The sequence below is a fragment of the Euprymna scolopes genome, chromosome 16, assembly GCF_053919585.1.
Source record: "Euprymna scolopes isolate OS-2025 chromosome 16, ASM5391958v1, whole genome shotgun sequence".
Taxonomy (NCBI): Eukaryota; Metazoa; Mollusca; class Cephalopoda; order Sepiida; family Sepiolidae; genus Euprymna; species Euprymna scolopes.
Window position 1 is genome coordinate 14,149,260 of NC_136497.1, and position 72,089 is coordinate 14,221,348.

Sequence of the window (72,089 nt, forward strand, 5' to 3'; positions counted from 1 at the left end):
GTTGTATATCCATGCCCATACGGTTTTGTTGTATATCCATGCCCCATACGGTTTTGTTGTATATCCATGCCCATACGGTTTTGTTGTATATCCATGCCCATACGGTTTTGTTGTATATCCATGCCCCATACGGTTTTGTTGTATATCCATGCCCCATACGGTTTTGTTGTATATCCATGCCCATACGGTTTTGTTGTATATCCATGCCCATACGGTTTTGTTGTATATCCATGCCCATACGGTTTTGTTGTATATCCATGCCCCATACGGTTTTGTTGTATATCCATGCCCATACGGTTTTGTTTTATATCCATGCCCATACGGTTTTGTTGTATATCCATGCCCATACGGTTTTGTTGTATATCCATGCCCCATACGGTTTTGTTGTATATCCATGCCCATACGGTTTTGTTGTATATCCATGCCCCATACGGTTTTGTTGTATATCCATGCCCCATACGGTTTTGTTGTATATCCATGCCCATACGGTTTTGTTGTATATCCATGCCCCATACGGTTTTGTTGTATATCCATGCCCCATACGGTTTTGTTGTATATCCATGCCCATACGGTTTTGTTGTATATCCATGCCCCATACGGTTTTGTTGTATATCCATGCCCCATACGGTTTTGTTGTATATCCATGCCCCATACGGTTTTGTTGTATATCCATGCCCATACGGTTTTGTTGTATATCCATGCCCATACGGTTTTGTTGTATATCCATGCCCCATACGGTTTTGTTGTATATCCATGCCCATACGGTTTTGTTGTATATCCATGCCCATACGGTTTTGTTGTATATCCATGCCCATACGGTTTTGTTGTATATCCATGCCCCATACGGTTTTGTTGTATATCCATGCCCCATACGGTTTTGTTGTATATCCATGCCCCATACGGTTTTGTTGTATATCCATGCCCATACGGTTTTGTTGTATATCCATGCCCATACGGTTTTGTTGTATATCCATGCCCATACGGTTTTGTTGTATATCCATGCCCATACGGTTTTGTTGTATATCCATGCCCATACGGTTTTGTTGTATATCCATGCCCATACGGTTTTGTTGTATATCCATGCCCATACGGTTTTGTTGTATATCCATGCCCCATACGGTTTTGTTGTATATCCATGCCCATACGGTTTTGTTGTATATCCATGCCCATACGGTTTTGTTGTATATCCATGCCCCATACGGTTTTGTTGTATATCCATGCCCATACGGTTTTGTTGTATATCCATGCCCATACGGTTTTGTTGTATATCCATGCCCATACGGTTTTGTTGTATATCCATGCCCATACGGTTTTGTTGTATATCCATGCCCATACGGTTTTGTTGTATATCCATGCCCCATACGGTTTTGTTGTATATCCATGCCCATACGGTTTTGTTGTATATCCATGCCCATACGGTTTTGTTGTATATCCATGCCCATACGGTTTTGTTGTATATCCATGCCCATACGGTTTTGTTGTATATCCATGCCCATACGGTTTTGTTGTATATCCATGCCCCATACGGTTTTGTTGTATATCCATGCCCATACGGTTTTGTTGTATATCCATGCCCATACGGTTTTGTTGTATATCCATGCCCCATACGGTTTTGTTGTATATCCATGCCCATACGGTTTTGTTGTATATCCATGCCCATACGGTTTTGTTGTATATCCATGCCCATACGGTTTTGTTGTATATCCATGCCCATACGGTTTTGTTGTATATCCATGCCCCATACGGTTTTGTTGTATATCCATGCCCCATACGGTTTTGTTGTATATCCATGCCCATACGGTTTTGTTGTATATCCATGCCCCATACGGTTTTGTTGTATATCCATGCCCATACGGTTTTGTTGTATATCCATGCCCATACGGTTTTGTTGTATATCCATGCCCCATACGGTTTTGTTGTATATCCATGCCCATACGGTTTTGTTGTATATCCATGCCCATACGGTTTTGTTGTATATCCATGCCCATACGGTTTTGTTGTATATCCATGCCCATACGGTTTTGTTGTATATCCATGCCCCATACGGTTTTGTTGTATATCCATGCCCCATACGGTTTTGTTGTATATCCATGCCCCATACGGTTTTGTTGTATATCCATGCCCCATACGGTTTTGTTGTATATCCATGCCCCATACGGTTTTGTTGTATATCCATGCCCATACGGTTTTGTTGTATATCCATGCCCCATGCCCCATACGGTTTTGTTGTATATCCATGCCCCATACGGTTTTGTTTTATATTCATGCCCATACGGTTTTGTTGTATATCCATGCCCCATACGGTTTTGTTGTATATCCATGCCCCATACGGTTTTGTTGTATATCCATGCCCCATACGGTTTTGTTGTATATCCATGCCCATACGGTTTTGTTTTATATCCATGCCCCATACGGTTTTGTTTTATATTCATGCCCCATACGGTTTTGTTGTATATCCATGCCCCATACGGTTTTGTTTTATATTCATGCCCCATACGGTTTTGTTTTATATTCATGCCCCATACGGTTTTGTTGTATATCCATGCCCCATACGGTTTTGTTTTATATTCATGCCCCATACGGTTTTGTTGTATATCCATGCCCCATACGGTTTTGTTGTATATCCATGCCCATACGGTTTTGTTGTATATCCATGCCCCATACGGTTTTGTTGTATATCCATGCCCATACGGTTTTGTTGTATATCCATGCCCATACGGTTTTGTTGTATATCAATGCCCATACGGTTTTGTTGTATATCCATGCCCATACGGTTTTGTTGTATATCCATGCCCCATACGGTTTTGTTGTATATCCATGCCCATACGGTTTTGTTGTATATCCATGCCCATACGGTTTTGTTGTATATCCATGCCCATACGGTTTTGTTGTATATCCATGCCCATACGGTTTTGTTGTATATCCATGCCCCATACGGTTTTGTTGTATATCCATGCCCATACGGTTTTGTTGTATATCCATGCCCATACGGTTTTGTTGTATATCCATGCCCATACGGTTTTGTTGTATATCCATGCCCCATACGGTTTTGTTGTATATCCATGCCCATACGGTTTTGTTGTATATCCATGCCCATACGGTTTTGTTGTATATCCATGCCCATACGGTTTTGTTGTATATCCATGCCCATACGGTTTTGTTTTATATTCATGCCCCATACGGTTTTGTTGTATATCCATGCCCCATACGGTTTTGTTGTATATCCATGCCCCATACGGTTTTGTTGTATATCCATGCCCCATACGGTTTTGTTGTATATCCATGCCCCATACGGTTTTGTTGTATATCCATGCCCATACGGTTTTGTTGTATATCAATGCCCATACGGTTTTGTTGTATATCCATGCCCATACGGTTTTGTTGTATATCCATGCCCCATACGGTTTTGTTGTATATCCATGCCCATACGGTTTTGTTGTATATCCATGCCCATACGGTTTTGTTGTATATCCATGCCCATACGGTTTTGTTGTATATCCATGCCCATACGGTTTTGTTGTATATCCATGCCCCATACGGTTTTGTTGTATATCCATGCCCATACGGTTTTGTTGTATATCCATGCCCATACGGTTTTGTTGTATATCCATGCCCATACGGTTTTGTTGTATATCCATGCCCCATACGGTTTTGTTGTATATCCATGCCCATACGGTTTTTGTTGTATATCCATGCCCATACGGTTTTGTTGTATATCCATGCCCATACGGTTTTGTTGTATATCCATGCCCCATACGGTTTTGTTGTATATCCATGCCCATACGGTTTTGTTGTATATCCATGCCCATACGGTTTTGTTGTATATCCATGCCCATACGGTTTTGTTGTATATCCATGCCCATACGGTTTTGTTTTATATTCATGCCCCATACGGTTTTGTTGTATATCCATGCCCCATACGGTTTTGTTGTATATCCATGCCCCATACGGTTTTGTTGTATATCCATGCCCCATACGGTTTTGTTGTATATCCATGCCCCATACGGTTTTGTTGTATATCCATGCCCCATACGGTTTTGTTGTATATCCATGCCCCCATACGGTTTTGTTTTATATCCATGCCCCATACGGTTTTGTTGTATATCCATGCCCCATACGGTTTTGTTGTATATCCATGCCCCATACGGTTTTGTTGTATATCCATGCCCATACGGTTTTGTTGTATATCCCATGCCCCATAGGATTCTGTGACTTTCGTTCTCAAGTACTGCTGCCTGTGTATGCTTGTATCATTTGTTTGAGTATTCAAGATGCAATTTGTCTGCATAATTCCTAATCTACTGCCTTCTCCGCTTGATCATATCTATTTCTATTCTTTTCACTGGCCCAAAGCCAGACCGGCCCGCGCGCCCTCCGGGGCCCGGGTGACATGATCAAAGTGTAGTATCTGTTCCGGCAGATACTGCACTTAAGATAATTTGTACCAGTCAATGGAGGGGAAACCCTCTATACTGGGACAATTATTATTTTTGGTAACCAGAGTGACCCCTTTTAGGGGAGCTGGTTTTTACCTCACATTAAAAACGGCCTTGTGCCTAATTTGCTCAGTGGGGGAGCAAATAAATACCATCTATTTCTATTCTTTTCGGGCTAGTTTGCTGCATTCGCTTTTTATGTAGTTTAGTGTTTTGTCTCTTTGTTTACTGAGTCTGCATTTGCTGTTTTTTTGTTTTTTTTGTGTGTGTGTCTTGTCGATCCTTCCTGGTTGGTTCTAATTGCATTATCCTGTGTTAGAGATCAATCATTATTATTATTATTATTATTATTATTATTATTATTAATTTGCTTTTTGTTTTTGCTTTGTATTTTTCTCACATTATCTAGGTATTCTTATTCATATTTTATTCACTTATTTTAAAACAAATTAATTACTAAAACAAATTGTTTTTGCTCACCATACTTAATAGATACACGATTTTGCTTATTGTTTATCTTCAATTCTAGGTGTATTTATTTGGAATAAAGCAAAACTTTAAGATACTTATTATTTTTCATCCATTGTAGAAACCTAACTCATAGTTACTCCTCTCGGCGTGATGGAACCATAGATCTAGTCAGGTCATCCATCTAGGAAAAGGAAAACTGATATAAAATCTGTGCTACTGACTCCATGTCACTGCACCGAAATACTGGGGGGGGGGATCTCAATCTTGGTCGAAAACCTTCCTAGAAGAGTAGAACAAATTCCCCTAGTTGCAAACGTAAACTGTTTAAGGAGTAGATAGGCTTTAATTAATGTTGTGTAAATAAAAATAAAAAAAAACCGCACTCTTGTTGTTGTGTTGTGTACGAAAGTCAAGGTCAAACCAGTGCCGAGCGAAATCTGTTCTTTTGTTTCAATCTTCGCATTGAAGTCTGTTGTGGTCCATAATTCCTACTTAATCCGATTGGGAGGGGGCAGTTCGTATAATTTCTTGCAATTTCCTTATTATTGTTATTGTTATTAATTATTTATTTATTTTTCTATCTATTTATTTATAGAATGCTATGGTGGTGTCTACATGTGTGCGGCGTATTCATAAACATCAAAGACGACGTAAATCAATAAAACATGGACCAATTTTTACTGAGCAAATTTAATTCATCCCACCACCACCACCACAAAAAATAAACAAAAAGGTAGAGTCTTAGAGTCTGAATTGGTACATAAAATAAACATTGCCCCAGTCTCTTCTTCTGAGTGGGAAGAAAACAGATACTATAGTTTGATTCTAAACCAAATAAGTTTTATTATCACCATTAAAGTCTTGGGAAAATTTGCCAAAAAAAATTACGTTACATCTTAGTTTTGAGCTTTGTTTTCAAGAAAATCTCCAGGTGGACAGAGTTACTACATTTATGTTATAAAGTAAAACAAATAAGAAGAAAAACAAACCAAAAAAAACTCAACAACAAAGACGACATATACAATAAGCAAAAAAGGTTAAAAGAATAAGGATTGAGTGCATAAAAACTTTTGTTATATTGGCGCCATTAGGGGATCACGTGATTTAACTAACCATTCCTGTTTGTTTGTTTTTTTGTTTTTTTTTGTTTTTTTGTTTTTTTTTGTGATGTTATTATTATTATTATTATTATTATTATTATTATTATTATTATTATTATTGTTCACATGAGTCAATCAATGTTATTGGTATTTCGACTCTCGCTCACTAACGATTACCGTAAAGGGGTGGCACTCCGGAAGCTGACTCTTAGGCCGTGTTTCGCCCAGAAAGTGCCACCCGCCGCCATCGTAATAGTGCTGGCCCGAGTGTTTCCTCCATTATGGATCTTAATGTGGCCATCTTGGCCATCGCCCAGTCCTTATGCAAGCAAACCTTTCTTTCTTTTTTTTTTTTTTCGTTGTTGTCTTTATTCTTTAATATATATATATATATATATATATATATATATATATATATATATATATATTTTGTGTACAGAAAGTTGTTAGTTGAGACAGGTCATTGGTACCGTCGGTTTCAAGCCCGATAATAAGGCCCGTTTAAGGTATCCTTATCGAGCTCTCTTCAGCCAATATTCGTCTATCTTATAACCGGAAGTGTGAAGTATATATACCTCGCGAGTCCACGTTCAAATCTCGTTTTGTTTAATCCCCCCCCCCTTTTTTTTTTTTTTTTTTTATCTATCTATATCTATATATATATATATATATATATATATATATATATATATATATATATATATATATATATATATATATCGGGTAATGTAATACCTAATTTTCAACTTTGAATTATTTAAATTTAAGATCTAATTTCGAAAAAATGTTTTTTTTAATATATGAATCGATTTTAATTTGAACCCCATTTAATTTTAAAATCTCTTTCCTTATGTATAAGGAAAGAGATTTTAAAATTAAATGGGGTTCAAATTAAAATCGATTCATATATTATAAAAAAAAAAAAACATTTTTTCGAAATTAGATCTTAAATTTAAATAATTCAAAGTTGAAAATTAGGTATTACATTACCCGATATATATATATATATATATATATATATATATATATATATATATATATATATATATATAGATATAGATAGATAAAAAAAAAAAAAAAAAAAAAAAGGGGGGGGGGATTAAACAAAACGAGATTTGAACGTGGACTCGCGAGGTATATATACTTCACACTTCCGGTTATAAGATAGACGAATATTGGCTGAAGAGAGCTCGATAAGGATACCTTAAACGGGCCTTATTATCGGGCTTGAAACCGACGGTACCAATGACCTGTCTCAACTAACAACTTTCTGTACACAAAATATAAGTACGCTCTTAAAATTTGGATTTTCCTTTTAATTGAGCACTCTGCTGGAATTCTTTTTCCAAAAAAACTAATCATAATTATATATATATATATATATATATATTATACGATGGATACTTATCTGGTGCCATCTTTTGCAAAGTGTTAGGGAAATTATAGAAGTATCTATACTCGAAATGTACTTTCCTACTTTCCGTGTCTGTTTAAGAGACATTTTCTGACACACGTTAAAGTTCCCAGATCAGAATGCGAGTAAAATTATGCGTATTTATTAAAAATGGTTCTTGTGTCGATTTTCTAATATATGATTAAATGAGTAATCATTTCAATTAAAAATCCATTTAGTATTGCGAGTGTAAACTTGAGAAAAGCACGCTTGAAATGTTTGAACATTATGTGAATAAAAGAAGATGACAATTGAATTTGACCTGATGTCGTGTGATCTCCCTTATTCACGTAATATTAATAAATTTCAAGCGTGTATTTCTCAAGTTTTAGTTTACATGCGTAATACGAAATTGATTCTAAATAGAAATGAATTCTCTATTTAATAATATATAAGAAAAACTACATAAAACCATTTTTCAATGGCTATAGGGGGGGTTGCGTTCTACTCTGGCCACGACAATTAACGTTTTCACGTTTTCTTTTAAAAATTAGATTCGATTTTACCTTAATATAAGTTTTGACTAGTATCATGCATCACGCATCATTTACAGAAGTAGAATTTAGTAATATTTCAATTTCGAATGTTTTTAGATGAAAGCTGATTGTTTGTATTACTTGTTTGATTGGCTAATTGTTCTTAAAGTTCACGACCAAATCAGAATGCGAGACCAATTCTGTATAGAAATAAAAATTGCTTCTTTTTTTTTACATGGGAGTCACCACTTATCAAGGCCCGGGGGCCAGTCAGTGATAAGGGTTGTTGCGTGTACAGTAATCAATGAGATAGTATTGTAGTAATCATTAGTATTGGAGATTTGATAGAGTGTCTTACTTAAGGGGGCGGTTCGTCAGGAATTTGTTTATGTTGGATTTGAATGCATCCAAGTTGTAGTCAGGTGAGAAACAGGCGAACGGAAGAGAGTTCAACAATCGTGCACTTCTGAAAAAGAAGCTCTGCTCATGGAATCTACGTTTGGATTTAGGCACAGATAAAGAGTGGGGAAAATTGTTGACAGTAGTTTCAGCCGGACGGGTGTTTCTCGTGAAAGATTGGCGAGGGGGGGGGACGAGAGATTGGAGCTCAGACGAGCACTTGCCATGGAAATAATGATAAAAAAAAGACAGGCTCACAACGTCTCTTTTGTGGGAGAGAGGTTGCAGGGAAGAGAAAAGGGCATCCCCCACCAAACCACGAAGTTTATTTTGTACTCTGTCAAGGCAGGATAAGCTGCTTTTAGCAGCTCCTGCCCATGTGTGGCAGCAGTACTCCATCCTTGGACGTACTTGGCTTTTATACAGATAGAAAATTGCATCAGTAGTGAGATATTTTCTGGAGCGGTAGAAGGATCCCACCAGTTTCCCATCATCCCTGGCAACAGATTTGATGTATGTGTTCCATTTCAGATCAGGAGTAAAGGTCAAACCCAGAAACTTGTCAAAACATGGAGCCTCCCCAAGACGAGAGCCATCCATTTCAATTGATGCCAGATGGGGATCAGAGCGATGATGATGTAATGATAGAAGCTAGGTTTTGGATGCATTAAAAGTGACCAGCCACCTCTTCCCCTATTGTACCACGTGCTCAAGATCAGAGGAGAGAGCATTAGAGAGAACTTTGTCATTTACGGCCTTTGATGTGTTGCCATAGATGGTCGTGCCATCAGCATAGATGTCAACGAATGATTTAAGTATGCGTTTAAGGAGATCATTGATGTAGATCAGGAAGAGAGTTGGGCCCAGGATGGACCCCTGAGGGACTCCAGCATTAATACTGTGGGCCTGCTTTTATTTCGTCATTAAATACTCAAGATAAGAATAATATTCCGATCAAAACAATACTTATTCATATCTAATTCAACTTCCAAAGAACCGGGGTTGGGTCTCGAATGGTTTGGTATTTATTTGCTTCTTCACAAAAGCAAAATGTGACACAAGGTCGTTTTTAATGTGGAGGAATACCAGCTCCTCAAAATGGGGAAACTCTGAAAGTAGACAAAAAATAAAAATTGCCTTAATATAGAAGAGTTTCCCCTAAATTGTCTAAAAACAAATTAACTTACGTGTAGCATAGCCCGAAGTTCTCGAATGAATTTGTTTGAACCTGCTCTGTATAAGACAGAGTCAATATAATGTGTTTGATTTTAATTATTCATAACGATTGTCATTATATACGATATTATTTGTTCATCACTAATGTAATTTCGATAGCCACTGCTTATAATTGTTTAATATTACATCGTTGTAAATGCATAATCTATATAAGATTCTGCATGCTCTTTCTTTAGTCCGTACGTTACGCTTTTAAAAAATGTCAAATACAAATTTTGATGGCAAAACTGTTTTTTAAAAAAAGCCAAATTCGAGAATTTTGGCTTTAAAGAGGCCAATCTAGCAACCCTTGACAAGAATATGAGAGTGACCTTCATTTGATGTAGCCTCGTTTTCAATATCATAATAATAATAATATATGATCGTTGTTGCAATGATGCAAAAAGAGAACTGGTAGTAATTTCAACGTGTAGCGGTTCTTCACCGAAGAAAGAAGTCAGCGAAACGTTACATAAAAGGGAACATTCGAAAGAAACAGGGAAAATTGGGGACATTTTTTGTCAAGAGGTGCTGAACTGAAAGAGTAAATTAAAGCTTGTCTCTTACAATGGACTTTTATTATTTGTATATAAAACTACTCTGTGAATTTTTAGTCTAGAGACTTGAAATTTGATATATATATATATATATATATATATATATATATATATATATATATATATATATATATATATATATGCAGTAACAAATATAGATATTAAGATGTATTACGGATAGAGTTGTGAAGTAAGAAATGAATCTAGGGGAAGCAACTTCATGCAAGAGTAGTTTCCCTTGTGCATTAAATTTAAGAATTTTGAATTTCTTTCTTCTTCTTCTTCTTCTTCTTCTTCTTCTTCTTCTTCTTCTTCTTCTTCTTCTTCTATACTGTCCATTCTGTGATTTATAGTTAAAATATAGGAACATTACATAACGAGGAATGACAACAGGACACAAGCGTTTGGTTATTCACCTACGATGAACATGAGATCTTTTATTGACTCCACAGTGCACTCCTCTCATTCACTCGTGGAGAACTCGGATCAAGAATGGATAACTTAGCATTAAGTTTACAATTATTATTATTATTATTATTATTATTATTATTATTATTATTATTATTATTATTATTATTATTATTATTCAATAACGCTTAATTGTGATTAAAGATTACTGTTTCACTAACTTAAAAACAACTCTCCCTTAGCCATACCATTAGTTCTAAGTCCGGGTTGCAATGGCTCCTAAAAATAGATAATAAATTGTATAAGCTACTCTCTTTCTTCTCTCTTCGTTCGGAGTTGTTGTTTTTTTTTGGGGGGGGGACACCCAGACTTTGGCTTCCTTTTTGACATTATATTCATATTCATCTTAAGTCTCGGCCATCTGTCCTGTTGAAACTAGGATTTTACTAATTGTGTACGACACATTAAGGCATAACAAATGTTCAACAAAGTATAGCAACTGCTCCTGCTGTTTCTCTTTTCATGTCATATTTAGGCACGTCATTCGAGCAACCTGGGATTTTTATATCAAAAACAACAAGAAACCGATGTTAATTTAGAAGGACTGGCATGTTTTATTTTTCGTAAAAAGTAAAAAGTTAAAAAAACAAAAAAAATGGTGGGCAGTGAGTTGGGGGGGGGTAATAATTTGTTGATATATTTACTTTATAATGTCATTTTTTTCGTAAAATTTTACTATTAAAAAGTACTTACTTTTAACAAAACATTTACAATTAAAAATTTACTATTAAAAAGTACTTACTTTTAACAAAACATTTACAATTAAAAATTTACTATTAAAAAGTACTTACTTTTAACAAAACATTTACAATTAAAAATTTACTATTAAAAAGTACTTACTATAAACAAAACATTTACAATTACAACTTTCAAAGCGATTTTTGAAGTGTATGGTTGCAATGCTATATTAGAATCAACTATTCAGAAATGGTTTGCAAAATTCTAAACGGGATACATCAGTCTTGAAGATGAGCAGTGAAAAATCTTCAAATTTTGATATTGATGTTTTGAAGATAAAAATTGAATAAAATTCACACAAAAAAATGCATTTACGTAAGAGTTGGACGTTTAAAAAAAGTGAAGTTCATGATGATTTTCATTGAATAAATATTCTTATGAACCTATCAGAGAGGAATGATTTAATAATTGCGAAGACATTTCCAGCTATTCCGTAGCTGAAGATCAAGTGTTGTATACCTTTATGCCATACCCTATCAAAAGTCTTTTATATATCAGGAGCGATTGCCTAAAAAATGAAGCATGTGTCGAGAGATTCACTAACACTGTGAGAATTGCTGTTAGCACATCAGCTGTAGATCTGGAAGAATGGAAACCATATTGCATGTCACTGGGTAGGTTGTTTTTGCTGAGGTGGTTGACTACTTTTCTGTTTAACTCAGATTCCAGTAACGTACAGGAGACTGATTGATTATACTGGAAGGCAGATGACTGATCACCCGAATTCTTAAATACGGGGCAGACTGATGAGGTTTTCCAGGTGTGTTTGGGGGCATTTTTTTTTTTTTTTGTAGTATGGGAGCTAGTTCTTGTTAAAACTTTTTGAGTTCTCTTATTGCAATGCCATCAGAGCCAGTTGTTTTACCAGAATCGAGATTTCTGATAAGCTTCGCAACATCACGTACAGTTATTTGTATGTTACATAGTTTGTTTGAAGGCACAGGAGGAAATATGGAGAATAGGTTGGCCTGATTGCATACGGTAGAATTTGCTGCAAAGTTCTTGGCAAAGAGTTTGGCTTTGTCTGATGTTGATAAGATTACTTCATAGCCAGTGATGATGGTTGGGATAAAGGAAACGCTTCAGTTCAGGGCCTTGTTTGGTATTCGCCAAAACTCATGGGACTCAAGCCGTTGCTCAGCTACTTTGGATTTGACGGACTGGGTATACAATTCTCTCGCGTTATTTATTATTCTTTTACAGTGGTTGCTGGCATACCCATTCGATATTTTCAGGACACAATATACTAACGAAAAAGGAAAACGCTTTTATTGGTTATTTTCAGGAATAATAAGTATGCAAACTATTGTGTTTTTAATGTTAGAATTTTAATTAACCCTGATTCATTAAATATTAATTTTTGTAAAGTTCAGTTCTTGATATCGGCTCCATTTTTAGAAACTGATATTTCTAACAGGTCTGTGTATTAATAATTGTCTTTTTTTAATTAAAAAAAAAAAGAAGAAACTATAAATTAACGAAAGAGTTCATTACATCCAAACTATATCGTAACATTGATCGGCCATACTGTGATATGGAAAAATGCACGTTTCAAGCATTTCTTCCGGGTCGATTTCTTCGTCTGGTTGTAACTCTGTAATAACAAACGATTTACCGTCTTTCGAAAACAGACAAATGCCCGATTGTAAACTGTTACATCCTCCTGTTAAAGAATAAGAAAAATTAAGGTTTCAATATTTTTTTTTAAAATGAAACAAAAAATAGTTTTACTTGCATTATTTGCATGATTTGGACTACTATTTTTATCTTTTATTATATATATATATATATATATATATATATATATATATATATATATATATATATATATATATATATATATTGTCTGTCTGTCCGTTCCACTTTTTCTCGAAAACTAACGTGCAGATCTGGCTGAAATTTTGTATGTTCTTTTGTTATGACAAGATGTAGCAACTAATATCATGGTATCCGTTCAATGTACAGGTAGGGATTAATATGGATTAGCATAAGTTCTACATTTTCCCAAAAACTATTGGACTAATCTGGCTTTGTCATGAGAAGATGCAGTGGACTAATATTGGAGTGTAGGTTCTTTGCACAGTTAATAGGGATTAATAGGGATTAATATTGATTAATATGAATTAATAAGGATTAATATTGATTAATAGGGATTAATAGTGATTAATAGGGATTAATAGGAATTAATAGGCATTAATAGTTTTTAATAGGAATCAATAGGGATTAATATTGATTAATAGGGATTATTAGGGATTAGTATTTAATGCAAATATGAGCACAAATTTAACCATATTTAACCATCAACTTGGCATAAAGAAGTCATTCCTAATCAACAGGCTATACATTTTTCCCGTTTTGAACGGGCCAAAAAACTCTACTATTTAAAATGTTTAAAAAACATTCAAAAAGATGGACAAAAAGAAGGCCGTAGATTAGATCGGCCGAAACGTTTTGAATATAAAAATCGAGATGAGAATAGTAGTCCGAATGATCTAAATAATACAAATTACCAATACATACTTTTAAAAGATCTGAAACAATAAACAAAACAAAAAAGGAAATAGAACGGGTGTTGCATACTGCTGTTATTTTTGAAAAAGTACCAAATATGAGAGTATGTTTAGTTGTTCTTATTTAGATGACGACTTATATATTTGTTGTTGTCCACGCTTGTGGGGATAGCATATTGGAGACATAAACAAGGTATATATAAAGTGAGAGACAGTTCTGTATATATATATAATAGACAGTGTACATGTACTACAAGAGAACCAAGCCTGTAATTCATTGAGAGGAGAGTTATGAATATCTTGATAGATAGACCGAGAGTGCGTTTAACATTTACGTTTTGACAGTTATACATTTTTATAAACACAAAGTTCATATTAATACAATTTCACTTTACCTTTGTTTTGGTAGAATGACAAAACACAAGATGGCAGTTATAAAAACACATGATGATACGTTTATTTCTTCTTCGACCGGTCGGATATGATTTTGTATTTCAGGGATTCAAAGTTGTTACATGGTTATCTCTAAACCCTCTCGCTTCCAGAGGGTGCTTTGACTCTAACGGAGAATCGGTCTGATCTCCTCTGCTTCTCTGATCTGACTCCTCTTGCTTCTTCTAACTCTGATTCTGATTCTGACTTATCTAACTAACTTCATAACTCATCATATTACTGCATGACCAAGCACGTGCACTGAGACACATGGCACGACATGCCTCCGTGTTTAAGCATGCATTGTTATTCACGTGTTTCTTACAAAGCTGCCCCTCTAACCTAATTTTCGTAACTCACTTCACAAATAACATTTTCTATTGTCCGTTTTTAAATTCCTTATTTTAATTTTCATTTTTATAACAGAAACAAAATTCATCATAACATTCCTTTTTCAATAAACGGATATCTAACTATTTTGTGTGAGCTAAACAATGGCACTTCCACACTCCTTATTTTCAATAACATTCTGTATTTATTTTAACTTATGATTGGAATTTTCAATTCCAAATCTAGCTTCGCAAGTTCGAATCCTTGACTATCCTATTTCATATTTACATTTAACTAATTCCCTTTTTTTTTTACTTACATGAAAGGGGGACAGCCCTTATCATGTAACATGGGAATGAAAAGATTTCGGTTGAGCAAATATTCCTAGAAGAAAATTTGGTATAATCATAAACGTGTTATCAAGAACCGAACATACATATACATAGCACTATATTGTATATGTATATATCACTATACCACTAGATTTCGAAGCTAATTTTGTACTTTGCCAAGACAAAAGAAATTGCTCTGTACGACATCTCCCCCAGATGATAAAACAGTACTCCATCTTAAAAAGTTTCTGACTTTTATACAGTCATACAATCCTAGAAGTTTATTAAAACTATGAAAAAGTAAGGATCCGAGCATTGGTGAAGAAACGAGGGAAACTTGGTTTTTAGATGTATTAAAAGTAACCAGCCATTTTTCCCATTGCACAACATGCTCCAGATTGGAAGAAAGAAAATCAGAAATATTTTGATTTACTAATGCTCTTCAAAATGTTGCCATAGATGGCTGTATCATCTGCGTCAATGTCAACAAATGATTTATAAAAAATGATTTTAGAAATCATTTTTTATAAATCATTAGGAAAAGTGTTGAACACAGAATTGATTCTTGGGGCATGTTGGCGTTGATACAGCATGCTCCAAACTTTGTAAATCTGCCAGAGAGAAAGGATTTGATGATTGAAAAGACATTGTCATAATCTGCATAACTAGCAGGCTTGTGCCAAACCTTATCAAAGGCATGTGATATATAGAGAGACATTGCTCTAGAACCTAAGCCTCTGTTGATAGATTCACTGATCGTGAGCGATATTGTAGTCCGAACGTCAGGTGTTGAGCTTGCAGGACGAAATCCATATTGCTTGTCACATATTAGAATGTTTTTGCTGAAGTGGCTGACAACTTCCTGACTTATCATAAATTCAAATATTTACTTGTGACACATAGAAAACTGTTCTGTTCTGGAATGCAGAAGACCAATTCATAGTATGTTTAAATACTGGGCAGACTGACTAAGTTTTACGAGGTGATGGGAATCATTTCTCCTTTGGTCAAGATTGAACAGCCTTGTAATAATAGAAATTAGTTCCACTTGCAGCTTCTTAAGCACTACAATTGCACTGTTGTTAGGACAGGCCGCGTTGCTGACGAGGTTCTTAATAAGTTTGGAAACATCCCAAATAGATATAGAGATGTTTATCTGATTTTTTTACATTAATATGGTGAAAACCAGAAGGTAAGCAGTCCTGATCGGTAAGGATAGAATTTGGTGCAAAGTTTTTTCGAAAGGTTTGTCTTTATGAAATGCTAAGATCACCTTTGTGCGATTTATTTTGGTTGGAATGAGGGTGTTACATCTTTCAATGACCTTGTTTGTTATTCGCCAAAAGTCATGGAAACCAAGCCTCAGCTAGGCCACTCTAAATTTAATAGAATTCTTTCGTATTTTCTATTTTTTTTTTTTTTTGCAATGATTTCTGTCAGTTTTAAATGCGACGTTGAAAGCAGTTGGATGGTGATTGCTGTGTGTACCACGGCTGATTGTTTTGTTTCTGTTGAAATTTCTTGGAAAGTACAAAGCTCTCAATACCAGCGATTAATCAATCAGTTAAATCAAATGTCAAACATGACACTTTCTTTTTGAAGATGGAATGTAAAGTTAATTCCTATAAACAGGATCTGACACACGATTGGGATTGTCAACAATATGTGTAAGATAATAAGCAAAGAAAAAATCACGACAAAATTTGGTTTGGGTTAAATAAACATTCAACATTATAAACATTTAAAGTCGCCAATAGCATGTGGAAGCTGGCAAACAGAATATGGTTAATTTTCTCAGAGATACTTTCAAAGATAGTGACTGTCATTTTGGGGACGAAAAGGGGGGAAACATGGATGAGGTGCTGTGAGTAAGTTTTACACATGCAGCCACAAATTCCATGTCTGTAACAATCTTGAGTATAGGGTTTTCATATCATGTTCGAATAACCTGTAAACAAGAAATCGTTAGTGGATGGGAGGGATCTTCACTGCCTATTTTGTATATACTGCTATTCTCTCCATTGACACTGGAACAAACCTTTTATACGAAATGCATAGTTTTTTCGTCAGTTAAATATTAAATTTTCAGATAAGATGAAGCGGTGTGTAGTATTTTAATAAACCAAACAATGTGTATTCGTGTGTATACACAGACATACACATGATAATTTTTATATTTGGTTTTGCATAAAAGCTAATTAGGTACTTATACACGTCAAGAAGGTTGTAAATCGGAGATGCTACGGGCGTTACTTTTTATCCGCATTAATAATGTACGTTGTATTAATTTTAATTTGAAGAAAATAAGTAATGTCTATAGTAATAAAATGATAGCAGAAAGTAAAATTCTAAAAAAAATTTTACATTTAATAAGTGTTTAAATTTAAATATGAAAACGAAAACATAATGAAAATAAGATGGATTAAGGCGTTATTTTCGTTTACTAATCGTAAAAAATAGGGATATTTTATCGGATAATCATCGTCGTTGAAAATGAAAATGAAAATGAAAGGTTAATGTTGGAGAGTGTGTGTTACTAAAAGAATTATAAGGCTGGATAGAAAATAGAATCGATGAAAGCGATTGGTATTTTAATTTTTAAAATACAGACTGATAAATTTCGTAAATGACTGGTTGGTCAAAATCAAACACCGATTACTCAGATTTAATGATATCGCTGTCAACGTTTGAGTACAGGATGAGATGATACAAATAGAGTTAGCTGTACATGAAGTAAGCAAACCTTTGTTGGAGTCAAACCCAACATCTCTCTCTCTCTCTCTCTCTCTCTCTCTCTCTCTCTCTCTCTCTCACTCTCTCTAAGCATAAAAAGGATAGCAAAACTTCCAGTAGGCTTGAAAAACACGTGTCATCAAACAAGGCCATTACCATCAAACCAAAGATTAGTGTATACGAAGTGTGCATAATATATATTCTCCTGTATTCCTTGAAGATATAGGTCACCTAGTGCCAGTACATAACATTCTTAAGCATTGTAAGCAGCCAGCATGAAAATCTCAAAATGATATTAATAATCGCTGGTTAAATTTACTTAATAACATAAACAAAAATCTCAGTTTGAATTATTAACTTTGTTTTTCAATTTGCAAGATTTCCACTCATTAGTTACGATTTACTTTAAAGTTTCTATTTTAACTTATAATATAAATATTATTATTTTAACTTATAATATAAATATTATCATTTCAACTTGTACTATAAATATTATTATTTTAACTGATAATACAAATATTATTATTTTAACTTATAATATAAATATAATTATTTAACTTATAATATAAATATTATTATTTTAACAGATAATATGAATATTATTATTTTAACTGATAATATACATATTAGTATTTTGACTTATTATATAAATATTATCATTTTAACTGATAATACAAATAAAATTATTTTAAATGATAATATAAATATAATTATTTAACTGATAATATAAATATTATTATTTTAACTTATAATATAAATATTTAAATTGATAATATAAATATTATTATTTTAAGTGATAATACAAATATTATTATTTTAACTGATAATATAAATATTAGTATTTTAACTGATAATATAAATGTCAGTATTTTAAATGATAATGTAAATTTTATTATTTTAACTGATAATATAAATATTATTATTTAAACTGATAATATAAACATTATTATTTGAACTGATAATATAAATATTAGTATTTTAACTGATAATATGAATATTATTATTTAAACTGATAATATAAATATTAGTATTTTAACTGATAATATAAATATTAGTATTTTAACTGATAATATAAATATCAATATTTTAACTGATAATATAAATATTAGAATTTCAACTTATAATATAAATATTAGTATTTTAACTGATAATATAAATATTAGTATCTTAATTGATAATATAAATATTATTATTTTAATTGATAATGTAAATATTATTGTTTAAACTTATAATATAAATATTATTATTTTAACTGATAATATAAATATAATTATTTTAACTGATAATATAAATATCATTATTTTAACTGATAATATAAATATTATTATTTTAATTTATAATATAAATATTATAATTTAAATTGATAATATAAATATTAGTATCTAAATGAATAATATAAATATTAGTATTTTGATTGATAATATAAATATTATTATTTAAAGTGATAATATAAATATTATTATTTTAACTGATAATATAAATATTAGTATTTAAACTGACAATATAAATATTATTATTTTAACTTAAAATATAAATATTAGTATTTTAATTGATAAGATATATATTATTATTTTAACTGATAATTCAAATATAATTATATTAAATGATAATATAAATATTATTATTTTAATTGATAATATAAATATTAATATTTTAACTGATCATATAAATATTATTATTTTAACTAAAAACATAAATCTAATTATTTTAGCTGATAATATAAATATTATTATTTTAACTGGTAATATAAATATTATTTTAACTGTTATATAAATATTATTATTTTTACTGATATTATGAATATTATTTTAACTGATAATATAAATATTAGTATTTTAACAGATCATATGAATATTATTATTTTAACTGATAATATAAATATTATTATTTAAATTATAATATAAATATTATTTTAACTGATAATATAAATATTATTATTTTATCTAATAATGTAAATATTATTTTAACTGATAATATAAATATAAGTATTTTGACTGATAATATAAATATTATTATTTTAACTGATAATATAAATATTGTTATTTTAACTGTCAATATAAATATTGTTTTAACTGATAATATAAATATTATTATTAAAACTGATAATATAAATATTATTATTTTAACTGATAATATAATATTAATTTTTTAACTGATCATATAAATATTACTAGTTTAAATGACATTATAAATATTATTATTTTAACTTATAATATAAATATTATTATTTTAACTGATAATATAAGATTAATTTTTTAACTGATCATATAAATATTATTATTTTAACTGATAATATAAATATAAGTATTTTAACTGATAATATAAATATTAGTATTTTAACTGATAATATAAATATTAGTATTTTAATTTATAATATAAATATTATAATTTAAACTGATAATATTAATATTATTATTTTTACTGATAATATAAATATTTTTATTTTAACTGATAATATAAATATTAGTATTTTAACTGATAATATACATATTATAATTTGTACTAATAATATAAATATTGGTATTTTAACTGATAATGTAAATATTAGTATTTTAACTGATAATATAAATATTATTATTTCAACTGATAATATAAATATAATATTTCTAACTGATTATATAAATATTAGTATTTTAACTGATAATATACATATTATAATTTTAACTTATAATATATATGTTAGTATTTTAACTGATAATGTAAATATTAGTATTTTAACTGATAATATAAATATTATTATTTTAACTGATAATATAAATATTAGTATTTTAATTGAAAATATAAATATTATTTTTCTAACTGATAATATGAATATTAGTATTTAAACTGATCATATAAATATTATAATTTTAACTGATAATATAAGTATTAGTATTTTTACTGATAATATAAATATTAGTATTTTAACTGATAATATAGATATTAGTATTTTAACTGATCATATAAATATTATAATTTTAACTGATAAAATAAATATTAGTATTTTAACTGATAATATAAATATTATAATTTTAACTGATAATATAAATATTATAATTTTAACTGATAATATAAATATTATTTTTCTAACTGATAATATAAATATTAGTATTTTAATTTATAATGTAAACATTAATATTTTAACTGATAATAAAAATATTATTTTTCTAAATGATAATATAAATATTATTATTTTAACTGATAATATAAATATTATAATTTTAACTGATAATATAAATATTAGTATTTTAACTGATAATGTAAATATTAGTATTTTAACTGATTATGTAAATATTATTATTTTAACTGATAATATAAATATTATAATTTTAACTGATAATGTAAATATTGGTATTTTAACTGATAATTTAAATATAATTTTCTTTACTGATAATATAAATATTATTGTTCTAACTGATAATATAAATATTAGTATTTAACTGATAATATAAATGTTATTTTTCTAACTGATCATATAAATATTAGTATTTTAACTGATAATATAAATATTAGTATTTTAACTGAAAATATAAATATTAGTATTTTAACTGATAATATAAATATTAGTATTTTAACTGATAATGTAAATATTAGTATTTAACTGATAATATAAATATTAGTATTTTAACTGATAATGTTAATATTATTTTTCTAACTGATAATATAAATGTTAGTATTTTAACTGATAATGTAAATATTAGTATTTTAATTGATAATGTAAATATTAGTATTTTAACTGATAATATAAATAATATTACTTTAAGTGATAATATAAATATTATTATTTTTACTGATAATATAAATATTATAATTTTAACTGATAATGTAAATATTAGTATTTTGACTGATAATATAAATATTAGTATTTTAACCGATAATGTTAATATTAGTATTTTAACTGATAATATAAATATTAGTATTTTAACTGATAATATAAATATTAGTATTTTAACTGATAATATAAATATTAGTATTTTAACTGATAATATAAATATTAGTATTTTAACTGATAATATAAATATTAGTATTTTAACTGATAATGTAAATATTAGTATTTTAACTGATAATATAAATATTAGTATTTTAACTGATAATATAAATATTATTATTTTAACTGATAATATAAATATTAGTATTTTAACTGATAATATAAATATTAGTATTTTAACTGATAATATAAATATTAGTATTTTAACTGATAATATAAATATTACTTTTCTAACTGATAATATAAATATAAGTATTTAAACTGATTATGTAAATATTAGTATTTTAACTGATAATATAAATATTAGTATTTTAACTGATAATATAAATATTAGTATTTTAACTGATAATATAAATATTCGTATTTTAACTGATAATATAAATATTATATTTCTAACTGATAATATAAATATTATTATTTTAACTGATAATATAAATATTCGTATTTTAACTGATAATATAAATATTAGTATTTTAACTGATAATATAAATATTATTTTTCTAACTGATAATATAAATATTAGTATTTTAACTGATAATATAAATATTATAATTTTAACTGATAATGTAAATATTAGTATTTTAACTGATAATATAAATATTAGTATTTAAACTAATCATATAAATATTAGTATTTTAAATGATAATATAAATATTAGTATTCTAACTGATAATATAATATTAGTATTTTAATTGATAATATAAATATTAGTATTTTAACTGATAATATAAATATTATTATTTTAACTGATAATATAAATATTATTATCTTAACTGATAATATAAATATTAGTATTTTAACTGATAATATAAATATTATTATTTAAACTGATAATATAAATATTATTATTTTAACTGATAATATTAATATTAGTATTTTAACTGATAATATAAATATTATTATTTTAACTGATAATATAAATATTAGTATTTTAACTGATAATATAAATATTACTTTTCTAACTGATAATATAAATATAAGTATTTAAACTGATTATGTAAATATTAGTATTTTAACTGATAATATAAATATTAGTATTTTAACTGATAATATAAATATTAGTATTTTAACTGATAATATAAATATTCGTATTTTAACTGATAATATAAATATTATATTTCTAACTGATAATATAAATATTATTATTTTAACTGATAATATAAATATTCGTATTTTAACTGATAATATAAATATTAGTATTTTAACTGATAATATAAATATTATTTTTCTAACTGATAATATAAATATTAGTATTTTAACTGATAATATAAATATTATAATTTTAACTGATAATGTAAATATTAGTATTTTAACTGATAATATAAATATTAGTATTTAAACTAATCATATAAATATTAGTATTTTAAATGATAATATAAATATTAGTATTCTAACTGATAATATAATATTAGTATTTTAATTGATAATATAAATATTAGTATTTTAACTGATAATATAAATATTATTATTTTAACTGATAATAGAAATATTATTATCTTAACTGATAATATAAATATTAGTATTTTAACTGATAATATAAATATTATTATTTAAACTGATAATATAAATATTATTATTTTAACTGATAATATAAATATTATTATCTTAACTGATAAGTTGAAATTAAATAGTAACTGATATATATTATATTTTACGTTATATTTCATTTTTATCTTATACCTTATATAATCTTATATAGATCAATATTTCATTCTTTATTAGCAGACAGCCCGTCGTTGCCCGGTCGTAAAATACGCTTACATATGATATTTTAATTGATACATATTTTATATTTATTATTACAGAGCCAATTCTTTATTGATTATTATATGATACCCAATATATAATAATGGTTTCAAAAGTATTTTAATATGCTGTTAAGATAGACATGCTGTAAATTTGGTAAATTGTATTACTTAAGGGGATGGCTCATCCAGAACTTGTTCACGTTGGACTTGAAGTTGACTATATTGTAGTCAGTTGGAAAGCAGGAAATCATAAGACTACGAAGTCTATTTTAAATTCTGTTAAGGCAGGATAAGTGTTTATGCTGCTAAGATGGATATGTGAATTAACAATGTTCAAACATTGTCCAAATGCTTAAGCTGTGATTGTTTATACAAAGAGCATAGCTTAATAAGCTAGAGGCATTTTGTTTATAACTTCCCAATTCACTTAAACCAAGATAGGGAGCATTTATAGTCAACCACATACAGTACTGTTTCGCTGTATCACAGCTCATTAGACTAGCAACTACCTTAAGCAAAGTTTGAAACTCGACCACCTAGGTAACAATCAGCGCTCCTTGAAGTTAAGCTATTCGGTACAAAGAGCATCGCTCAATATGCTAGTAGCAGTTTGTTTATCACTTCCCACACAACCCAATATATATATATATATATATATATATATATATACAATATAAAGCTGAATGTGTGTGTGGGGGGGGGTCACGAATAAGCACCTATATGGTTGACTATTTAAAAAACTGATTACATATAATGATAGAAGATGTATCGAGACACAGGAATGTGTATGTTTGATCTGGCAGAACGGTGGTTCATTAAAATTGTGGCGTCTGCGTTTGCGCCTGGTCCACAAAGTATGGAAATTAAAAAAATTAAAAATTTAAAAAAAACGTTTACAAGTGTTTCTGATATAGATGTACATAATAATATTTTGATAAGTATGTTTCAATGGAAATAGGCACAAACTTTAATAAAGAATTTTCATATCTAACTGCGTAAGTATACTTTGATAATTATGTTTCAGTTGGAAGAAATATGGTATAATAAAATTATGGAGTGTTTGTTCGCACCTGACCTCCATAGAATGGAAACATATCACAAAGTTTAACAAGGTTTTTTAATATAGATCCACAGAATATTGTGATAAGTGTTTCGGTGTGAACAGGTATGGTATAATAAATTATGGGGTTTATCTATACTTTCATCATATTTTGCTTTGGTTTTGATACCCCCAAATTCAAAAATTTACAACCCTTCCTTTTCATAACCTATCATACTTTCATAAATCAGAGTCCATTTTCTGTAGGGTGTTTTTGAACCCAGTCAACGACAGGTACTTTTGCTAGTATATATATATATATATATATATATATATATATATATATATATAATTTTTTTTTTTACTATAATAATTCAATACCTACAAACACTTTCGGGAATCTTCAATACAGGGTGTCACGATTAGCACCAGTCGACAGATTCGAACTCGGCAACACAAGCCATCTCTGGCTCGATTATCAAAGACTGTATTCATTCGGCTACCATTAACCGCGTGAAATAACGTTGAATTTAAATATTTCAATCTTTTAAAATGTTCTTTACGTCAGTCAGACAGTGATCTAATCGTTATACGTTCCATATATATATATATATATATATATATATATATATATATATATATATATATACGTTCCATATATATGACTTGGATGCCATCAGCTAAAATCGAAGCCAAAGCATTTAGTTCTCTAGTGTTATTCATTACCGCCCGAGCTAAGGCCACGTGCATGTCAAAACTTTACAAATGGATTGACTTAAACGTATAAATGTATATTTGTGAATGCGTAAAGAATACAGATTAGTTCGACTTATGCTTGCCAAGTTCCAATTTTTTTAAATTTTGACCAATTAGCAGCTTCTTTTTCGGCTTAAAACCAAATCTAATATGTTCCACAGGTCCGATAAGTCCATATATCAAGTTTTAAACCTGCAGACAAAAAATTGACAAAGTAATTTAGTAGAGACCGTTTCCTATGCACACACGCACGCACACACAGACAGGGTCACTTTATATGTAGAGAGAGATTCTACCATTATTTATATTCTATTTTATAATGTATTTCAATGTTAAATAACCCGTTTTTCTCTGTGTAGTGTTTTGTTTTAGCTCTACTTGTACGAACTAGCTTTATTTACTTCGGCATTTGGTTGAGTCATCGTTACATCCCACTAAGAACCGTAGTTTAATTGTTTTTTACAGGTGGAGTGGGGAACATACTTCCACCAGGAAACACCGGTACACGAATCCTGCTACAAACCCTTTTCTTAATAATGTTAGTCATTTCAATATTAAAATAGTAGCAGGATTCGTGTACCGGTGTTGCCCGGTGGAAGTATGCCCCCCCACTCCACCTGTAAGAAACAATTAAACTACAGTTCTTAGTGGGAGCCACTTTCAAGCCAGTAAATAGTGGGCACTGGGGGCTGTGGCCAAAATGAATGTACCGTGCCGAAGTGACAACGTTAGTATCTATAAACCCTCCAGCTGAGCCCTGAAAATTCTCATATTCCAGAATCCAGTTCTTCGCTTTATAAACAAACGCTTTCTAACATTATAATATGGCGTCACTAAGAGACATATTATTTCACCCGGCGTCACGTTCATTTATATATTTTCCTAAAAATAAACAAACAAACAAACAAACAAACAAAAGACACATTTAAAAATATAGAACTTTATTTGTTAATTATTTTATCTTTTCCATCCGATTTGATGACATTTATAGGTTGCCGATATTATGGTAATGAATATCACATGTAAAATTGTCGCTGACAAATAGTTTTTATGTTATAAGTAAATATGTTATTATTCCGAGAGCCAGCCAAACAATGCATGTGCGCGCGTTGTTTGGCTTATGACAAGACTATTTGTCAGCAACACAAAGAGCGTCACTTAATATGCTGATGGCAGTTTGTATATCACTTCCCGATATGCTCAACCCAAGATAGGGAGCATTATAGCCACCCACATACAGTACTGTTTCGCTGTTTAACAGCTCATCTGTGCGGCTAGACAGACAACTGCCTCAAGCCAGGATCGAAACCCAACCGCTCAAATGACAATCAAGGCTTCTTACCATTACACTATACGGCTGATGCTGAGTGGGTAATGAATTAACGATGTTTTGACATCGTCCAATATATATATATATATATATATATATATATATATATATATATATATACAGTTGGGGTCAAAAGTGTTTGCAAATTGTATAAATTGATAAATTTATGCTTCAATATTTTCCAATATAATAACTATGTTACTCACTGTTTGATATGCAAAGTAAATTCATAGAAACGGAAACCAAATAATCATATTCTGGGGGGGGGTATGGATCTTTAAATGATTTCAGGAAGGAATATGGGCCAAAATAGTTTGCAAGCACTCATTTATCCGCAATAAATACCATTTTTAAACATGATATGATTCGAAAAATTGTGTCATCATGATTATAGTACCATCTATTGATAACATATTACAAGAAAACAACAGTTATTACTCAAATAACAATTAACAGAACAATACGAATTTATGAAACTATTTAACCCTTTATTCACTTTCCTCCATTTTTAATCAAATCAATCAGTCTCCTATCAACAGAGGATATTAATGTATGCACTTGCTGAGGTGTGATTTCAGAAGATACCTTCTTGATTCTCTCCCAAATGTCTTTTTTACTATGGAATTGATGCCCGTTTTCATAAACCTTCCTCTTCAGAATCGACCAGAGGTTCTCTATCGGATTCAAATCCGGGCTCTGAGGTGGCCAGTCCATCAGACGTTCACCAGAGATCCCCTTGTCTGAAAGCCAAGATTTTGTGAACCGAGAAGCATGGCTTGGGGCATTGTCTTGTTGGATAATTAGATTCTGGTTGAGAGCATCATTTTGTGAATTCAACCAGGGCAATAAATTTGCTTCCAAAAACTTGCAGTAGTTCACAGAATTCATTTTGACAGTCAGGGACAAGAAAAGGACCAACAATCTCACTTCTGATAATACCAGCCCAAATCATCACTCCTTCTCCTCCCTGTTGACGTCTGGATCACAAGAGTGGGCTATTGCCTTTAAGAAGCCATCCCTTGGCCCAACCGTTGGGGCCGTCGAGGGTTGCTCTGGCTTCGTCAGTCCATAGAACATTTTGAAAATATGTTTTCATATATTTAGTGACCCATGCTAGTCGCTTCTGACAGTTTATATTACTCAAAGGAGGACATTTTGTCTGTGTTCTCTGGTCGGCTATCTGTTTCAAAATCCGATTTCAGGTCTTTTTAGAGATGCCAGACACTCCTGCATGGTCGAAAATAGTTTTGCTTGTGCTGTGTGGGTTTGCTAGCAAACTCCTCTTGATTTTTCTAATATCTCGTGGTGAAGTCACCTTTGGTCTGCCACTTTTATGCTTTTTCTTCCATCTTTGCCGTCAATGACAAAACGTTTTACAGTTCGATGATCTCGTTACAAAATTTTCGAAATTTCCAATGTAGACTTCTTTGCAGCAAGAAATGTAACAATTTCACCCTTCTCCCTATCTGTCAACATCTTTCCTTTAGCCATTATCAATAAATTAAGATTATCTGCATAAACTTTTGGCTCACCTGAAAAGTGGAAAATGTCAAACTATTATTAAATTCTGGCTTTTATCGTAAAATGTAGTAATGGAACGAACCAGAATGGCAACCAGCAAATGATGGAAGAGTCCAAAATGAAAAATAAAGCAAAATTAATAAAGAAATTGAGAAAAAATAGGTCTTCAAACTCTTTTGACACCCACTGTATATATAACATAAAGCTGAACGTCTGTGTGTGTATCTGGTCACGAATAGACTCCTATATGGTTGACTATTATAGAAAACTGATCACATATAATGATAGAAGATGTATTGAGACACAGGAATGGGTATGTTTGATCTGACATAATGATGATTCATTAAAATTGTGGGGTCTGTATTCGCGCCTGGTTCACAAAGTATGGAAATAACAAAATTAAAAAATTAAAAAAAAAAACGTGTACAAGTGTTTTTGATATAGATGTATATGATAATACTTTGATAAGTATGTTTTAACTTAAATAGGGATGGTATAATAAAATTGTCGGGTCTGCGTTCACGCCTGGCCTCCATAGCATGAAAATAGGCACAAACTTTAATAAAGACTTTTCATATCTATCTGCGTAAGTATACTTTGATAATTATGTTTCAGTTGGAAGAAATATGGTATAATAAAATTATGGGGTGTTCGTTGGCACCTAACCTCCATAGAATGGAAATATGTCACAAAGTTTAACAAGGTTTTTTAATATAGATCCACAGAATATTGTGATAAGTGTTTCAGTGTGAACAGGTATGGTATAATAAATTATGGGGTTTATCTATTTTATTTTTACTTTCATCATATTTTGCTTTGGTTTTGATACCCCCCAAATTCGAAGCTATCTCTTTACAACCCTTCCTTTTCATAACCTATCATACTTTCATAAATCAGAGTCCATTTTCTGTAGGCTGTTTTTGAACCCAATCAACGACGGGTACTTTTGCTAGTATATATATATATATATATATATAGAGTGTTATAATGGAATAATTCCAGGAGGAAATCCGGGTATGAGAGCTCAATGTGGTAAACAGAGCAATAACATAAAAATATAACACGGAAATTACATAATTGTATATAAATATATAAAATACTAACTACATAAGACTCAATTTTTTGAATTTATAGTAATATATTACAATATTTAAATGTATTATGAAATAATATTTATTTCTAACTAATTTTAACATGATAACATACAGATAGTTTTAAAACTTTGTATATAAATTTTTTTTATTATTTATCTTTTAATAGAGTTGCTTACCATGACTCAATTGACTCTATGACGCGCGTATAATCTCCATTTTCTTTCCCTTATCTTTCTCTGGATTCTACACTGATGAAACCATTGACAGGCAGCGGATGGTCGCTCTCTTCTTTTTTCTTTCTTCTTCCCTTTCCCTTGCGCTCGGTTTGTTTTGTTTCCTTCTCTCTATATCCGTATATTTCTCCCTCTTCTTCCTAGGTTAGTAAACGCGTGTCAAGGCATTTACCTATAAGAACGTGCATATTTAGGGGCGTGTGTGTGTGTGTGTGTGTGTGTGTGTGTGTGTGTGTGTGTGTGTGTGTGTGTGTGTGTCGGTTGTTACGTCGAGCTACTGGACAGCAGTTATAAGTGTCATAATGTTTTTTTGTTTTTTTTAAATCCCTCCCACCTTGTCTATAAAATGTATTAAGTGGATTGCTACTACCACCCCCTCTGGTTTTTTGACGGTCGAGGCCCGATTCTTTTTCTTTATTTATTTCAGTATCAAAAATGTAATTGTCTAGTTTAGATGCTTGAAAATACCATAAGGTTGAAATAAATTATTGCATCGACAATTATGTAATTTCCGTGTTATATATATATATATATATTAGGCTTTTAGATATGTATGGCTAGGTTTCCTTCCTCTTATCTATTTGCCTTTCTGGTACCAAATGTACTTCAGCTTTTATGGATTTTTATTCGCATAGCGTTTATATGCTAGCCAACATGTCGCAGAATAGATCTTGTAATCTTGTTAAATTTACTTATATATACTTTATTTCATTTTTATATATATATTAGTATAAATAGTAATCGTATCATTCTAAATTTTCTTATTGGGGAAGTGGTATTATCCACTGGAGAGCCATGTATTTAACAGCTGTCCTGATGATCCCCATTTTTTATTTAAATTTTAGTCAAGGTTTTATTATTTTTTTTTCTCTCCTCATATAGTAAGATTTTGGAGAATTCGGTTTATGTAAGTACTGATTCATGCAATTTTAGTTAAGGTTTTTTCCTTAATTTTAATCTATCTATTGTAATTGTAAACTTTTTAGATGTCGGATTATGTACGTGTTAAGTCTGCGATAGGTCACATTTATATATATAGCGAAATTCGAAATCAAGACCTCATGGTTGGGGAAGTGGTATTATCCACTGAAGAGCCATGTATTTAACAGCTGTCCTGTTTTTAAATTTCCAAAACAGCTACATGGTAGGCAGCTGATGATCCCCGTTTTCTATTTACAAAATTTTAGTAAAAGTTTTTTTTTTTATCCTCATTTTTTTTTTTGTTTTTTTTTTTTTTACACAGTGATCACCACTTATCAAAGCCCGGAAGCCACTCAGGGATAAGGGTTATTGCAAGTACATTACGTTAGTGTGGAGATTTGATGAAGTGTTTAATTAAGGGGGCGGTTCATTAGGAATTTGTTAACATTGGACTTGAAGACATCCAAGTTGTAGTCTGGAGGGAAGCAGGCAGAGGGAACAGAGTTCCACAGGCATGCAGTTCTAAGAAAGAAGCTTTGTTCATGGAATCCGCGTTTTGATTTAGGCACAGATATAGAGTGGGGGAAATTTTTCACAGTGGATTCAGCTAGACGGGTGTTTTTCGTGAAAGATTGGCGAGGGGGGACCAGAGATTGGAGTTCAGAGGAAAAACAAGGATAGGATCGCAACGTCTCTTCTGTGGGAGAGAGGTTGCAGGGTAGAGAAAAGGGCATCCCCCACTAAGCCACAAAGTCTATTTTGTACTCTGTCAAGGCAGGATAGGCTGTTTTTAGCAGCTCCTGCCCAGATATGGCAACAGTATTCCATCTTTGGACGTACTTGGCTTTTATATAGATAGAGAATTGCATCAGTAGTGAGATATCTTCTGGAGCAGTAGAAGGATCCCATCTTTCCAACGACCTTGGCAACAGACTTGATGTACGTGTTCCATTTCAGATCAGGAGTAAAGGTCAAACCCAGAAGCTTGTCAAAACACAGGGCCTCACCCAGACGAGAGCCATCCATCACAATTGATGCCAGATGGGGATCAGAGCGTTGATGATGTAAGGATAGGAGTTTGGTTTTGGATGCATTAAAGGAAACCAGTCACATCTTCCCCCACTGAACCACGCGCTCGAGATCAGAGGAGAGAGAATCAGAGAGAACTTTGTCATTTACAGCCTTTGATGTGTTGCCGTAGATGGTCGTGTCATCAGCATAGATGTCAACGAATGATTTAATTATGTGTTTAGGGAGGTCATTGATGTAGATCAGGAAGAGAGTTGGGCCCAGGATTGACCCCCTGAGGGACTCCAGCATTTATATTGCAGGCCTACGATTTTTGTCCATCTACCACTACTCTTATGAGCCTATCGGAGAGAAATGATTTAATAATTGAGAAAACATTTCCAGTTATACCGTAGCTGGAAATCTTGTGAAGTAGACCCTTATGCCATACCTTGTCGAAGGCCTTTGATATGTCAAGAGCAACTGCCCTAGAAAGGAAGCCTTTGTCAAGAGATTCACTAACCTGTGGGATATAACCGTCAGCACATCTGCGGTAGATCTTGCAGAGCGGAAACCATATTGTGTGTCACTAAGAAGGTTATTCCTGCTGAGGTGGTTGACTCTTTCTCTATTTAATATGGATTCCAGCAACTTACTCATAACACACAGGAGACTTATTGGTCTGTTCTTAGAGGGAGATTACTTATCACCTGAATTCTTAAATACAGAGCAAACTGATGAGGTCTTCCAGGGAGTTGGAAAGCACTTCTCCTTAAGGCAGCGCTTAAATAGTTTCGTAAGTATGGGAGCAAGTTCTGGTTGAAGCTTTTTTAACACTATAATTGGGATGCCATCAGGGCCAGTTGCTTTACTGGAATCTAGGTTCTTTATTAGCTTGGCAACCTCATGCATGGATATTTGTATGTTACCTAGTTTGTTCTGTGTTATAGGAGGAAATATGGGGAGTTGATGGCCTTCGTCGCATAGGGTAGAATTAGCTGCAAAGTTCTTTGCAAATAGTTTGACCTTGTCTGACGCTGACGAGATGACCTCTGGTCCATTGATAATGGTTGGGATAGAACGCACACTTCTGTTCAGGATCCTATTTGTTATTTGCCAAAACTGGTGGGATCCAAGCCGCTGATCAGCTACCTTGGATTTAACAGACTGGGCATATAGCTCTCTTGCATTTTTTATTACTCTTTCACAGTGCTTGCTGGCAGACCTGAAAGCAGCTTTAGTCTCAGTGCATCTATTACGTTGGTAGCTATGGAAAAAGTGATTTCTGTGCGCGATAGCAGCACATTCTGGGGAGAACCATGGCTGGCTGTTAGGTCTTTGTTGGAATTTTTAGATGGTATGAATTGGTGTATGCCTACAATTAACCATTCGGTCAGATCTGATACTATAGAGGACACTTCCTTTTTAAACATGGAGTGCAGAGGTAAATCAGATATGAATGTACGGAAGCTATCCCAGTCAGCCATAGAGTATCGGTATACAGTACGGTGGAGGGGTACGTCTGGGGGCTTCTTACATTTCGTTTTTATCTTAACTGATACGACAGAGTGGTCGGAGGATCCTAGAGGAGAATGAACGGAACATGAACATAGCTCAGGGGAAGTTGAGAGAAAAAGGTCTAAGAGGCTTGCATATTGACCGGGTGTATCGGGTGAGTTCGCGAACAATCTGAGTGAGGTCATAAGCAATGGCAAAATCATGGCAAAACCTCCCCTCATCATCTGTCTTATTTGAATGGGTCAGCCATTCCACGTTATGGACGTTGAAGTCACCACAGATGTGGATGTTAGCCGAGGGATGTGAAGACAGTATGTGGTCTGTTTTCTCAGATATGCTCTTAAAGATATGCTCTGCTGTTGTGGGGCCTATAGAGGGCAAATATAAATGCAGTGGTGTTAGCAAGTGCAACCCTGAAGCACATATAGGGTAAATTAGGATCTTCTCTAGAGATATCCCTGCCACACGGGAAGCCATCCCGTATGTAGGCACATATTCCATGCCCATGGCGATCTTGGGTGTCAGATTTAGCTGTTAAATTAGAGTATCCGTTAATTATGAACTCATCTAGGGAAGTGGTCGGCCCTATTCCAGTTTCACTTAGAAATAATATGTCCGGTTTCGTCTCCTGTAATTGGGTTTCAACCTCTGGAAGGTTGGAACGTAGACCCCTGATGTTGGAGAAGGAGACCTTGTAGTAGGGCTCTACGTTGGAAAATGGGGTTCTAGGTTTAATCGAGTTTTTATTCTGGAGATATTTCATGTTGAGGTTTTGGGATTTGTGGAATAGGTCGGCATACTTGGTTAGAGCAGTACAGAGAGGGAAAGTAAGAGAGAAAAAGACAGGAAAATTTTTTGTTTTGTAGCACACGAAAAGGTAAAGCCGTAACAATTACCAACTAGTATGGCATCGAGAGGCCCCACCAGAGACTACTGCATGGTCCAGATCCACTCACCAAATGGCAATACAGCAGTCCCAGTACTTTGCACCTGCTGATAGGACAGCCTCCTTAGTGGTTAATCCAAGGTTCGGGTCCCTGACTATCAGGCGGATAACGTCAGCCCATACAAAACGTTTACCTCCAGCACCCTTACTAGTGACATGGCCACAAGGACAGACAGAGACAGAAAAATTTCCGACATCTCAGACTACTGGTCACCAAGTACTACCGACCTTTAAGCAACTTTTTCTTCACCCTTTGTCAGAAAAATCACTCATTGAATGAGGACTGAATGACAAAATAGGAGAAGCGAGAGTTACTGGAGCTGCCGATAACACATCCACTGTATTATCTACTCTCCATTTTAAAAAAGAAAAAAGGAGGGGGAGGAGGGGAATGGAGACAAGTGACTTATTTATATCTAAGTATTAAGTCCGGTGCTAAGTTAACAATTCAGGACACTTTTAATGATAATCTCCCCTCCCATATTAATGGGTGGAAGTTTGTCGTCATCTATCGAGTTTAAATCATTAGAGTTTCATCTTATAATTAATTAAAATCCAATAATTTACTATTATCAATTTGTAAAGTCGGCTTTATATCAATTTACATTCGAGTTTAGATAATTATTCAAGGAGGTTCGTTTTCATGAGTAACTGTTTCTTTGCACTGTATTATATTTCGAATGTACTTGAACATAAGGCTAACTATATTAGATGGTTTGATTTGCCAGCAAGACGCAAGCTTTTTCAATACAGGCAAGCTTGCAGTAATAGTATATATTAAGTATACTACTTAAATAAAGCCCTAAGTTTATCTACTCTAATAGAGAATAATTTCCGGCATTTTTTTCTTTTATCGTTAGTTGCCGGCATTTTGTTTGTTTTTATCGTTTAACTCTGTAGCATGAGGGGGGACGGATAATACAGGAGAATACAGACAAGACAGGAGAATACAGACAAAATACATAAATAAAACACGAAAAACAAGTTTAAAAACAAGGTAACATAAAAAACATTTAGGATTAGTTTTAAAAAAAAAATACTTAACGTTTTTGCACTAAAGATTTCGTCCGCCGTCTTTTTGTCAACTGGTAGCTGGCATATGTCTTTCTAGAGCGAAAGAAGATTTCTACTTCCGGATAACTTGGTCGAGTGCCTATCTATTTATAGAATAAAAGTCGTTACGTTCGGATGTGTAAAATATTTAATTTACATTTTTTTTTATTGTTAAAAAAGTTCTAACCTTTTTTTTTTATAAAGTCTTAAGTTTATCTACTCTATTAGAGAATAATTTCCGGCATTTTTTCTTTTATCGTTAGTTGCCGGCATTTTGTTTGTTTTTATCGTTTAACTTTGTAGCATGAGGGGGGGGCGGATAATACAGGAGAATACAGACAAGACAGGAGAATACAGACAAAACACATAAATAAAATACGAAATATATAAAATATATAGTTAAATTCTTTTTTATAATTGAAGACTTTTGAGAATAGCGATAAGTCTATTTCTATTTAACAATTTTAATTAAGGTTTTCTCTTTTTTTTCCTTTCATCCTTAAATAGTTGAATTCTTTTTGTAATTATAAACTTTTTAGAAGTCGGATTATGTAGATGCTAAGTCTGCGATAAGTTAAATTTAGTTTCTTTTTTTCTTCTTTTTTTCGGGAATTCAAGCTGCATTTTTTATTTATTTATTTTTCTCAAAGCTTCTTTAGACTATATATATATATATATATATATATATATATATATATATATATATATATATATATATTGTATGTTTTGTGTTGTGTTCTTACTTGCATCATCAGGGTTAGAATACGTATATATATTTCAGGAAAGCTCTCTTCATCAGACATGTATTTTACTTTTAAACGTGCATATAATATTATAGCTATTGTAAAAATGAGTAACACTGTAAAAATTTGAAATTTATTTCTTTTAAATCTATTATATTATTTAAAGTTAATACGAGGGTTATTTCAAAAGTAATGCCTCCTATTTTTAATTCAAAAAGTTGAAGAATTACTAAGACGGGAGTGGTACCATCAAAACAAGCGACCGGTTATGCTTTAGAATTTATTTTTCTACATAGTCACCACCATTCTCAATGCCCTTTTGCCAGCCATGAATAAGTCTTGATGCCTCGATCGTAAAAGTCAGCATCTGCCGAGGCTGCCCATTTTTACACGGCTGCAATTACAGTGTTGTTGTTGGGAAAATGCTGCCATGTAATTGTTACATAGAAAAGGGTTGTCCCCTTTCCATGTAAATAAGAAGAATATTAGATAAGTAAAAATGAGATTAGGATAAACCTAGAATCGAACCCTGTAGACAAAGTTAAGAAATGAAATGTTAGAAATTAAATCTATTGTTAATTCTTTTAGAAATCTGAATATTAAATATGTCAATAAAAGAATGACCAATGCAAATTAAATTATATTGTTTAAAATAGGTTAGATTAGAATCGAGGATTCTTTTGTTTGTTAAAAGTGTGTTTGGACAAACATATGTAAAGCCACGTGAAATTGGTCACGTTTGAAAAATACACTTCTGATGTCATAGAAAAAGGACATTTCTCCATATGATGGGTTCGGATTTTAGTCAGCAAGAGAGAAAGTCAGTCAGCAAGAGAGCCAGAGAATTGGTCAGTTAATCCCTCGGAAGCAAAGGAAGAATATTTATACTATGTAGATTCAAATTTGAATTCCTGACGTCAATCGACCCGTCGATCAGATGAATAAAGAAGTCATCATTATTTGTAACTGTTGTCTTGTGTCATCCTTCATCACGAACGAAAAAGGTAATGTGTTTATCATCTTATAGTGAACTTTCTGTAAACCTTTCCAAGTTATGTGCCCCATCTCCCCCATCGCAAGTAATGTCTATACATGCCTCCTCTCCTCTGTGTTAAAAGAACTGTAATATAAATGTCTTCTCTCCCTCATCATCGCTATCGTTATGACTGTATTATCCCGTTATATATGTGTCCTAATATGAAACTCCGTCATCTTTAAATTATGAAGGCCCTGCTATTCAACATAATGCATTCTTACGAGGTCTGTATAAGTGAAAGTTTAACGGTGCCAAGTTGGGGCTATACCGTGGGTGAGACAGCACCGTCTATTCGAACCTTGTCACACATTCCGTAGTCTTTAAACTTGTATATGGTCTGACACATTGTCATGTTGCAAACAGAATATTTCCATTTTCTCTGGCCAATCCAAGCCTTCAGCTTTATAAACGTTCCAATGTAAAGGTCATAGTTGACACTTAATCCTGGTTCCAATAAATCCAGAAAAAATCTTCTTTGCTGGGGAGCGTAAGTGGTGCCATTCCATCCACTACCGTTTGGACGCAGGTTCGTAGTGGCAACACTACGTTTCGTCACCAGTGATGATGCGGTCCAAGAATCCGTTACTTTCGGGTTCGTGTTAATTTAATAAGTCCTGAAAAACATCACGTCGGTGGTCCTTTTGATCCTGTGTGAGAATTCATGGAACTCACCTACCACCCACTTTACTGTATCCTAAAGATGACAACATCGTTTCCAGTGCACTGACGCCCACATTCAACTCTACACGCATTTTATTCACCGTTATCCTCCGATCAGCGCCGATGAGCTGGTGGCTGTGGTGCATAGGTGTTCAAAACACGTTTTTCACTCATATATCTATGAAATCGATGAACCCATCTCCTAACTGACATCAACTGAACCATCTTCGTAAATTTTCAACGGGCACCGGTGAATATTGATCGGTTCAATTCTTTTTCTGCGTGAAAGAATTCAGTGACGCATTTTATATTTAATATTTTATCGTAATGATTTTTTTTTTGTATTTATGACTAATTAAGGATTTCTCTTTCATTGACTGAGTATCGAAAAATGAAGTGTATTATCAAAACAGATACTACACTTTTCCCCCGAAGTCAAGTGTGAGCGTGTAGTTGATTCATGTCGCCATTGGCCATTTTTTGTTCATGGTTTTTAAAAACAAAACGAAACTGCTTACCTTTGTTTAACATTTCTTCTGATAATTTTTTTTGTGACATTTGAATAATATGTGATACAAAAGCTGTAATTTCTTCATCTGAAACTAAACGAAGTTGAAGACCAGTAAATTATATCATGATCAAAAACTTAATATCTATCAACTGAAATGTTATAATTATATATAATATTATTTTGTTTCTGATATTTTTAGATGAAGATTGATAATTCGTATTATTTGGATTCTTTGGACTACTGTTCTCATCTTGAGTGTCATTTTCACAATGTTTCGGTTGATGCAACCTCCTACCTTATTCAGGTGTATCCTGTTGAACTCGGGAATCTTTCTGTAGGACTCGGATATCTGCACGGAATTTCGAACTTAATCCTTTATTTAATCCACATAGGTAGTGTGCGTTCTTTGCATCAGTCGAAGCAGTGTGCTCTCTTGGTAACATAGCGCGTTGTGATAAAAAACACTCAAGTTGAAAACTGTCGTCCTTAGAATCCAAATAATACGAATAATATTATTGTATATGGAGTTTGTGGAAATGCCAAGGTTTTAACCCAACGAACTAATCATTGTAAAACCATCTGCGAAAGCTAATTAAATATTCATCCATTCAAATGAAATATTTTTCAGGTATGGCACAAATTGTAGGATAGCCGGCTAGCGAAAATATTAGCAGCATCCGTTAAAACATGTATGCAAATTGGCAAGTGCGCACGTGCTGATGTCACGGGAAGAAGGAGAGAGAAAAAAGAAACAAGGACAGTGCGTGGTCGATAAAGAGAAACAAAGTGTGATCCGAAAGAGGACGATAAAACGTTAGGTCGAAACGTTGGCATTTGATAGAATGTAAACTGACAAAAATAAAGTAACATTAATGAAAATGTTTATCATAAGTCCAATCTTTCATGATTCATCGTCAGGGATAAATTAATCTAGCTGGTTTTAAACAATTTATAAAGTTTTGTTTTTTTTTCTGAAGGCTTAGAAAGTACTCGGACTTATGATAAACATGGTGATTGCATCAGCCAGTTCCCGCTAGAAGTGAAGACTGTTGTTGTTTATTTCCACTTTCCTTTAATATCAAATATGTTCATGCGAAAAAAAAGTTGGGTCTGGTGATTATTGATACTAAACACTTGATTTCTAACTTGCACCACTTTTAGGAATTATTTTTAAAGACCGTCTAATACAGCTACAAATATAATTTCAAATCCTTTACGTTTTTGTTAATTATTTCGATTCTCTTTCCTTCTTTCTTCCTCCTCCCTCCTCTCTCCCACACACACATACATACAGAGCAGCGTAAGAGAAAGATAGTAAAAGGATAACGTAAATAAAGAAGAAAAGAAAAACTTGAAACTTACATAGAGTTATAAAAATGCTAATATATTGTTTAGGACTGGGTGTTGGGGTATAAAAACGCTTCTTGTTCGTTCACGTGAAATTACGAGTCATGCTTTCTTTGGATCAAGAAAATATTTTCGTGTTTTAAATTCAAATATAAAGTTATTTATTGTTGCTACCTCACGTGATTACGTTTTATCTATATTAAAAAAATTACCCCGTTTACATAACTGTATAGTGCATAGAAAACTCAAATCAGACACAAACTTACCATTCACTTGACGAGACATTTCTACTTGGGAAATCTACTCTCACGAATGAGGCAGGTATGAAGAAGTTGTTACCGTCGAGCTATATTCAAAACAAAAGGTAACATCTCTTGACAATGAAAAATTAACATGAAAAATATTTTATTCTTTGTAAAAAAAATCATTCGAAATTTAGAACGAGAATAAAATTTGGTAATAGAAAATTCGCGATTAGCGTGACTTCGATTTGTGAGACAATGATAAAGAGCCCTTTTAAGGGAGCTATTGAGCTCCTCGCTTTTAATAGCCTTCTACCCGTATTTCATTATCGTCGATAGAAGACAAGTAAAATCGAATCAATGTTGTTTTGAAATGTCAGCGCACATCAGCTCAGCTCAGATTGACAGATGTTTTTAAAATTTGAGTCGAGTCAAAGCAATCGGGGTGCACAGATGTAAAAGGTTAAATCAACTTGGCCGACACCAGGATTGGTAGTCACTTTGTTTTTACATGCATCTATGTATTTCTGTCTCCTCTTCTCTCTCTCTCTCTCTCTCTCTCTCTCTCTCTCTCTCTCTCTCTTTCTCTCTCTATGTCCCTCTCTCTATCTCTCTTTCTCTCTCTTTCTCTTTCTTTCTATCTCTCCCTTTCTCTCTCGTTTCGACAACGGAAGAATTGTAATTCATATGGATTTTAAATGCCGTTGGTTTCCAACTCATCTCAACGTTCGAGGTCTCAGAAAATGCTATATTTTAAATGTTTTGACAGATTTCTATTTTTATAGGAAATATGTGTCTGTTGTTCATTTCATACAGCGTTCAATTTCAGCACAGCGGTCCTTCCAGTAATGACGCCGACAGAGAAATCGAAGAGAAGACCCATCAAGTAGAGGTAATAGATGTCATATCAACCCCTTGATTTTAAAAAAAGGGTGCGCCTATCGTTTTATATCGTTTAGGCCCTGTGGAGTTGGTTGCCATACCCAAGACGTAACAGCTTTTTCAAAGAGGTCTCCATGCGCGTCAAACCAAGTTACTCTTCCCGGCAAGCGATAGCAACATAGATTGATACAACTTTAAGTACACATTTCGGTACAATTTTAATTTCTTTCTTCTGTAGTCTCTCGATTTTGTCACAGCCGTTCCACATTTTAGTTTTCTCAAATACAAATTATCATTTTAATTAGTTTTTCTTTAAAATAACTCATTTTTTTTTTTCGTCTGTCCCGCGTAGCATTGTTCGCGCTGGATTTCTCACCTCCCAGCATCACCATTACTGCCATAAACGGTCAAAGACTTGATCAAGATGAAGTCCGGACGTCTTAAGAACATAGTATAGATCTTTTGTTTCAGTCGGACTCTCGGCTTTCCCCTGGGGCTTCCATCTTAAATTTACAATTACATTGTTGTGCGTGCCTAGTATATGTTCGTACCAACGCATACGACCCTTTTTCGCTGAAATGAAACGTCGTAACGGTGATAAATATAGACATTTGGTCATGTCTAATAATACCGGAAGTCTAACGAAAAATCTTCGTCTTTATCTTTTTTTTTTTTTTTTGCGTGTTCTTGAAACATCCGGTCATACGACAATTTCCCACTTTCTTACATAGATCTTTGTATTTTTGTTGGGGTCTGCAAGATTTTTCCAGTTGCATCGGTTGAAGGCAGACAAGTTAATGTTGCATCGTATGCTCCTCATCTCTTCATTTATAGACGGTTTAGTCAGTTTTGTAGTCTTATTTAATCATAGCAACTCTAGATCGTCCCATTCCCGTTCTCGGAAAGTTGAGTGTTTTCCACTTAACCAGAATATTTCTGAGCAGGTGTAAGGGCCTCAGGCGGAGATTCTCATATCAGTAGCAGGAGGGTCATTCTCGATCCGTTTAGTCTGCAGCTGTAGCCTGTTCTCTTCCTGAGATAGTGTTAAGGGTTCGACATGACTGAGGAAGCTTTTCCTTGATTTCAGCCGTTGGATCGTTGGTTCCCATCCACCAAGGAGATGGTGTTCATCACTGGTAGACGTTATCTTCTCTAATCGACTGAAAAGTTCTTGTCATATCTGTCAGTAAGGAGTTGCAGCTTGTGATCAAGTGACAGGTGTTGTTCAATGCTGGGTCTAATATTTTATCATGTATTCACTTTCATAAAATAACAAGAATACTCCGCAGAAGAATAACTGAGGTTCAAGACAGCAGATGTTAGTGTGTGTGCTCTGGTTCCTCCATTCGGAGTTAATCAGTTTCCGTAGGATATTGTTCCAGGAGCTTTCATTTTTGTCTTTTTTATATGTTCCTTGAATGAAAGGGTGCGGTCCAGAGTTACACCAAGGTATACAGGCCTGGTGCGATTCTCATGTTGTATGCCATACCATATGACGTTTACGGGTCGGTTTGCCTCTTGGTTATTGAGATGGAACAAGGAAATTTGAGTTGCTGCAGGGTTTGCATGCAGGTGGTTATTTTCGCAGTAAAGGAGTACCTCATCTTAAGCTAAGTTAAAGTTTATTTCTACTTATTCGACCATACTGTCTCGGGATGTTACTCAGAAGTGGTCAGCATGTATGATCCGCTCAGTCTTGTGAGCCATTGGTTAATTATTGGTGTACAGTAATGGAGCTAGTATACTACATTGATGTAAGCTATTCGTTTGTCAGCGTCAACGACTTTAAGTGAAGATTATGATCTGATTGTGAATTCGTTAGGCCGGAATCCTGCTGGTTCAGCAATTGAGATCAACATGTTGATGATTAGACGCGTAGACAAATTAACCGGGTAGCATAGCAGGAAGATCCGGCAGAAACTTTTTGTGTGCTGGATTTCTGCTATGTTTGAGTAGAGCGATGATTCTGTTCGCTTTCCTAATCTTTGAACTGTTTCTTATTAGCACATTATTATTAAGTGCCTCAAGAATTTAGTTTTGTGTCAGATATCCAAAATGCTTGATCTCCTCTTTGGTCGATGGCTTTAGCGGCCTTGAGGATACTGATATAGACATTAAGCTCTTCAAGTAAGAATGATTTAGTCAGTCCAGTGCTCTGTTTGGTCTTTGGTGCTTAAGTAACAACTAGTGGTGAAAGTTGGTTAGCAGTTATTATTTATTGCTGTTGCGTTGGAGTTGATCGATCGTTGCTGATTTTTCGGATTAGACGCCTTTTCTTGTAGACAGCTGGCAGATTTTTCCATCGGCACCAAAATCAACAGAATCTGTCATTTCTGAAATAGCATTTTCCCTGTTGATTGCGATATACTGCTGCTAGTGTTTATCCTCCCAGGCTTTGCCTTCTCTCTTGAAAATGTGTTTAGTTTATTGCTAATCACCTGAGGCACCCTTACCAGGTTATGCTGACGGGGCTGCCCAAACAGTTTTTTGCAGGCCAAAGTGCTCCTCCTGGATCTTCAATCTCATTTTCCAACCTTTGTCTCACATCTTATCTCTGTGGGAGACAGTTAAATAACAGACTCTTTTCCTGCTTTTACTATTTTTCGTTATATCAGTTTTCTCTGTTAGTGGTATTCTGATAAGTACTTCATGAGTCTCTCGCCTACTTCGATGGTGCTTTGAGCAAAAGGGTTAAATTTATAAAGCGTTTGGTATTTGTTGTGACCTTGAAGGGACAATAATAAATAAAACAACATGGTGAGATATTTACAAAAGTCTGTATTTGATGCAGAACAGCAGAAAAACTGCTCGTCCTTCGTCATAGGCTCCTCTATACATAGCATCTAGATGAGTCCATATAGTAACGAAGTATGAGATATCACCATGACACGGTCACACCATAATTTTTAGCCTCGCTCCATATGGAGTCAATACATTTTTTTCTTTTAAGGATTTATTACAGTAAAGTCTGTAATCTTACGTTTTCTTTTTTATATTTGCTGTTCAGAACCTGTTTGCGGGTTTTGTTTCTTAAATGTATCGAACACAACTTTCATTAGTTCGTCTCTGGAGTATTATCCTCGACAACACCTGATTATTTTCCTCATGTGTTTTTGTGTCTAAACTTGGATCTTTTTACCATGTAAATCATGTTCACAGTCCATTCATCCATTATTCTTGTTTCTCAGTAAAAGATGTTTTCTTTCGACATCCAAAATAATAGTTTTCTCCAACTTTACAGCGCCTCTTCGTGGCAATTTATAACCAGCTTTTGCATGGGTTGGTAATAATCTATCAAACACTTTTAATCTTTCCTGCAAAGATTGCTTCTGCTGGCGTCACGAAAGTCATCGCTGCAATAGAATGTGGGTTAGTAAAGTCTCGGCATATATTTTGGACATGAAGAGATAATTAATTCAACATGTATATATATATTTTTTTCTTTGTTTTATTTTAATGAACAGAATCAAAGTAATATATACAAATTTTTTAAAAAATGACAATAATATTTCAGTTCAATAAGGCTTATTTCTTTTTTTTCTTGAGCTCTCAACAACGAATCAAAACGGATTTACAACCAAAAGGAAGGTTTATAGAGTTATTCGTCTTTTACCATTGATTTTGCTTTTTATGTCTTTTAATGGTTGATTCGCAATTTGTTTATAGTGTTTTGTTTTTTCTTTCTTTCCTACGATGAACTTTTCTTTTTTTCAAGCACTAACGAAATTTTCGTATTTTTAATATTCCTCTTAAAGGGATCCGATATTTCCTTTATTATTTACAAATGGAAATAGTGGAAGATGAGCCAACCTTTGGTTTACGCTGAAGCACAACGACGATATACAATTCCTGTATTTCTCGTGATGTTCATTTTATCAGCAGAGTTCAGACGTCTTTCTTCTTCGGACTCCTGTCTGCAACTAATTTGGTGTTTAAAATTCCTAACGGCTAGCCTTTTCCGAAAGAGACGCTGGATACGTTTTTTTCTGAATTTTAAATATATCAGCGTTTTTCTTTCCTTCTTTTTTATTTCACTCCTAGATATCGCCGTTGTTGCTATGGTAACGGCTTATTTGTCTCACGCTTTTGGATTTTTAATCATTAAATTTATTTGTTTTTTATTAATACGATATTGATATACTTCAACTATCGTCACACTTGGTTTACAACACAAAATGTCTTCCATGAACAAATACATGATTTTTTACTGCAAACATAATACCTAATGCTTCCCTCTCGACTTATAACTTTTTTTTTGCAGGTAATAATGAACAAGGTGTGTGGACGATATGTTTTAGTGATCCGTTTCCATTTGCAGACTCTAATATCGTACGATGTAGCATCAGTAGCCACAATAATTTCAAAATCTGGATTGTAGGGCATTAAAAAATAATTTTGATGAGAGTATATCTTTGATTTTTTTCAAATGCCCTCCATCCTATCGCTGAAATTCAATCATTTTCTTTCTTTAATATCTTATTTAAGAGGAGTTCGTAAATTATCCATGTTTGGAATAACCACATTATACTAATTTTCTAAACAAAAAAAACCTTTGTAGTGACACTGTGTTTTCTGGAGTCGGCATATTTTTTATCGCACTAGCTCGCTCTTGGTCTTGTCTTCTACCATTTTTTTTATTTATAAAATCTTGATTTGAGCACTCGTTCACAGATATTTGCAGATAAGCATTACTTTCTTGGTGCCTCCAATAAGTTTCCAGACTTTTTTCGTGTGATCAATTTATTGATAGTACACACATGAAACTCTAGTACACTTTGAAGTAATCTCCTCCTCTGGCTGCAATGCACCTGTTGTACTGTTTCAACACCTTCTGGAAGGCCCCATAGAAATCCTCTTGTGTGAGCGTGTCAATGACCCTCGTCACAGCTTATTTCATCCACTTAATTGTCTCATAGATACAGTCTCTAAGGTTTTCCTTGAGCTTAGGTAATAACCAAAAATCACAGGGAGCAAGATCTGTACTATAGGGAAGGTAAGGAACTGTCTTCATGCTCACCTCAAAGAGTCTGTGACAAAGATGGAGTTGTGGATTGTGCATTTGGACAAACTTCGCGCAAACCTTCCGTATCTTCAGTTCCACGCTGACATCAGACTGTGTACTTATTGTCTCTATAGACATACGACGGTCTTTATTCGTGAAATTCTTTATTTAACCAATCAACTCTGGTGTTCTGACTTCCTTACCCTTCCTACACCTCTCATCATCCCTCACAGATTCCTTGTATGCCACTCAAAAACTGATGCTTTATTCATGCAAGATGTCCCAAAAGCAGTCTGAAGAATTCTATACGTGTCTGTGGCATTTGTTTCCAAATTTAAAACATAAGTTTATTGCATATCGTTCTTCTAAAGTGCTCTCACGTCCAGATTGCATTTTTGAAATTCATTAGCTGTGACAATCAGACTTTAGTAGGGCGTATTCCAATTCCTGCTGTAGCTGTTAATTTGAACATGAAATAAAAAAAATGGCCAGTCATCTCATAAGATGTATAGCAGTTACATAAATAATTTTCAAGAGTCTTATCAATTTTAAATGCCTGTACAAAAAAAGTCTGAAAACTTATTGAAGGTAAATAAACCTTGGAAAAATTACTTCGTTTAGCCGAAATCTTTTTGGAACTAGGCAGAGGCTAATGATAATTCTTTAGGGCATGGTTCACTCGGCGAAAAATGTCGGCAAAACCTTTACTTTTTATATAGACTTTTGCATCTTTTCATCCCATAGAAGAAAACTTCCGAAAAAAAAAAGTTATTTATTTCTCTGTTTCGGCATTTAAATTTTCAATATTTCGACAGAAAGAGTTCATTGCTATATTCTATAATCAATATTTTTTTATCCAAGAACTTGTTTGAGTTGTTCATTATAAACAATTTTTGAGTTGTTCATTATAAACAATTTTAATTTTAGATGTCGTTTTCATATCGTATGGTTTTTGCATCTAAACTCTATGCGAAAATTAGACATTTCAAATAGTTGGCGCTCAGCCTCGACAATTTGAAATCATCGCAATAATTGTTAACTACGATAGCAAAAAAAGTGCCATCTTCTTTATTTATTTATATTTATACATTTTTACTTGAGTCCAAACAATTTATTAAGTGTACCTTTTCAACAGATGTAAGGTTGTTTCGTGGTAATATCTAATTGACGAATCAGATATGTTCAGTTAATAGTGATACGCCAGAGACATTAAAACGGATGGATAAAGAACATTACAGTTACGTGTACATTTGTATCCACCCACGCAAATTCTGTCGAAGTAAAAAGTAAAACAATGCCTCTCTGTGCGGACATAGCACAAGTCTATACCACGTGACAGGGTGTCCACTTTCTATCCAATCAACGCTTAAAGAAAACAACTTTTATAGAATCTGTTTCTGACAGCCTTCGCTGGAGCCGGCAAAATCGTATAAAAGGCACTGCGCATGACACGAGTAAGCAAAACAGTCCGACTCCGTCCTTCTGTGCGACGTTAAACCACCAACATGGCTTCGCACGTCTTTTCTTTTCTTCCTGCGGGCTGGCATTTTGCAGCTACCATTAACGCTCAAACCTCACTAGATTAATTCTCCAAAAGATGAGCTTGTGTCACATCCGACATATTTATGGAGCAAAATTTTCTTTCCTTTTGTTTAAAAAGAAGAAACATTTTTCTCTTAAGAAAACATGATTGCCTCAGTCGGAGGAAGTTTTTCTTTTGTCTCTCTTTTGGGTACAATTGTTTTACACCACTTTTATCAGACTCTATTTTAAGAAATACATAAAATCCTAACGACTATAAAACTTAACATTTATTGCCAGGAGAATGTTCCCAAGTAGTATTAACATCTTAGAACATTTAATGACTTAATCTTCCTCTCGCGTGTCGACACAGCATAAGCATATAAAAATACACTCAAAAAGTAATGTTTTCTCCAATTAATTTCTATATTAAATGTTGAAACTTGTCTTCATATTGCTAATTACTGACACCTTTTATTTATTTATTTTTTATTTTTTATTTTTTTTTTATTTATTTTTTATTTTTTATTTTTTTAGGGATTGGGAGATGTTTACTACGGTTGTGATACCAAGCATTGGTGGATATTGACCAATCCCCTTCCAGCTAATAGTAAACTTGGTCCAGTTTATTCGATCTGTATTATAAGTACTTGCGTATCGAAGCAAACGTAATTTCGTCTTCAATGACGTAAGTAAAATAATCGATTACGTTTCAAATAATGTTTTATGGCTAAACAATTTAGTTAATGACTGTACCTTCAACAAAGGTTGTTTTGTGGTAATATATAATTTGACGAATTAGATATGTTCGACTATACCCAACTTTCTTAATAACAGACGAACCGTTCTTTTTTTTTTAATTGGTCTAATAATTCGCTCGATCTTTCGTATCAAAACAAACGTAATTTCGTTTTCAATGACGTAAACTTATCGATCACGTTCCAAACAGCATTTGTGAAAATGCACTTTTATCTCGAATATTTTTACCTCTTTTCGATAATTCCTATATTTTTTTCTGTTCTTGTCGGCTACGTTTACTCAATATTTTTCTGTTCTTGTTGGAAACGTTTACTCAATATTTTTCCTCTGTTCCAATTGTTTTTCTTGAAATTTCCTTTTTAGACGAAGTTGTTGTTTATGCTGATGTTTAATGTCGAACATGACACTTTTCGTCCCTTAAAATAGGGCACTGACTTTTGTGTGTGTGTGTATGTGTTTTTTTTTTGTTGTTGTTGTTTTTTTGTATGGTTGTGACTTTTTCCACTGGAAAATAGATTTTCACTTTTTAGTTAGAAAGAAAAAATAAACTTATTTACGTGCTCCTGATTAAACAATAAAAATTCAGATTTCTTTCTTTTTTTGTGCGGTCGAACTATTAGAATTTAAAACTATTAGAATTTAAAACTATTAGAATTTAAAACTATTAGAATTTAAAACCTCATATTTGGGAATGATTTGCAATATTTTTCATCCTCCTCAAGAACGAAAACTTTCTTATCCGAGTTTCTAGCGTTGGAGACTTTCCTTCCTTGTTTTAATTTTCTTATCACTTTGTTTTTCCTTTGGATGGGGTATTCTACCGGATGCCAAACATTCTCCCATTAGTTTAGTTACTCCAACCGAGAGATCTTTTTAAGATTCTAACCGTTTCTTTAGTGCTATTGTTAGTATTTCTTTTGCACTTGATTCAACGGGTATATTCGCCAGATAGTTTTTGAAATCCTTTTTCATTAGCCCAGTTGTTCCTGAATTGGCACTTCTCGTTGTCACTATTATGATTAACAACATTTTCGAGCACACTATCTAAGTCTTTTTCGAAAATCAAACATCTTTAATTGTAATAATGGTTATATTGTATCCAACATAAATCCAAGATCTTGTTGCCAGTGTTGTATGCGACGTAGTCTAGGTTATGTTGTGTAAGAATAAGTCTGCATCTCGCGCCACTAGTGTTGTAACCTTGAAAGGTCGATAATAAATAAGACAACATGATGGTATATTTACAAGAGTATATATTTGCAGAAGTCCTTCGTTGTAAGATCCTCTATACATAATATCTAGAAGAACACATATAGTCACGAAAAATCATACAATAACAGTATTGGTCGTACAATTTGCTGCTTTTGGGGTATCGAGTCCAGGTATGTATTGGATGTGGCAGATTTAAAGGTGTTTTTCCCGGCTGTTTGGCGCACAAACATGGTGAAGTTGTAATAGATTTTAGGGTCTGCTAATGGATGGGCAATCTCCCTTTCAAGATCTTCTTGAAAGTAAGGCCAGTGCGCTTTTTTCAGAGTTTAATGGAACTATGGCTGGAGTGATACCAGCATTAACTCTGATGCCAATGCAGCGATGTTAGGTTTTGGGGTAATTACTCCAGCACTAACTTTTTCTTCAGTCCAGTGCTGATAACACACAATATGGAGATCGTACCCTGTTTTTCATCGTCTACTGTTTAAGGACTTTGGTTGCTTTGAAATGTGAATCAGATACACTCATCCGCATCCACGTCACTTTTAACGTATACCAAACGGATGATATTAGTGTTTAAGTCGTCAATCACAATCTTTGCTGTCTTATATGACGATGATCGTTTCATTCACATGATGGCGGAGATGTTTAGGTTCACGATGGGTTGGTTTCTTGTAGGCACCGCCAAAAATGGCCGCAAAATCAAGTTGTTGTTGTTTTTTAAAACTAAATTACATTTATTAAAATCCATTATTTCTGAGTAACTTTTTTTTTCCAGAAAGATAAAACCCTGAATTTTATCATATAGAAAACAGAATAATGTAAAACTTTTTCTACTATTTTTAATTCAATTTTAAATGTTAAATTTTCCCAAAAAGTTAAAAATTGACATTTTTTGTCTTGCACAAAAAACGTACTTAAATATTTAAAAAAAAAAAAAAAAAAGGTTTCTGAAATAATTAATTTATTTATTTATTGTCTAACTAAGATTTAGGATGATTTTCTAAGAGAATATGCAAAAATATTATAATATAAGTACCTGAATTTCAAATAATTCCACTTATTCATATAGGTAACCAGATATTTCGCGTCCATGTAGAGTCGAGATCGACTCTGCTTACGTTTGCGGATTATAAGAAGAAAACTATGGAAGACCAAACAGGCCAAAAAAAAACTTATTTTTCAGTGACGAAAATTTCAATGTATTATTAAGCGGAGGCTGGCCAGTACCAGATGGTTGACTATTTGTATGAGTTTGGTTTTTAATGTGTATGTGTGTGGGGGCCAGACTCCCCAAAATGGGGGGGGGCAATTTAAAGCAGAATAAAAAAAAATTATTTCAGCGCGTTTGGTCCACCGTAGTCGAAAGGCGGCAAACGTTTTCAAACGGGATCGAAAAAAAATGATGCTATTTTTAACACAAAGGGCACAACATTTATCGAATTTTTTTTTTTTTTGTATCGATTATTCAAAGCATGCCCTGTTTAATAATGGTCATGCATTATTCGGCTCGCTAAAAAAAAAATTGTTAATTTATTTATCAAAAATTTTAAAATGGCTTTTTTCGTATAAATAGTAAAAAAAAAATTTGTTTGTTTTGCTTAACTTAAATTAATTATTTTACTTAACATATTCACCGAATTTCACACTTCAACACTCAAAAGCGGGATAATTAAACACAATCGAAGTTCTGATATTCAGACGTCAAAATAAGGTATGCAAACAATTTTTTTTTTTTAATCTATAATTCTGTCCCTTACAACAACGCAATATGTTTTGTTCAGTTTCAGATGATTATTTTAAGCATATTTGTTCCCACTTCAAAACAAAGGGGGGTTTTGTAAGCAAAAAAAAAAAAAATATATATATATATATATATAAATATCGTTTATGAAAAATAAGTACACTGTTATAAAGTTCATTCTTCTCCTAATAATCGCTGAAAATTTCGTATTGATCGGATAATTACCTGATTTTTGGTAGATTTTTAAAAAGACGGTCCGTCAAAAAGTACTGACCTGCCTCCCCCCCCCCCAATTTTGGCGGTGCCTAGTTTCTTGAAGAATTTCAGAGTTTTGTAACAAAATTCTTGATTGAGGAGAGTTTCATTGTTTAGGATATCGGTTTCAATACTGGTTTTAGTTGGGCGGGGGGAGCGTTGGCCTCTCTTCATATTTCGAACTGGTAATCTACCCAGTTATGGACATCATTTGTCTTTTGGCTCGCTTCAAAGTGTTTGATAGAATTCGCAGGTAATAGTAAGTATTACTCGACAGGGACCGCGATATGAACGCTTCTATTTTGAACTTAGGGTTAACAGTAGATTTTAGTGCATTTTTTTAGTTAACAGTTAGGTTCAAATATCGGGGGGGGGGTCAAAATACAACTAGGGGATGGGGTTTAATAAATTGCAACTAGGCATATTTACGAAATTTAGATGAAGTTGGGTGGGTATGGTGGTGTCGTTTATTCAAAAAATGGTTACAAATCAGAAATCTGCGAAAAGGTTTTGCCTGCCAATTTATCGAGTAGTTATATCGGCCAGGTCCAAAATTAGTCGACGAAACTCGTGAATCTTCGTTAAATTCTTGGATATCTATTCTGAACACGTACCTTCAAAGTTATTGAAAATCAGAATGCAAAAACTGAAAGCGTATTCTTACCTATATTTGAAATATTCGCCGAAATCCGATTTTCTGGTTTGTTGATCTCCAGTTTAAAAAATAGTCAGTAATAAGATTGTTCAAACGCGAAAATAACGTTTACAACATTGAAACAAATAAGGCGTCGAAGAGAAATGGCGTCTATTCTAAAACGTTGCCATGCCAACCGACATAAAGCGTGCAGACCAACACAGAGCCTGACAAAACGTCGTGGCCCTTTAAAGCATATTAATCAACGACGCAATACTGTTGTGTTTATTAATGCCAGTCTATTTAAAGAGACTAAATAGCAGAGGGTAGTTTATATTAATTCATATCCAATCTGTAGTAGAATGAGACCAAACTAATCAACAGTTACATTTCATGCCACCAATACAAAGCTCTTTTGTCTTTCTATAAGAAATCTTTCCAACCACGGATTTTCATGACTAACAGCACTTGCCAGTCCAATGTTTAAACTCCTTAGCATAACACTTTCAAGCAACATGAAGTTAAATACTCGCATATAAGATGTGGTCAAACTTGCCACAAAGCAGGAAGACCCCCCCCCTATCGGGCTAGAAAACGTCTCACACCTGCTAGTATCGTATATCATTCGCTCGCGCATGGAGTATTGTCATATTTGTGCTAGTACACCACCAACTAGTCTCCATTTCTTAGACAGGGTATCAAAAAATAATTTATAACATAATAGGTTCCACAATGTCTGCCGAACTCAATCCCAGTCGCATTACAACAGTATTGCATCCATGTGTTTGTTTTACACGTTATTGCACAGAATGTGCTCTGGTGACGTTTCTGCACGGATTGTAATACAGTTTTGTGCGCACATCGTCTGCACATACACTATCCTGAATAAAGACAAATAATTATATTTTGGATCAATAAGACAACTTTTTGGGAGCGACTGTAATTCCTTAAAAAAACAGATTTTTCTTCAATAAACCAGTTGAGCCGAAATCCACGAACCGGCGTCCTCAGCGCCTCTCCGTCGGGCTTTGAGCCTGTTGGCATGTTAACTCATGCATACTGACATTTAGAAAGCGCGACACACACACACACACACACACACACACACACACACAAACTGCTTGAATCCTTTCTTGTCGTCTGCTTACTTATAGCCAACTCATCCATTGAAATATTTTCAACCTTTCTCACTGAACATTTTTTCGAATATAAAAACTAAGAACATCGACTCTAATTAAAAAATTTTAATGAAATAAATTTATATAATTGAGCAGAGTTTTGACTACAATTTTCTGGCCCGTGTAACGCTCAGCCCTTAAGCTATCGTCTCTGACTTCTTCGATATCTCATCTAGTGAATCCCCTCGTTTTACAATGACTCTAAAATATATTCACGAACATTCTATGTTTTCCTGTTGCTGTAAACTTCCATTTTAAACATATATATAAAGCATCTCTTTTGTGCATATTGCTTATCGTATAACATGTTTCTTGTTTTGTCCCATTTGATTATTAAACATAAAAAACCTTTTTCATTAAAAATATTTCTTCGAAACGAACTCATTCCAAAAATACGTTGCCCAAATAAACCCCTAAATAAACCTTCCCAAATGTACTTTCTTCAACGTAAATGCCCTCGTCATCTGGTATCATGGGTTAGAAGTAAAGTTCTCATATAATCCTCGCTATATTAAAACCTTTCAATGTCAAAAGTTGTTTAAGAATTGTAACGAAACTTGAGGGACCTCTAAGCTTGCGAAAGTTTTTATAGGGTTTGCAAAACTCTGGTAAGTAAGGCATATTATATCAATTTTCTCACGGCCGGATCTAAAACGGTTCAATCATTTCGTGATAGCTGCAGGACACACTTAGTGAGATGATGATGCAAGAGCTCTGAAAAGAATGTTTATACTTTGATTGATGGCCATACTCCTTTACTTTTGTATAACTGTAATATAATATAGTTTGGGACATTACATAATGACTATAACTTCCGTTAGATGTTCTTTACTTCTATAACGTTGCGGCATATCAATTCTTTTGATTTTACAGCAAATGTGATTACACCAAGTTGGGGTTCTACATTTCTTGAACCCGTTATATATTTGCTTGAAGCAACTGTATATACTTTCATACCAAAATATGTTCATTACAATGAGTGAATTTTTCACATCTAGTAATGTTCATTATAAATATGATTGTGTGTGACATACCTTAGTTCGCTGTCCTTTCTTTCTCTTTCGCGGCCGTGCGTCCCTCGAGTTTACTTGAGGTTACACCATCACTTCTACTGACTCTCTCTCTCTCTCTCCCTCTCTCTCCCTCTCTCTCTCTCTCACACACACACACACACTCACTCTGCAAAAAGATTCTCTCATAACATACAATAATGGAAAAGCTGAGTCTCTTTGTTTCTTTTTTTTTTTTTTTTTTTTTTTTTACACAGTGATCACCACTTATCAAGGCCCGGAAGCCACTCAGGGATAAGGGTTATTGTAAGTACATCACGTTAGTGAGGAGATTTTATGAAGTGTTTAATTAGGGGGGCGGCTCATTAGGAATTTGTTAACATTAGACTTGAAGACATCCAAGTTGTAGTCCGGAGGGAAGCAGGTAGATGGAACAGAGTTCCACAGGCGTGCAGTTCTAAGAAAGAAGCTTTGCTCATGAAATCCGCGTTTTGATTTAGGCACAGATATAGAGTGGGGGAAATTTTTCACAGTGGATTCAGCTAGACGGGTGTTTTTCGTGAAAGATTGGCGAGGGGGGACCAGGGATTGGAGTTCAGACGAGCACCTGCCATGAAAATAACGATAAAACAAGGATAGGCTCGCAACGTCTCTTCTGTGGGAGAAGGGTTGCAGGGTAGAGAAAAGGGCATCCCCCACTAAACCACGAAGTCTATTTTGTACTCTGTCAAGGCATGATAGGCTGTTTTTGGCAGCTCCTGCCCAGATATGGCAACAGTATTCCATCCTTGGCCGTACTTGGCTTTTATATAGATAGAGAATTGCATCAGTAGTGAGATATCTTCTGGAGCGGTAGAAGGATCCCACCATCTTTCCTGCGACCTTGGCAACAGACTTGATGTACGTGTTCCATTTCAGTTTCTTGATACAGTTGATTTTATGGAACTTCACACAGCGGTTCGAAGACGCATTGTAATCTTAGGGGAGGAGGATTGGAATTCATTTTACCTGTCAACACACGTGATGTGTTCTCTCGCTCCCAAGAACGAAACTGCCATGTGTTCTTCTCGCTCCCCAAGAAGAACTTCTCTCAACTCTTTCGTCAACTCTTGCCAATTCTTGCTCTCAAAAAGTTGTAATGTGACGTCATAATCTGCCGATAAATCACGCCATGTGTCAAATGAGTGAAAGTATTCATTCGACCTACCTCTAGTGTGACCTTTTGTCAAAACAATTTACAGCTGTGTCCGCGACAGGTTTTGATCTTAATAACTTTTCAACTAAAATGGATCCCGTTTCTAAATCTATATACTAGCTAAAATGCTAACGTAGGGTTCCAATATATAAGATAGCGAGATCGTGTATATCCAGTCCTCGAAAACATGGGCATCCATCCAAACACCTGATATCAAATATTGATTTCTGCAAAAATTTCGTTGCCGTTCTAACTGAAAAATCAGTATGGATACCATCAATGCCAGATTCTTTCTCGATATTCATTTCCTTAATTGCACTGCGAATTTCCCGGGTGGCTAGTGAAATGGCCTGTCCTCACATGGTCGATGTCATTCTTAATAGTCTGTTGCTAATACCTTTATCGACCATTGAAGTGCTCACATCATCATTTGTAAGACCAATATAATCAACGCTGGTCTCATAGGCTTTCGTTTGTGAGTGATTATAATTGAGCCTGTGACCGGTAAAAGGTCAATCCTGTCACTCAGAGGCCAGTAAGTCTGAACAGGTGTTCCTCAGACCAACAAATATTATTCTGACATTTCCTGTCATTGTTTTAAATCTGTCTGTTTTTACAAAGCATAATAAATTCATCCCTTTTTATAGGTCACTTGCCGCTGTTTGGGATTCAATCAACGTTTAGCAGACAATCTCAGCATAATTACCCGGCCATGCTCAGGGTTCTAGGGGATCTGAATCTCCCCAATAGGGAACAGTATCGCTCCTCTAAACAGTCACGTCATATTCGCCCTCTCATAGACATATTGCTCCCTACGGGATCAATAGGTTTAAGCCAACCACACCGCTCCACTCCTCTCATAGCCAGTTCCTCCATGTTTCTCCGTGTCCTCCTCTCCATCGGTGGTTTACTTGTCAAGAAAGATAGCATACACATAGTCTTAAAGCCACCCTACAGACGAGATTTCACCCCCTTTTTACAAGAATTCACCAAAAAGTCAATAAAAATAATAAAAATTAGAAGTTCTTTTTCTTTTCATGCACTATGAAAGTTCTATATTTTCACAATTTACAATAATAACTCAAGATTTTTTCAATCAACATTTATAAACGTCACTCAGTTCTTTCTCAGGTCGTGAATCCTATATTCCTTAATTATAGTTCCCAAAAATTATTCAAGCTATTTTTAGACTTATAAGAGGTACCCTCTTGTTCAAAAACTTTTTTTCAGAGTAATTACTTTTTTCTCGAGAGTTTACAAAAGTTATTTCCCTTTCTCCAATATTTTTACACAGAATTTCAGTCACAATTTCAGTCATTTTTTTATTGTTTCATTAATGGCACACTTTCACAATACAAGGCGTACGACCCTAATCAGGGCACTTAAGCACCCGCTTTTTATTGAAGTAAGGGCTTCCTCTCACTTTAACTGGTTACAGTTGGATCCTCTCCTGGCAATTCACAGTTCAGCACCCTGTAAGAATTTTATTAAACTAAAGGCTTCCTCTCACCTTAACTGGTTACAGTTGGGATTTCTTTTGGCAATTCACAGATCAGCGTCCTGCAAGAACCCCAATAAAACAGAAAGAAAAGAAAAGAAAGAGAAATATATATATATATATATATATATATATATATATATATATATATATATATATATATATATATATATATATATCCAAGTCGTCTTTTAGTGCATCTGGATCTCGGCGTCGGGGAGGTTTTCAGCACACATATTGGTCTCTCCTATGTCGGCATCGGGAACTGCATCATCCTCCGGGACTATAGGCGGGTTCGGACCAGAGTTAGGACCAGAGTGTCTCTTGCTATCTGCGCAACCAGCCTTGAGACGCTTGTCACCTCGTTTTCTCATTAAATTCGTCCCTTTTACACACCATGTTATCGCAACCAACAATACACATACCATTATTAGCGTGCTCACTCCCGCTCCTGTAATCACTACTTTATGGAGTCGATCCCTATATTCCGTATCCTCTAGACTGTCTAATCGGGTCTGTAATTCATTCAAATCTATTCACCTAACTCCTCCCAGAGCTTTCGGTAATCTCTGTAGGAAAACTTCTTCCCCCCCCCATCGAAAACTCAGTTTCCATTCGACTAAACACATTCTACAATTCCTCATGTAAAGCTTCCAGTTGACTAATGATAATGGTAATCTCTGTAGGAAAACTCCCCCCCCCATCGAAAACTCAGTTTCCATTCGACTAAACACATTCTACAATTCCTCATGTAAAGCTTCCAGTTGACTAATGATAATGGTAATCTCTGTAGGAAAACTTCCCCCCCCCCATCGAAAACTCAGTTTCCATTCGACTAAACACATTCTACAATTCCTCATGTAAAGCTTCCAGTTGACTAATGATAATGATTAAGGCCTTCTCTATTTTCTTGCATTTCTAGTGTAGTGATGTTTAAGATCGATAACCCCTCCTTGATAATCTGTGTTTATGTTTTCTACCCTCGCCCTAATTCCTCTATTTGTATGCTTATTAAACCGAGGTGCTATTCCGTAACCACTCCGAATAATGCCTCCAAGGCTTTGACTATTATAGGTATAACCGCTCTGGGCTCCAGGTTCCTGAATCTCTGATAGTGGTCCCTTTGGTCGGTCCACCGGCACCTCAAAATGCGCGTCTCGTCCTCTAAGAGATTCAGTATCTGCATATATTGCCCTACCTACTCTTCTCAACACATCAAATCGATCAATCCTCCTCAAATGTATGCTAATTAGTTCTCTATAGAGCCGCAAATCATTCACCGGTGTCACTAGTCGATTCGACTGTGTGATTATTACCTCGCTAGTTTTCTTTAAAATGGCACCTCTTCTCACTAGTAGCGCAGTAGACGTCCATAGCAGTCCTAACAGGAACAACACAATGATCTCCTTCATCTCTGCAACGACAGGAAGAAATGGCTCGGTCAGCGACTCAACCGTCCAACTGATTCACCAAATAACAACGTATGGGGTTGGGTGCGCCTAACAACTGTTTGTGGTCACCCAATAACAGAATACAGAAAAATTACGACCACGGCCGATCGATGACGCCCTACTAACAATGGAACGACGAGAAAGAAGAAGAAAAATAATAAATCCTCAGGGACTCCTCTCCCTTAGTTATACCTTGTGTGGATAGTCCGCCTAAAAAAAGGCGACCATGGTCGGCTGTGGTCGTAATTTTCCTGTATTCTGTTATTGGGTTTTCGTGAAATTAACTTTTTTCGTAGTTAGAACTCCCTGAGTCGGTTTTCCTTTTCTGTCGTGTATGCAAAGCTAATTGATTTTCAGCAGAATCGACACGAAGCCTGATCATTGAGAATTCATGTGAAGTTCTCTTGGAGAAAGATAGACGATCAATAGTCAGACCAGTTCAGCGGGGTCAAAAGTTATCTGCTAACCTGGGCGATAGGGTCATATTTGGTGCCGTGACCAGGATTCAATCAACGTTTTACAATCTCAGCCTAATTACCCGGCCTTTTCTCGGGGTTTTAGGGGAGCATTATCGCTCCTCTAGACGATCACGTTATACTTGTATCCGATATTGGCGGACATTTAACAAGTGTTCTTAGTTTTTCTGTGTTCATCCACTATTCCATCTCTACTAGAATTTTCTGATCATGATTAGAAAACGGATAAGAGTCCTATATCAAATCCATTAAATATACTGAGCAGAATTTAATTCCTAAGACTTTTGATGAATAACAAATAAGGTCCTGAACAGATGTAGAATCAATATTCCAACCATCATCGATGGGCGAGAGGCTATTATTACCTCAATATCTGATTAGGCAAAAACTTTTACAAATAAAATTCCGCTCTTTGCGATCAGAACTTCCCGAATTTGTCCCTGTTACTACAAACACTCTGAGCGGCATCCATATATATGAGAACACTGTAATCGTAGTGCTTAAAAATGTGCATTTGGAACTAGCTCCTATTCTTACAAAGAAAACTATTTAAAATACTGGAAATTTATTTTCTACATTTACAGACCAATCAGTCTCATCTGCAAATGAGTTGTTTAAATCTTTTATAAATCAAGAAATTATCAACCACCTCAGCAAAATCGAACTACTCAGTGACAATATAGATTTCGTCCTGCAAGATCAACAGTGATGTGCTGATTAATATCACACAGGATCAATGACAGAGGCTTCATTTCTAGCTCTGGATATTTCAAAGGTTTTGATAGGGTTTGCACATAGAATTGCTTCACCAGTTTGCTACCTACGGAATGTCTTTTCAAGCACCAAATTCTTTCGCTCTGATAGGTTTTTAAAAAGTAGTCATTGATGGACAGAAGTCGGAAACACATAGAATGAACGCCAGCGTACCTCAGTAGTTCATCTTCATCAATGATCTCTCAAATCACATTCTAAGATTATTCATTGACATTTATGCAGATGACATAACCATCTATGGAAACACTTGGAAGAACATTAATGATAAAGAATTTTCAGATTCTCTATTTTTTCAAACTGGAGCATGCCATGCAATGGGAAAGATGTGGCTGGTTACTTTTTGTACATCTAAGACCAAGCATCTCTCCTTTTAATCACTAGCTTATCGCATCCGTGGAGATGCTGGTGAGAGCATACATTCATGTCTTGACAGAGTACAAAATAAAATTCAAAATCTAGTGAGGGGTATTTTTTCTCTTTCATATAGCCTTTTTCTCGCAGAAGACGAGTCGCTAGTCTTTCTTTACTCTATCATTTTTTAACGTTTGATTTTACGGTTTGATTCTTTTTCATAAGCGATATATATATATATATATATATATATATATATATATATATATATATGTGTGTGTGTGTGTGTGTGTGTGTGTATGTGTTGCCTACATAACCCCCGAAGTTAAGCAACGATGAGGCTGGCCAGTAGCAGATGGGTGACCAGTTTGAGAATGCTAGGTACCGTATGTGTTAAAAACAACTCCTGCATCTAGTATCACCCGTTGTCCACCATAGGTGAATTAAAATTGCAGAAAGAAATTATCGTATTTTTAGCAAAATGCACAGTTATTTATCGAATTTTCCTTTTTGGTATCGATTCTTCAAAGCATTTCCTATTTAACATTATATTAGCAAATATTTTAAAATAATAAAAATATATAATTCTCTTGCTAATCTGGAAGATAATCATTATTATTAACTAATTTATGAATTTCACACTTCAAAACACATTCAAAATTCGGATTTTCAACCTTAAAATCTGATACGTGTGCAGTTGTTTTTTGTTTGTTTGTTTGTTTTATCTACAATCCTCTCCCTCCCTACAATGCAATATATTTTGTTCAATTTCGGCTGATTATTTTAAGAATATTTGTAATCACAAATAAAGAAGAGGGTTGTAGGCATATATATATATATATATATATCGATTATGAAAAAAGTACACCATTATACATTTAATAATCGATGAAAATTTCGTATTGATTGGATAATTACTTGAATTTTGGTAGATTTTTAAAGAGAGACTCCGTCAAAAAATACTTTCTCCTTCCGTTTTGGCTGTGTCTACAATAGTTGTTGAACGTAATATCATTTTAATAATTCTTAATGTCTTGAACGCTTTATCGTAATTTTTCATCAAATTGTCTTGGTCTTTACCTCTCCAGTTTCGTGGATTTCTAATTTACCTTGAATCTCAAGTTAATCTCGTAACGCCTTCATCTTCTTTTCGAATTCGAATTCAATCTCTCTGCCATTTATTTCGCACCAGACGATCTTTTTTATTTCCGAAATTTCAATGCTCATGCCCAGGAAGCAATCGTGACAACGTCAAAGATGGCAATTTTTTATGAGAAAAAGCTTAAATAAACATAAAGGTTCTTCTTCATTATAATAGCGAAATCCGACAATCGAAAAATTGAGTTTTCATTTAACAAAAAAATGTCTACTTACATGACGATGTACAAAAATGATGAAAAACTTTTATCGCGTCCATAATTGTCACAGAATAAAGATAGTATATTCCAAAAATCACAAAAATTGATCAAGTAGGTTTTTTTTTTATTCAAGAAAATCATATTTTACGCTTTTTAGCGGTAACTTGTCGCAGCCATTCGTTTCTAGAGTTGATAATGTCAATTTTTGTTTTAGACTTATATAAAATGTACATAAATGTTGTTTAAATCTGCATATTTTATTTTCTAAAAGAAATGTTGTCTACTAAAAAAAATGTTATTTTAACACGTTATGTTAATAATAAATTATTTATGTATCTAAAAAAAAAGTGCGGGTGTTGGATATGACCTTAAACTATATCCGATGGCTAGGCTCCAGCTTGCGGGCTTTGGGGAGTGTGGAGCCACCCCTTAATTGCCATTGCTTCCAGGTCCACTCTGATCCGGAGTTGTAGTACCTGTTAGGGTCCCAACTATGGGTTAAATATAAATTAACTTAAAAAAAAAACAAATATATTCTATTAAAACTTATTCTTCCAAATCACTGGATTCGGCATTAAATAACCTGAAAAGGGATGATATGCCATAAAACAAAAACAACCAACCAAAAAAGGTGCTCTTATGGGTTGTCTTCCTTTGTCAACCCGCGCTTTCATTCAAGTATGAAAGTTATTTTTCTCCCTTATAGTGAACGATGAAAATTTGAATTTTCTGAATAGACAAAAAATATTTCATCAAATTACGTGATTGTTCGAATTGTTCATCTTCGTTCTGTGACTGGTACATACATCACACACTTTTATCTATTTTCTTTACTTTTAATTGCCGCCATGAGTACCAATCTGAATAAACACCGAAATATAATTCAAAACAAAAAATGTGAACAATAAAATATTTTATTTACAGTTTTGCATTTCTTAATAACGTTTTGCATTTCTTAATAACGTTTTGCATTTCTTAATAACGTTTTGCATTTCTTAATAACGTTTTGCATTTCTTAATAACGTTTTGCATTTCTTAATAACGTTTTGCATTTCTTAATAACGTTTTGCATTTCTTAATAACGTTTTGCATTTCTTAATAACGTTTACAAAATTCAAGCATTTACCTATTTCATTTCTTAAATTATCATTTTTATCAATTTGGTTATTTATTTGATTTCTAGGTTTTCCAACATTAAAAACCGACTTTGTATCCAACTGTGGCATTTCTAAGAGCCAAGCTCTATACCGTGGGACTGCTTTCTAGCCGATAAGTTTTTGTTGAGCCCCCACCCCCTTAAATAATCGAATTATACCCAATTTCCATCATTATCGATCACTACGCTGTCGTCTCACTAACCCTAACGTTACACTACTTAATCCTTATCCTTGAGTTACTTTCTCGCAAGTGATAAATGGTGACTCCTTGTAAAAAAAAATACGTGCAGCTGCAGCGTAATCAACAGTATTTTCTACACAACACATAAATACACAACACATAAATACACAACACATAAATACGCACATAAATACACAACAAATAAATACGCACATAAATACACAACAAATAAATACGCACATAAATACAAATAAATACGCACATAAATACACAACAAATAAATACGCACATAAATACACAATAAATACGCACATAAATACACATAAATACGCACATAAATACACAACAAATAAATACGCACATAAATACACAATAAATACGCACATAAATACACAACAAATAAATACACAACAAATAAACACGCAACACATAAATACGCACATAAATACAAAACAAATAAATACACAACAAATAAACACGCAACAAATAAATACACAACATATAAATACACTATATAAAAAGTACTATAATATAAAAAGATTGATTTTTTTTTAATTATTTTTATTGTTCGGACATTTGTTCTTATCTTAGTTGTTATTTTCACAACATGTCGGCCGCTGTAACCTCCGGACGTCAGGTGCATTTTCCATATTCGATGTTATTTGTGGAATGGTGAAAAATATGTTGTTTTTTTTTCCACGAACATAGTCGTTAGAAATTTAAAATAATTCAAATAATACAAAAAATATTTATCAATCCTTATGTCAAAAATATACAAACATCCTCCAAATGAAACGGATTTATATTAAAACAAAAAATAGACTTGACGCCATTTGCGTTTTGAATTTCTAACGACTACGTTCATTGGATAAACTTGCCTCTTTCTTTCTCATCAAATCTTTCATAAACTTCATATATTAGATCGATTAGTGTTTCTGTTTCTCTATCACTCTGAGCAATTTCTCACATCTGAGTCTATTCTACAAATCGATTATTAGATTATGTATTAAGTACTGTTGTCACATTTGAGCTGGTGAATCTCTGTCCCATTTGAGATTTCTTGATAAGGTGCAGAAACGTATTTGTAATTTGATTGCCCCACCCCACCCTTTCTTCTTCTTTACTACCTTTCTCAAACTTACTAGTTTCAATCATTTTGGCATGTGTTCTTCTTGGCATGTCTAATCTATTTCTTGCTTCTTTTGTTCCAGCTCTTTTGATTCGTTGGTCTAGAGGTCCCAATCAATTACCTATTTTAATACCTCATTATAATACAACTTTCTATTCTAGTAGATTCATTCCAAGGACTACAAAGTTTGTGGAACTCTCTTCCTGCTGACTGTTTCCTCCTATTTATAAACTTTTTTAAAAAGATTACGATCAATGGGCATATCCTGTTTTCACAATAGTCATCTTTCGTTCTTGTTAACTCGTTACATTGAATGGCTACACGCCTTGTCTAGGGCGATGTTCATTAAAAAGAATGAACGAATGTTAGTTTATAAAATCCGTATAAGTTGATCTATACTCCAATAAATTTATTTTCTTTTGTGTGTGTGTGTGTGTGTGTGTGTGTGTGTGTGTGTGTGTGTGTTGATATTCATATTAAAAAATTTTTTTTCTATTTATTTAAAAAGAAAATACAACTTTGTTATATATGGTTCGTGGAATTGCATTCATCTGCAAGAGATCTAGTTAATTTGCATATTCTTTTAAACATTTATTTTAATTAATTCCCTATTAATTTTTTTTGTTGTTGTTGTTGTTTTCTTATGGGATGACATCTTTAGTTAACTATTATGTGTAATTATATTCATGCAGATATTCAACATGGTTTATACTTTCGTAATATTCGATAACAAGTTTATAGTAAACACAAACCTCTTTCTATATATATTTATGTATATGTTTAAAAAATTTTGCCTACCAAACTCCTGTCAGTTTTTGATCTACAAACATGAAACTTAATATATAGGGTATTCAAGCCCATACGAAACTTGATATTTGAGTTTTGGCCAGAGAAAATCGGTGCAAAAGTGTGAAAATTAAAAAATTGGAATCTGCCAGATCGAACGTAATATGCCTGCATAACGTAATAGCTATTGGTTCATGTCTTAATTTTTAACCTTGTGGCAAACATGTCTTCATAGTTAATTAACGTCAAAGGAAAAGTAAATCGTAAGCTAGACATTTGGTTTCGATTCTCGGTGGTGGTGCATGACTCATTTTTTTTAACTTTTTAAATTATTACTATATATTAAGTCCAATATAATATAACAATAAATACGAAAACTGCATTAATCAAAATATCATATATATTGTAGTGGAGTCAAGAAAGGTGAAAGTAGGAAAACACGGCGACTGGTGAGAATACGAAGAACATTTATATCCAGAACAGGAAGATTAGTAAGTCCGTGGGGAATCGTCTCTGTACGACATCCGGATAGCTCTCATTGAGCGGTCTATACTTGCTGCTTATATGATTAATGGATAAGTCCATCTTAGTGATTATAAGGGTGTGTATGTTCCCACAACATATATATATATATATAAACATATTTTACGATCGGGCAATGCCAGGCGGCCTGCTAGTATTGAATAAGATTCTAAGATTCAGTTTCAGTATTACTCGAATCGTGTCTCCTTTCTTTCCTTTTTTAAATGCAATTTTGAGAGTTTTCTCCTACGTTTTAATATATATTATATATCTATTAAAGTGAAAGTGTCTGTCTGTGTGTCTATGTGCCTGTGTGTGTACATTTCCGTACGCAATAACTCTGTTAATTTTTAGTCTACAGACTCAAAATTTGATATACAGGGTACTGAGATGTGGGAAAATCGATGTGATCGGTTTGGGCCAGAAATTTGGCGATTAAGGGATCAAAGTTCAACAATTTGACCTTTGAGAACTCTACCAAACTCCTCCGACAATTTTGGGTCTACACACTTGAAATTTTAAATATAGGTTCCTTGCACATGGATCTAACTTTATTACTTGATTTGAGCCTAAAACAATAAATGTTAAGGGGGTCAAAAAGGGGTCAAAGTTTAAAAAAATGACTTCTGCGATCTGTTCGAAATTACTCAGACAATTTCTGTCTAAATATTTGAAATTTTATATAAAGGGTATTCAGAGATAGGGCAAGCTTTTTCATCGGTTTGGGTCGAAATTTTTTAGTTACCAATATATAAATGTATGTATGTATGTTTGCATGTCTGCCTAAAACTTTCAATAGAGGCAACGGATTTTACTAAGACCAGTATCGTTTTAAAGTTCGACTTTTCATACAACAAATATCGAAAAAATTGCTAAAAACATCAATATCTTCCCCTTCAACTAGGCACTTTTCTACAGGGGGGTCACTTTTTTTGCCGATATTTTTGAAAGTTATCCTCTCCTTTACATTGTCTAGCCTAGCCTTAATTTTAAAAAAATGTCACTTCCGGTTTGGCGGTGGTCGTAACAGCATAGACGTTAGGTTTTACCCCGTTCTTTTCCTCCTTCGCGGTACAGGTTCGAGCCTGCCTTCCTACTATCACATTTTTTTTTTGTTGTTGTTCAACCGACACATCTAAACACCCGGGCAACGCCGGGCTGAAATGCTAGTATATATATATATATATATATATATATATATATATATATATATATATATATATATATATATATATATATATATATCGATATGTTTCGGTTCTCTTAAAGCGAATGATATGATTTTCGGGTACGTGTGCATTTAACGAACTCAACATTTGCTCGGCTTTATCCGGCGCATGACGTCAACAGCTGGATAAAACCGAGCGAGCAGACGAGAATTTCGCTATCAATTGGAAGAGTGTTAAAACGTAAGAAACGCTAAATTGAAGAAGGTGAAAAAAGTTTTGTAAAAAGAAGCGACGAAAAATATGAATATTACAAATCTTGCGAACCAGCTCCAGAACCCAGAGGCTGTCCTAAACTTTTACCAGCAACGGAAATTGTTGGTAGAAGCGAAAAGGTGTTTCCACTGCGGCCAGGATTACTTACTTGCCAAGAGAACAAGCCTTTCCGTACGGGTAGCGGTGTCGAAATGTAAAATGCCGCCGTTGGACCTCCATCAGGATTGGGATCTTTTTCGAAAAATCGAGACTAACTATTGCATGTATCATAAAGCTAATATATTTATGGGCGTTCAAGATGGCCTCGACAAAAAATCTCCATCGAGAATGTGGGTTACGTTCTCGCCACACAATTGTGGAGTGGAAAAATTTCCTGCGCGATATATGCAGGGACTATTTTCTCAGGAATCCCCGGCAGATTGGAAGCCTAGGCCATACGGTTGAAATCAACGAATCTGTTTTTAACCGCAGAAAACACAAAGTCGGCAGACGTCTGACACCGGTCTGGGTCTTCAGTGGATACGACCTCGCCGAAAAGGAGGGTTTCTTGGTTACTGTACCAAATAGTAACGCGAAAACCCTCCTTCCACTAATAAAAAAATACATTTTGCCGGGGACCACGGTCGTTGGAGGGCTTATAATAAAGTGGGAGGAGAGGGGTATCACCATTTGACGGTGAACACAGCCTGAATTTTGTTGATCCCATAACACAGGCAACCACAAATCATGTGGAGCGAATGTGGAAGGAAGCGAAGCAACGAAATAAACGAGAATGCGGTATCAACCGGGAACTTTTGGACACATATCTTATTGAGTTTATGTGGAGACAAAAGTTTGGTAGGCAACCTTTTAACTCCATATTTACCCATATAGCCGAAAGCTACCCGGTTGGTAAGGAGGAGCTTCCTATCACAATCGTTACCTCTTCTCCGTCTACTTTGTCGTCTGAAGCCCTCCAAAAGTCTGAGGAAAATATATTCTCCTGAAAAACAAATTTGTATATATCACGCAGGGATTCTGGTAAAAAAAAATCCTTGTTTCTGGAGGGGGGGGATCCTTGTTCCTGTCCCCCCCCCTAATGTTTTTTATTGCCTTTTTTTAGGCTTTTTTCTTTTTACAAATAAAAAATGTTTTTGTTCGTTAAAACTAAAACAAAAAAAAAGGTTCATAAAATGAAAACAATGGTTTTGTTTCGTTAAAAACTGAAAAAAAAAATTTACTATTATTTTTTTTTAAAAAAACTTGTTTTTTATGTATTTATTTTGCAAACGGAAAACAATTTCAAAACAAAATACTAATAAATAAAAACAAATGAACGGTAGGTTTTTGCTTTTTTACTTATTTAGTTTTGGATGTTTCTACATTTTACAATTTCATTTTACAGATATTTTGTTGTAGCGTTGTTTTTTTTATCAGCAACGCTCGGTTTTATCCGGCTGCTGACGTCATGCGTTGGACAAAGCCGAGCAAATGCTGAGTTACGTCTGGTTCGTTAAATGCACAAGTACCGATCTTCGAGCGAACATGCCTTCTTAACGGGGATGATGTCAATTAACTATATTCCGAAATTCACGAAAAAAATTGGCGAGTAGTTTTTTAATCTATATGTAAATTTATTTTCAGAACTTGTTCATTCCTCTGTGCTTCCCTCGAATATGCATTAAGCATAAATCACGTGAATTTCTTTCCCTTATTTTTCAGAAAGAACTTACGGTTCCCTGGCACTCTTACAATCAACACAAAACCCATCATCATATCTTATATCTTATCTGTGTGTGTGTGTGTGTGTGTGTGTGTGTGTGTGTTTGTGTGTGTGTGTGTGTGTGTGTGTGTGTGTGTGTGTGTGTGTGTGTGTGTGTGTGTGTGTGTAGGAGAAATAGACGGAGAACACAGGTAAGAAATATTTTTTTAAATGACATGAATTGGTTAGCCTAAATTTATCTGGAGGAAACACTAGATCTGGTATCAAAAATAATTGTGTTCATGTGTTTTAAGAGAGGTGGCGTTTGATCAACACTGCTGGGGTGTTTCATGGTAAACAATTGATGATACCTTTAAGAACATTGGTACTATTGTTTGTTCTTGCACAACACTATTTTTCGGACATGACAAAAATCCTATTTTATTAAGAACTATGTTCATGTATATGTTACTGCATGCAAATTTCTGCTTGTACACTTAGCTGTCATTATTAGAATCAATTATATGTTCTATTCTACTGGCAAAACAATTAAGTTTAATGAGGTAAAATGCATTCAAAAGAAGTCGTTTGTTTGGCACGAGAGAAGCGGGAAGGTGGTCTCAGCATCAGAAGGATCGCCATGGATTTGAAGCTGTCAAAATCAATGGTCGAATACATGCTGAAGACAAACTCCGAGCGGAAAAAGAAGAGAGGGCGGAAAAGATCAATTGGCAAGAGGACTGAAAGGAGAATGAAGATTACTGTGACACGGCTTTTGACATCTGGAGAAAAAGTTACAGCAAGAAAAGTGAAGGAGAAATGTGAATTGAATGTAAACGTCCGAACGGTACAAAGAACGCTGCATAGGATTGGTTTGAAGTATGCAAAGGCTAAGAAAAAAAATTACACTAACAAAGAAACACAAAGGAGCAAGACTAGAGAGTGCTAAAAGGTGGTTTACAAAGCATGTTGACTTTAAGAAAGTTATATTTACTGATGAGAAGCGTTTCAAGTTTGATGGGCCGGATGGATGGCGTACTTGGTCGAGAAGGGGTGAGCCTGTTGTACTGAACAAACGACAGACGGGGGGGGGGGTTATGGTTTACTAATGGAAATATTGTGTAATAAATTGCGAACAAATGGGCTTACCTGACAAACGCTCGAGGTGTGCATTCTGCAAAGCGGGCACGTCCAAAGAAAAATGGCAAGATGGCGGCGGCCGGTTAATATTGCCAAGTAATCACGCAAAATATCGTGTTCTCTCGCACCCACGAGAGTTCAGCTTAGCATAAAAACGGGTCACTGTGAGCAAGAAGCGAGAAGGAAAAACGTAGTCAAGAAAAGACGACGCTTCTGACGACTGAGAAGAAAAAAGAAGAAAAAGAGCAAGAAGTAGAAGAGGAAGAAGAGAACGATACATGAGAAGACGAGGTGTGTGCGGTTTTGAGTAAATCGAAACAGACAGAAAAAAAAACTCTGATTACAAGCTATCTCGGCTTTGGTATGGAGAAATTTGACATCAGATTAATTCCGGAATTCGATGGCTCCCCCACTGGTCCCTCGGTGGTCGAATGGCTGGAAAAGGCTGAGCGCGTTTGCCGGTTGTGCAAGATTAAAGACCCAGCTATGGTTATCCCATTGAGACTCACTAAAGGGGCTTATGCCGTGTACCAGCAGCTAGGGGTAGATCCGACCATGGAGCAGATTACACAAGCGCTATACGGGGCATTTGGTACAGACCTTTTTGTCGCCTGGAGGCAGTTTTCCGAACGCCGACTTGGGCCGGGGGAGACAGTGGATGTCTACATGGCCGACTTGAAAAAGCTTGCCACTCCCTTCGGCGGTGCAAGTGATCGCATATTGGCATGCGCCTTTTTGTCGGGACTTCCGGATGAGGCAAGTCGACTGCTGCGAGCATCGTCAAGACTCACTGAGATTGGATTGGAGGAGTTATTGGCGAGAGCACGAAACATCTTGAAAGACGATTGAGAACTAGTCTCCGCAGCTGTTGACACTCTGGACTCGCCAATGAAGGGTCTACGATACTATACCTGTGGTGGCCCCAACCACTTTTCCAGAGACTGCAAAAGCGGTACAAGGCGCACCCCTAATTATGGAGCACGACAAGTAATACGGTGTCACCAATGCAATAAGCCAGGCCACATAGCGCGGAATTGTCCGGGAAACGGGCAAAGGGAGGACGCCGCAGCGCTAGCATCCTCCCCAACGCGGCATTGAACAAAGCGCTGCCTGCAGTAACAGTTCAAGTTGATGGATGTGAACGTTCAGCGCTAGTTGACACCGGCTGTACCCAAACCCTTCTTCGAAAGGAATATTGCGCCACATGGAAGAAACGAAGGATCCCTGTACTTACTGTCGGCCAAGGCTCATTGGTGTGTTGTGGAGTCAGCGTTGTTCATATCAGCATTGGCAATGGCTCTCCGGTTGCTGTGACGGTGTTAGTGGTCGATGGGGAGCTGCTCGGATATGACCTTCTCCTTGGAATGGACGCTATCACACAGCTAGGCGGAATTACTGTGAACGGCGCCGGTGATGTGAGCTTCTCTCGACCAAACAAGCAAATGTGTGCAGCAATCACTCTCGATGAGCCCGACTTCCATGCAGAATACGATAAGGGCACAAACACTTGGACAGCGTCCTGGAAATGGGCAGGCGACCAGCCACCAGTGTCATTGTGGAATCGGCTTACAGAGTATCCTCCTCCTGCGTGGCTTAGGGGGCAGTATGAGGCAGAACTTCAAGTGTGGCTGGATAATGGCTGGTTAGTTCCATACCCAGAGGATGAGCTTGGGCCCCCGCGGGGGCTAATTCCCCTGATGGCTGTCAGACAAGAGAACAAGCAGAAAGTTCGACCTGTTCTTGATTACCGGGAACTTAATGAATACGTTGACCCACACACTGCGGGGGCTGATGTCTGTGCTCATAAACTACGGGAGTGACGGCGGCAGGGTGCGGAAGCAGCCATACTGGACTTGCGAAGAGCGTACTTGCAAATACGTGTTGAATCGCTGTGGCCGTTCCAGACGGTGGTGACCAAAGGAACTCGCTATTGCTTGACCAGGCTAGGATTCGGCCTGAATGTAGCCCCTAACATCATGACAGCAATCATGCAGGCGATCCGGCGTCAAGATGAAGCGGTGCAACATGCGACATCGTCGTATATAGACGACATTTTTGTCAATGAGAGCCTCCTGTCTGCCCAGGCGGTCAAAGAACACTTCGAGCACTTCGAATTGTCATGCAAGGAGCCGGAGCGGCTACAGGACGGGGCGAAAGTGCTCGGACTGAAGGTGAGCGGAAGTGCAGATGGCCTTCAATGGGGAAGGAGTGGTGAAATCCCGGAAATCCCATCTACCATCACACGTCGGAGCACGTTTTCCATTTGCGGAAAATTGGTGGGTCACTTCCCTGTGTGTGGGTGGCTCCGAGTGGCTGTAGCGGCCATAAAGCGACGGGCAACTTCTATGTCAACTGGATGGGACGATGAGGTGCATGATCCTGCCCTGCGAAGCATGCTGGTGGAAGTTGTGGCCAGAGTGACCAATGATGACCCTGTACGGGGGAGCTGGTGCGTCGATGGGAGTGAATTTACAGTTTGGGTAGACGCCAGCTCACTTGCCCTTGGCGTTGCTCTGGCGGTCGACGGAAGGATAATAGAAGATGCCTGCTGGCTTCGGCCGGAGAATGACGCCAAGCATATAAACCTAGCTGAACTCGATGCTACACTGAAAGGAGTCAATCTAGCGCTTCAGTGGCAGGCTAGAATCCTTCACATCATCACGGATTCCACGTGTGTGCATCGGTGGATGACCAATGCCTTGAACGGAAAAGCACGTCTGACAACGAAGGCGTCGGCCGAAATGTTGATCCGGAGGCGGCTTGCTACCCTAACCGAAACCACTAAGGAATACGACTTGGTCATAGATGTGACACTGATGCAGTCCTGTTTGAATCAGGCGGATCGTCTGACCAGAGTGCCACGCCGTTGGCTAGACCTGCCAAAAGAAGTGAACGAGTCAGCACCTGTAAATTGCGCTGCAGTGGGACATAGACTCAGCCCGGAGCATATTAATGATGTCCATTGCCAAAGCGGGCACCCCGGTGTAAACCGAACGCTTTACTTCGCCAGATTGGTTGACCCCTCTGTGTCTCGGAGGGCTGTGAAATCTGTTGTGGGAAGCTGCAACACCTGCCGATCGATCGACCCAGCACCTGTCCGGTGGAAGAAGGGAATACTCAGTGTGAAGCGTAATTGGGATAGGATTGCGATGGACATAACGCACTACAATGAGAGGCATTTTTTGACGCTTATCGACTGTGGACCATCTAGGTTTTCATTGTGGCGGCCCCTTCGCCGGCAGGACACGGCTGCCATTATCCATGAGTTGGAAGGTGTGTTCCTCGAGCGTGGCCCTCCTTCTGAGATACTCACCGACAATGGCCCCGCTTTTGTTAGTGAGCCGTTTAAACAGTTTGCAGATGGCTGGGGTGTCCATCTGCGTTTTCGGTGTGCCCATGTTCCCAGTGGAAACGGGATTATTGAGCGC

The 72,089-nt window shown here is 34.5% G+C and overlaps 1 long non-coding RNA gene across 1 annotated transcript; it reads right to left on the minus strand.

Moving 5' to 3' along the window:
* Positions 1-12,619: 12,619 nt before the first annotated feature.
* On the minus strand, positions 12,620-51,523 carry LOC145295841 (uncharacterized). The gene is made up of 4 exons (XR_013869893.1): positions 51,363-51,523; positions 39,348-39,427; positions 37,742-37,825; positions 12,620-12,976 (listed from the first exon to the last, which is right to left on the minus strand). It is a non-coding gene; the product is annotated as an uncharacterized LOC145295841 (long non-coding RNA).
* Positions 51,524-72,089: the final 20,566 nt, after the last annotated feature.